General features: G+C 37.9%; 3 protein-coding genes and 1 long non-coding RNA gene across 8 annotated transcripts in view; 3 read left to right on the forward strand and 1 right to left on the reverse strand.

The window, feature by feature from the left end:
* Nucleotides 1-4,586, forward strand: part of LOC137170310 (L-rhamnose-binding lectin ELEL-1-like) — a 5,232-nt gene extending 646 nt beyond the window's left edge. Inside the window, exons 1-6 of the mRNA XM_067573576.1 lie at nucleotides 1-432; nucleotides 1,759-1,794; nucleotides 2,100-2,150; nucleotides 2,433-2,574; nucleotides 2,718-2,869; nucleotides 4,274-4,586. The exon at nucleotides 1-432 is cut by the window's left edge and continues 646 nt beyond it. Coding sequence (XP_067429677.1) covers nucleotides 402-432; nucleotides 1,759-1,794; nucleotides 2,100-2,150; nucleotides 2,433-2,574; nucleotides 2,718-2,869; nucleotides 4,274-4,302 — 441 coding nt within the window. The 5' untranslated portion in view covers nucleotides 1-401 and the 3' untranslated portion in view covers nucleotides 4,303-4,586. The remainder of the gene's footprint in view (nucleotides 433-1,758; nucleotides 1,795-2,099; nucleotides 2,151-2,432; nucleotides 2,575-2,717; nucleotides 2,870-4,273) is intronic.
* A 1,654-nt stretch (nucleotides 4,587-6,240) lies between these two features.
* Nucleotides 6,241-34,541, forward strand: LOC137170292 (protein mono-ADP-ribosyltransferase PARP14-like). 4 transcript variants are annotated; one of them, XM_067573553.1, is made up of 23 exons: nucleotides 6,241-6,514; nucleotides 8,341-8,423; nucleotides 11,909-11,936; nucleotides 12,286-12,360; nucleotides 12,578-12,751; nucleotides 13,229-13,354; nucleotides 14,008-14,109; nucleotides 14,616-16,794; nucleotides 18,036-18,215; nucleotides 18,726-18,801; nucleotides 19,136-19,372; nucleotides 21,815-22,036; nucleotides 23,372-23,486; nucleotides 23,620-23,769; nucleotides 25,922-25,984; nucleotides 26,921-27,106; nucleotides 28,712-28,915; nucleotides 29,747-29,865; nucleotides 30,574-30,809; nucleotides 30,933-31,207; nucleotides 32,314-32,453; nucleotides 33,295-33,469; nucleotides 34,147-34,541. In XM_067573553.1, the coding sequence occupies exons 1-23, from the start codon at nucleotides 6,328-6,330 to the stop codon at nucleotides 34,428-34,430; spliced, it is 5,616 nt and encodes a 1,871-aa protein (XP_067429654.1). In that variant the 5' UTR covers nucleotides 6,241-6,327; the 3' UTR covers nucleotides 34,431-34,541. The 4 variants fall into 4 exon arrangements, with proteins under 4 accessions (XP_067429654.1, XP_067429663.1, XP_067429645.1 ...); XM_067573562.1 differs by having other exon boundaries at nucleotides 6,246-6,514; nucleotides 18,036-18,206; nucleotides 32,311-32,453; XM_067573544.1 differs by having other exon boundaries at nucleotides 6,249-6,514; nucleotides 18,039-18,215; nucleotides 32,311-32,453.
* A 3,361-nt stretch (nucleotides 34,542-37,902) lies between these two features.
* Nucleotides 37,903-57,140, forward strand: LOC137170315 (uncharacterized). The gene is made up of 5 exons (XM_067573588.1): nucleotides 37,903-43,335; nucleotides 44,867-44,981; nucleotides 45,444-45,488; nucleotides 46,606-46,693; nucleotides 48,874-57,140. The coding sequence occupies exons 1-5, from the start codon at nucleotides 43,263-43,265 to the stop codon at nucleotides 55,354-55,356; spliced, it is 6,804 nt and encodes a 2,267-aa protein (XP_067429689.1). The 5' UTR covers nucleotides 37,903-43,262; the 3' UTR covers nucleotides 55,357-57,140.
* A 1,052-nt stretch (nucleotides 57,141-58,192) lies between these two features.
* On the reverse strand, nucleotides 58,193-60,573 carry LOC137170319 (uncharacterized). Of its 2 annotated transcripts, none has more exons than XR_010924599.1 (2): nucleotides 59,188-60,573; nucleotides 58,193-59,016 (listed from the first exon to the last, which is right to left on the reverse strand). It is a non-coding gene; the product is annotated as an uncharacterized lncRNA (long non-coding RNA). The 2 variants fall into 2 exon arrangements; XR_010924600.1 differs by having other exon boundaries at nucleotides 58,193-59,094.
* Nucleotides 60,574-64,868: the final 4,295 nt, after the last annotated feature.

Genomic DNA, 64,868 nt, shown 5'->3' on the forward strand with positions numbered 1-64,868 from the left:
TAGACCAGGTCTGTGTAGTATAGACAGAGCTATAGGGCCTTCAAAACATGCACATTTTGTAAATTTGGGCCTGTTAGCTAACACAGTTTCCACCCTGGTTAACAGATCCAGATGTTTTTTCTTTCAAGCTCTGAGCGTCTTAATGAGAAATATGGAGAGAATGAGGAGCAGCTGGGATGTAAAGTGTTAAAGGTCCTGAAACCTGTGGATTTATAGATCTCTCCTGCTGCTTTTTACATGCTCATCACATCTGGGGCAGGAGGCCCCCGCGTGCCTGCGGCGGCGGCGGGACAGGCGTCTGCATGTCTGCCGTCAGGACGGCCACATAAATACCTGGACGTCCAGATGCTGCTTTCACTGTCAGACTGTCTGCAGGTGGAGACAGAAGAGGAGACACCAACATGGTCCCACTGAGGCTGGTCGCCTTCGGCTGTGAGTATCCTCTCTGCTCTACAGCTTGTTTGTTATTTACTCTTTCTGGTGATATCTGCAACTTGTGTCCCAAATGCATCCAACAGTATGAATTATACTGACTGTTCTTTGAGTTTGTTGTGTATTCATACATGAAATATTACTATTAAATAACTGTATCTGTTATGGAAAGCTTAACTTTGTCTCCAAAAGCACAGTTAAAGATAAATGAATTGACTTGTTGTCTAAATTGACTGCAATGGACCTCTGGGCTCAAGGATTAAACCAACAGATCAGAGCGGAGCATAACAGGGAGGAAAAGAAGATGAAAAAAATACAAGACGAACAAAATGTTAAATATTGAAATGTTAAAGACACCATGTGTGACACTGTAGGACCTGTTTGTGTTGTTGAAATTAGTCTTTAAATAAGTGATCAGATATTTGGAGTGACATTAGTGTGAAGATAACTTGGTCCATGTAGCAGTAAAAGTCCACATACAGAAAACATCATATGCATTTATATATTAATTTGCTTTATTAATCTCGATTTGCAGTTGAGTTCAGCTTTTATATGGTTTGTGTTGATTCTGGGACCTGTTGGTGGTTTATGTTCTTTTTCTTCTATATTGACTACATCCTTGTTCTCAAGAGTTTTTTTAAATTTATATAACATTTTATTCTCATATTTATTACCCTGTTTTCAGGAGTTTTTTTATGTATATAATGTTATAATGTATATAGTTTGCTTCTCTCTGCAGTAGATCCTACTAACTCTCCTCATATATAAATATAAATATAAGCATGCAGATTAAAATCCCTGCAGATCTTCTGATTTTAGTTTTTTTTTTAAACTCAGTGTTTAGTATTTGAATGTTTGTCTCCTCTGGTTCTGAATGTGTTTATAATGCTGTTGACATTCTTACGGAGCTTTATGGTTGAAACTGTGTTTCATCTGCTGATGATAAAGTGTTCATTAGTTCTGCAAAAGTTTAAGGTATCAAAGCTTTATGAAATTTCACAAAAAATTCTCTCTGATTAACAACACAAGATTTTTGTTTTGATACATTAATATTTTCTACAGTATCTAGTTTTCATCTTTTACTATCTGATGTTTTTTGAGTGAAGATATTTAACATCTGTGATGTATTTTCATGCCAGGAGTCAGATTTCATTCACAAATGCGGAAATGTTTGACTGTTTATTACAAACTGGTTATTATTATTATTGGTTACTTTTTATTTGGTTCCTTTCTGGTTTAGTTTAAATATTAGACCAAGTGGATCTTTTTACTGCAGTGTTAAAATGATAAAAGTTGTAACTCAGACGACTTTGTGTTGTGTTTCAGTGCTGGCTGCGGCTTGGTATTTCACTCGCTCTGCAGGTAAGTTTAGCTAAACTTGAAGAAGATCAGCTCATGTCAATAAAAGTCTTTCTTTCTAAAACTGATAAACAAGATACGTTAAATTAAATTATCAGTAAATTCTGATAATCGTAGTGTGGAGGAAACACTGGAGGAGAGTAAACTGGAAGATAGTTAAAACTCATGTTCTAAACTAAAACGTTCATTTAACAATCTCTTTGTTTTAGCCTTCATCGATATGATGATGATGATGATGATGATGATGATGATGATGATGATGATGATGATGTCACTGCTTGCAGTCTGACCTGTGTGTGTTTCAACAGAGGGAGAGGTCATCTACGCCTGTCACAATGACACTGCTGAGATGTCGTGTGGTAAGAAAACACAGAAACACATTTATCTTATTATTATTATTATTATTATTATTATTATTATGAGGTAACTGATAACTGATGTGCATTTTGCTGCCAGTACTAATCTACTTTTATTTAAGTCAGAACTTTGATTCATAATTAATTATTTTTTCATTGTATTGCTGTTTTTACTTAAGTAAAAGTTTTTTTCCACTGCTTGACTTCATTCATTTCTGTTTCCACGTTATTGTTAAAAAAAAGTTGAAGAATGAAAGCTGTGACTCGTCTCGTCTCCTCCTGCAGAGGTCGGCAGTAAGATAAAGCTGGAACACATCCTGTATAAGGTCGGCGTGGGGACGAGGTGCGGGGAGGGAAAAGCCCAACCTGACGACGGACCCGACAACTACTGCTCCTTCCCCTGGGCTGAGATGGTGGTGGAGGATCTGTAAGGAAACCTCCCCGTCATCTTTAAACATGAATATATCAGATAGAAGAAGTCCAGCTGACAGACTCACAGATTATCACTTCATAAAGTAACTGTTGGCAAACTGTTCACACCTCCATCGTGATCTGTGTGTGTGTCTGCAGCTGTGGTAACAGGAGGTCCTGTCTGGTCCCCGTCACTGAGCGGGTGTTTGGTGAATATCCCTGTAAGGAGCAGACCAGATACCTGGAGGTGTCCTACACCTGCGCCAAACCACCTCCCCCACCTCCTCCTCCACCTCCACCCAAACCTGACTGTACGTACACACACACACACACACACACACACACACACACACATACATTAATGTCAGGATTATCATGAGGATTCAGTTAAATGTTCAGTTTTTCTTCTGATCTGTCTTTAAAAGCTTCTTTCAGACCTGCAGCTCTTTACGTTAATCTGATGGTAATTAAACATGTTGATCTCATGTCTGAAGAAGCACGTGAGTCACTTTTTTCTGTAACACTGTGAACTTGTCACAAGTCTGAACAGAAGCAGCACAACTCTGCTTCTTGTTTCACCTTCTAACATCTCTGCAATAACTTTTACATCTCTGTCATCATCACACATGCACAAATTTGGATAAAATGAACTAGGACACTGAAAAAGTCAACTTGAAGGTTTCAAGGAGATCAGTCTCCTCGTATCACATCAGTCCACATGAACTAGTTTTCCCATCGCAGTGTGACTTACAACCACAGCAATAATCAGACCAGCTCTATATTTTCATTTTAAATCAGAACAGAGCGGACTCATCAGGAGGCGGGCCTGTTAGAGACAGAGGCTGAACTGAGGGGCTGCATAAAGGACCAGTATACGATAAATAAGGACATTTTAACTGTAAATCATGCAAAGATATTCCAGTGAAGCCAAAGAATATAAATATAGAGCTGGAAATATGCAGAATATGCGTCCTTTAATGTTTTCTTTCATATTACAGCTGAACAAGATACTGACGCTACAGAAACATTTCACTGAAATACAATCAGATTAAAGTTTATTTAATCAGTTTCCAGCTGAACAGCTTTACTTTCAGAGAACAGAACCTGAATCTGAGGCTCTCTGTGATGGTTTGTTGTCATATTTTATATAGTGTTTTGTAGTATTTAGTATAATATCTGTACAGAGGAGCGTCAGTGTGGATCAGACAGCTTCTCTTCAACTCCAGTAACTAAATACTGAAGTTCAGCTGCAGTTGTTCAACCAGCAGCAGCAACTGAGAGTCTGATTCACCTGCGAAATGTCACTGAAAGAGAAACATCTCAGTCTGGATGACTTGCTGTTATGTTGGGATTATGTCTGTATGGTCTGTTCATGAGACCAGTAGAACTCCTGCTGTTTTTACTGGTAATGAATCCAGTAGAAGAAGCTCCTGCATGTGGAAACCATAAAGCTTTGAGTGAACATGTCAAACCTTCAGTGACGAGCACATCCTGCTCACGACACACATTCAAAAACTCACCCTGGTTACTCTACAAAAGTTTTTATTTTGCTCCATCTAGTGGCGAATATCAGAACTGTCATATTTCCACATCAGATCAAATCATTTCAAAACCTGTTTTTTGGTTTGTATTGTCTTTGTTTTTGTTTTTGTTGTTGTTGTTTATGTTTCTCCTGAAGATGAAGATCCTGACACTCATCTGTTGTTTCTCTGCAGGTGAAGACAAACCAGCTGTTGAAGCCTGATGTTCAACATTCAGCTTTTAAAACTTTATTGTTCATGACTGTTGACAGAACAGCATGAAGACACGTGACCTGCAGCTCTGACGTCACAACGATCAGACGAGTTTGTTTACCGTCTGACAAACCAGAAGGATCTGAAGATACATCAACTTTATAAAAACTCATGTTTGTGTGTTTCAGAAGTGTTTGGATTCATGTAAATGAGTCAAACTGAGAAATATTTGAGATTATTTAGTCAAGAAACTGTCTTGACTGATTTTAAGACAATAAAATAAGATTTACTCCCAGTTGTCTTTGTTTATTTCTCAATATTTTGAAAATGATTGACTGCATCTTGATTGTTTTGTAGGAAGAGAAGCTCAAGACAGAAATGATTTTAATAATGTTTACAAGTGAGTATTGATCAGAAATAAACAGATGTATTGATTTCACAGCAGATTGCAGCTTTAGTAAATTGAATTAAACTATTGGGAAATATAAACATACATCATATGAACATCATTGAAAACAAGATACATTTGTCTTTTTATTTCATCCTTATCAGCATCACCAACACGACAAACATTCAGCTTTTACACAAGAAGTGTGAACAAATCTACAGGACTTGTAATGTATTCACGTTTACTGGCGCTCAGTTGCAGTGTGAAGATAAATCCATCAGAGGGCGCCATGATGTTTCTAACCACACTGAACAGAGCTGGTTCTGACTCTGTGTCCAGTTAGAGATGATAAATGACCAGTGGCTGTATGTCAATCAACATTTAATCAAACTAAAAGTATCAAAGTAAAAGTACATAAGTATTATGAGCTTGATGTAGTTAAAGTATTGCAGTAAAAGTACATAAGTATTATGAGCTTGATGTAGTTAAAGTATTGCAGTAAAAGTACATAAGTATTATGAGCTTGATGTAGTTAAAGTATTGCAGTAAAAGTAGTGGTTTGGTCCCTCTGACTGATATATTATTATATATGACATCATTAGATTATTAATAGTGAAGCATCAGTGTTAGAGCAGTACTTCAAAATTGTACTTAAGTACAGTACTTGAGTAAATGTACTTGTACTACTGGTCAGCGTCAGCTCTGGGCAAATTAATCAATAATGAAAACAATTATTACTTGAATAAAACTATTAATTTTTGCGGTATAAAGATGCAGTTTAATGTTTAATTATTATGTCTGAATATTGAATTGATTCTAATCATATTATTTACTTATTTATTTATAATATTATCAGTGGGTGCTTCCTACAGGCAACACAGGCAAAAGAATTACACATTTTGAAGCTGTATTTGTATTTATGTTGGATATTATTCATGGATCATTTGTGTGTATTTTGTATGTTTCCAAACAATTTCTGTTCTATTTACATTATATTTATACTGTAGTTCTAATATTGTCTATTTATGATTCCTTGGTGTGAGTTTTGCATGTCTTTCTTGTGTTTTTTGTTGATTTTGATTTGACTAAGTATCAATAAAAATCAATGCCAAATACTTCATTACAAATAAATATCCTGCATTTAAAGTCCTACTTAAATAAAAGAAGTACTACCAGCAAAGTTTACTCAAAGTAGTGAAGTAAAAGTACAAATTTTGCTGAAAATCGGGCTGACTGATGCGTTTAGTATCAATAATGTACTTTATTAAATGTATTTAATATATCAGTCACAGCACGATTTTCTGCAAAATTTGTACTTTTACTTTAGTACTTTGCGTAAATTTAGCTGCTAATATTACTTTTACTAAAGTAGGATTAATGCAGGATTTTACCTGTAATTCAGTATTTTTACATTGTAGTACTGATACTTTTACTAAAGGGTCTGAGTACTTCTTCCACCACTGCAGGTCACAGAATCTGAAGGGTCACCAGATGCGGTGTAACACTTGTTGACAGTGAATATTATCATCGTGCTTCAGTTTCCTTGAACTTGTAGTTTCAGGTTTTGGTGAAATGAAAGTGAAAGCGGCCTCCTGCAGTCAGACTCTCCGCTGCTTTCAGACAGTCGGTGTTTGGACCGGACGGCGGAATGATGGAGGAGTATCTGTGTCCTCCGGTGACCGTGGAGGGCGACTGGACTCCGGCTCAGACCAGAACCCTGAAGAACAAACTGCAGCTTTACTTCGGGAGCAAGAAGAAGTCAAACGGAGGAGACTGCCGGGTGGAGCTGGATGACGGAGCTCCGACAGCCGCAGTTTACTTCAGATCAGAGGAGGGTGAGTCTCTGCGGAAACCTGCAGCTTTAGAAGCGGCCAGTTTCTCACTGAAATCTCATTTTAATACTTTATAAAGTCGTAAAGATTCAAATAGTCCAAAATAAAGAGAAAGAAAGAAAGTGACACCGAGTTTAAAGACGTTTCTGCAAGTCATGATGGATGAAGACAGAACAGAAAGTTAAACTGCGACTCGATCTTTTACACAAAGACTCTGTTTAATGTTCGTCAGAGTAGTTTAAAGAAATAATTAATTCACTTCGTTGTTTCGTCTTATTTTGATCTTTAATCTTGGATTTGAACTTTCAATCTCTCTGATGAGCTCAGCTGACACTTTTAAAACATCACAGCTGCGGATCAAACAGCTTTAAAGTGATGAATTATCAGCTGTAAGTTCAATAACATTTTATATTTTCATGTTTGTTTATATTAAAGTCGGTTTGTAAAAACACTGTGAGCGTGTCAGCTGACTTCCCAGCATGCACTGCAGCTCTCCAGCTGCTCCTCCCTGATGAGTCACAGCAGAAAGAAAATATCCGAAGTGGAATTAAAATAATTAAACTAATGAATCATAATGCTGGAAAGTAACGAAATACATTTACTCAAGTACTGTACTGAAGTACAATTTTGAGGTACTTGTACTTTACTTGAGTATTTCCATGTGATGCTACTTTCTACATTTCAGAGGGAAATATTGTACTTTCTACTCCACTACATTTATTTGACAGCTTTAGTTACTTTTCAGATGCAGATTTGACACAATGGATAATATAACAAGCTTTTAAAATACAACACATTGTTAAAGATGAAACCAGTGGTTTCCAACCTTTTTGTCTTTTGACGTATTACAAAAAGCAGTGTGTAGTCGGGGTCACATTTCACATGTCTATGAGTTGTTAACAGCTCCACCAAATAGTGATTTTTCCCTCTAAACTTCTCACATGCTTTCATTTCAATAAATGTTCAAATGATCCAATATTTCAGCAAAAATCAAAGATTAGAGAAAAAGTCCAAAAACTGAAAACAGATTTGTGTATCAGAACTTTGTTTTTTCTTCTTTCCTCTCCCATTAATCATCTCACCACCCCTCAGATTTATCTGCTGACCCTTTGGAGGGGCCCGACCCCTAGGTTGGGAACCACTGGACTAAACTAGCTAACTGTATATAAAGTAGTGTAAACTAGCTCCACCTCCAGCAGCTACAACAGTAACATGCTGCTCTAACACTGATGCTTCACTATTAATAATCTAATGATGTTATATATAATAATATATCAGTCAGAGGGACCAAACCACTACTTTTACTGCAATACTTTAACTACATCAAGCTCATAATACTTATGTACTTTTACTGCAATACTTTAACTACATCAAGCTCATAATACTTATGTACTTTTACTGCAATACTTTAACTACATCAAGCTCATAATACTTATGTACTTTTACTGCAATACTTTAACTACATCAAGCTCATAATACTTATGTACTTTTACTGCAATACTTTAACTACATCAAGCTCATAATACTTATGTACTTTTACTGTGGTCGGATTTTTCATGCAGGACTTTTACTTGTAATGGAGTATTTGTACATTCCTGTATTGGTACTTTTACTGCTTTAAAGTATCTGAATACTTCTTCAACCACTTATGAAAGTGCAACATTCAAACCTTTACTGAACTAAATAAAGTGATTAAGGGTTCAACGGTGTGCTGGATTTGTTGGTTCTTTCACACTCAGTGCTTTAAGACTTTCTGGTGTACAAGAACTTTGTAGGATTATTATCTGTTGGGATATTTGTTCTGACACAACTGTTTAATGTGATTTCAGTGAGACAGCGAGTCCTCGCGAAGGAAAACCATGAAATCATCCTGGAGAATAAAACTATCAAGTTACGGCTGGTTTCTGCATCAGTAAGTAGAGTTTAGATTAACAGGAAGGTTTGAAGAGGATGGGTATCATTTTAACTTTCAACATGTTGGAGTCAGATTAAAGGACACATTAAAACATCAGTCAGGTGTCCATATGAACAGTAAAGAGGTTTTCCTTGCTGTAATCATTCCTCCTGTTCATACTGGATATTAAAAGATCCTTCAAATGTGCTTTTAATGGAAGTGATGGAGGATAAAATCCACAGTGTGTCCACACAGTCATTTAAAAGTCTGTGTGAAGCTTCTATTCAGCTTCATCAGTCTGAGTCATATCAAGTGGATATCTGACACATTTACAGTCTTTTTAGCATCAAATTTCCTCTTTGTGTTTCCTCGGACAGTGTTTCCCTGTTGAGCTGCAGGTGGAAGTATAGTAACAAAAAGAGGAACTTTGGCACTAAAAAGACTGTAACGTTGAAAGATATCTACTTGATTTGACTCATTTAGACGCTGAAGCTTCATATTAGCTTCAGATAAACTTTTAAATACATTTTTTACACAGAAGGAGGACTGTGGATTTTGTCCCCCATCACTTCCATTGTAAGGTCATTATGAAGGGATCTTCTACTGGTCAGTATGAACAGGAGGAATGATTACAGCAAGAAAAACATATTTCAATGTTCATTTGAGCTCCTGACTGTTGGTTTAAGACACACCTGTTAACATGTAGAGACTCTGCCCCTGTCACATGTTATCACCTGGATGTTTTTATGGTCTCATAAATCTCAGAATTAAATATTATCGTCGTCATTAGTTAATCATTAATCTGTGCAGCAGGCTGCTGTGCCAGTCAGTCAGGTTATGACTGTAGCACAGAGGAGCAACACCCTGTCAACTTCCTGCTGCCGTCACAAACAGGAATTTATTACATGTAGCTCGAAGGAGGAGAAACCTGTAAGATTATAAATGAGCAGGTGACTCAGTTTAAACCAGTCATACAGACTGGGACAGTAGGAAAGTTATTCAGGTGGGGAGGAGCATTATTTACCCTCCCCTGAATATCTCACAGTAATATTTCATGACAAACATAACAACATAACAAAATCTAATGTTGAATGAACAGTTTACCTTTTACAGCCACCAAATGAGTGCATGAATGAAAAATGTATAAATCTGGGAGAAAAAGTTGAAACCTGCTCCCCTGCTCTCCCAGTACAGACTATCCTCAAATACACTCTGACCCTCCGTCCCACCCTGATGATAATTATCTCACAGTCGCTTCCTGCAGGATGTTTCCACTGCAGCTGATCTAAACACTGCTCATCTCATCACCAAAGAAGAAGTACTGCAGTCTTAAGATTCCACCGCAGATCAGTTTACAATCAACATACGACTGAAACATTTATTTTAAGACCCGATTATCATGACGATAAACAGCTGAGCCCTTTATCTGAAGCTGATATGAAGCTTCAGCATCCAAATGAGTCACTGTCCGAGGAAACACAAAGAGGGAATTTGATGCTAAAAAGACTGTAAATGTGTCAGATATCCACTTGATATGACTAACTCAGACTGATGAAGCTGAATAGAAGCTTCACAGAGACTTTTAAATGACTGTGTGGACACACTGTGGATTTGAAGGATCTTTTAATATCCAGTATGAACAGGAGGAATGATTACGAGGAAAACCTCTTTCACTGTTACTATGGACACCTGACTGATGTTTATAGACACAACGGAAACATTGTGAACTCTTCCTTTAACTTCTTGATCTCATACGTTTTCCTCCCAAATTTCTCCTGATGTTAAATTAAATGTGGAGTAAAAGTTGAACACTGTCTGATAATGTCACAAATATATCAGCTTGTTTTTTTTATGGCTGCAACATTCAATCAAATGGAAATATTTCAGACACATTTCCCCCAAACTGAGCTTATTTAGCATGTTTGGAAACTAGAAAATGTAAAATAAAGTTTCAGTGTGTAAAAGTGGACCCAATCAGACACAACATGCAGGTTTTTTAATCCTCATTTACTGAGATATTTAACATACAGGGACCAACCAACATAGCAAAATTTATTTCAAAACATAGTTCCTCTCAAAATATGAATCGTTATGTAATAAATGTCATCTGAAAAAAAACATTATTATTATTTTAGTAAAGTTACAGTTAATTTGCATATTATGTAAAATGGTTATTTAGGGTCGTTGACGGAGCACGTGAAGAAATCTGTGTCTGTCTCCTTCAAACTGACCAACAGAGTGTCTCTACCCCCCCGATAGTGTGATACTTTAAATTAGGACCCACAGCAAACATGAACTCAGTAAATAGTTCCATCTGTTAAACTGCAGAGGTGGAATTAGGTGCTTTTACTGGGGTCACCATGGACCCCAATACATTGGTATTTTTAAAACGCACTAACTAAAACAGAAAACAATGATATGAAGTCAGTAGGAACAAGTTGATTGACAAAGTTATAAAAAAATTGAATGATAGAATAAAGCACCGGTGAGATATGACAAAAAGTATAAATGTGCAGGTACAACAGTCGGTAGGTTGAAGTTAAACCAACAGTCAGGAAACAGAATATTCACCACTGAAACTAACTGCAGGAGCCTGAAGTTAAACATTAATGTAGTGAGCAGCAGTAAAGATGTCCTGTGAAGGTTGAGTCTTTATATATCAGATAATTTATGAGTTATCAGATATCAGACACTTAGTTTTTCCTGAACACAGAAACTGTCTGATGTTCCTTTTGTTTCTTTGCACATTTTATTTCATTTTATTTGTACAAAAGTTAATTAATTCTTAAGGGTTTCAAAGTTTTTACCCAACAGCAACACATTTGTCTTTTTGTTTGTCGAATAAATTCAAATGAGTGGATTGAAAAATGTGTAAAATTTAAAGGACCATTCCTGTGTTTTAGCCCATTAAAGATGAAGGGTTGAGGAGTTCTTTATCAGGTTCATCATAAATATTAAAGCTGCGTCGATCACCAGAAAATTAATCTGGGACTGTTTTGATAATCGATTAATCGTCGTGAGGTCATTTTTAAAACAAACATTCCAGAAACTTTCTGGTTCCAGCTTCTCCAATGTGAAGATTTGCTGCTTTTCTTTCTTTTACATCATTGTAAACTGAATATTTTTGGGTTTTCATGACATTTTGTGGACGAAACGATACCCATCCATGTGTGAAGACACCATTTAATGATGAGATATTGTTGTATATGTATTCTTTAACTTTTTAAAATGTTTTTATTTCATCTTCTTCTTTATAATGTGTTGTATGCTGACTGTAAAATTACTTCTCTGACACTTTTCTCTTCTTCATGTCTGTAAGTACTGAAGGTGAAACTGTGGCAGAAGTTGCTGCTTTGTTTGAATTCACACTGAGACATCCGAGCTAAACTCTTTACATCTTGAATAGTTTACAGTCTGCATGTAAAATAGATTTTTAGACTTTTTTTCTCTGCCATCGTTTCATTCTGTGCGATTAAAACTTTGTTTTTGTTTTTCCTCCTCAGAGTCCGAAGAACAGTGACGACGTCTCAGGTAAAACTCTGCTGCTTTGGTTTTTATGGTCACAGTTTCCTTTTTTAATGTCATATTGATTTACTCTCATCAAATATTGATATGTGTAATCCTGCTTTCACTGAATGTGGTTGACAAGCTCTTTGAAAGGGATTAAAAGGAGAAACTTAACATTTTTCCCATAATACAGCAGAAAAAATAGGTTTTAAACAATGAAATAAAGTGTTTTCTATTGACTTTGGTTTGAAATGAGATATTTTATAAGCACGTTGATGTTTTATTTCTGCTGTGGACGTTCTTGTGTTTCATCATGTTCATGTGTTCAGATAAACAATGAAAACTGGACAAACCTGATTCTCTCGACTCTTAGATTCATCGACAGATTCAAAGACTCAGAAGTCAGAAGTTGAACCTGGAAATGGAGCTTCTGCCGAGAACAAAGAGGGTAAAAACAGACTGTGTGTTTATATAAAATCCATATATCAAATTATATGGATTATATTCTTTCCAGGAAATTATTTGGAAATCGTCTGAAATATATTGTTACCCAATTTTCCTTCTAATTTTTGCATTGACTTTTTTGTCAAATGCAGATGAATTCCTTTAATGAAAATAACGTTAGAGAAGGCAGATGATGCAGGTTTTTATTTTTCTCCTCTCAGGTTCAGAGTCCGTTCAGAGCGTTGCGGTGGTGTTGGACAACGTCTCAGACAAAATGTCCAGAGATCTGCTGTCGATGCTGGTGGAGAACATCTCAGGGTTGGACGAGAGCAGCTACGGTCTGGAGATCATCTGGGAGACCAACCAAGCCGTGGTCACCTTCAGCAGCCCTGCAGGTAGGAAACAGTCACCAAGACCAGGTTTTCATCAGGTTTCTTCAGTCTTTAACACCCTCTCCTGTAGATTTGAAATGTGGTTGTAAAATCTTTATAGTTTTGTCCTTTATTGTCAACAACTCTCCAAACTTCGAAACATAATGAACTTTATTTACAAAGTGATTTTTGGGACAATTTTGGGGTTGAAATGGCACTAAATTTTACTGCTGTGTTTGAAAAGTTTTGTATTTTTGGATGGCAATATCGATCTGAATGAAGCACTTTGAGAATCAAGAAAAAAATCCACAAAGAAGCTGTTAGATTGTCTTAAATGAGGTGGTGATATGTGACTTACCAAGCTGTAACACAGTCATTTTTTATATGTAGGCATCACTTATTCTTAACATGTCTATCTGTAATTTTGCAGTAAAACTCTTTTAACCTTTCACCCGTTGAGCCTGTTCCAATCTTAAATGAGTAATCTGGAGTTTTTTGCAGATGTGGAGAAGTTCTTCACTGTGAGTCAGAACAGCCAGAAGCTGGAGAAACACGAACTGACCGCTCGGCCGCTGGAGGCAGCAAAGAGTGTCCGGGTGGAGAGTCTTCCTCCGACTGTGGTTAAAGGTACACAAACTGTTAAAATCAGTGTTTCACCAAAAACTAGTCTTGGGTGTGGAAGAGAAATAGTGGCCACTGCACCAAATCTGGCCCTCCGGAAAATATATTTGGCCCCCTGATGAAAGCTTAAGTTTTCACTTTAATAATTTGCATCAAAACTTTTACATTTATTTTTACAAATCTCCTGTAGGTAACAAAATAAACACAAGGCTCATGTAAATCCCAATCAATATGTTACTTCTATACTGTCCCCACAGCAGGGTTAGTAAAGTACATCTAATAAACCTACCAGGAGTAAAATTCCCATACTGTTTTAATTCCACAACTTTAACCTATTCAACCATAACAGATTTATATTTCACACAAACAAACAGATGGCAGTTGACCAGAAATGGGGTATTCATGCCAATTTTTTCTAAGGCAACAAAAACAATAAAATACAATACAGAACATATATTTGTGTATGAGAACATCATGGAGTGACCAGGTACCTGATAAGATGATCAATCACATTGTGTTGCTTCATAAATTTATCACATTATTCCCTCAGTGCAGCCTTTGGTTTCAGTAATCCAGGTTTTGGAAAGAGTTACAAGTTTTCTACTTGCAGCATTTTTGCTATTGTGGTTAAAAATTATGTATTTCTAATTCCTTTCCAGACATGTTGGAGCTATATTTTGAGAAGAATTGGAGATTGCCGGATCACATCATCATGATCCCGGATGAACAGGCTGCCATTGTCACGTTCAATGATCCTAAAGGTTTTATATTTAACTTTACTACTGATATACTGATGACTCACTGTTATTTGTTAAAGTGTATTCTAACTTATAAATGTTTAGAAGTAAAAAGTCTAATGAAACTGGACTTATTTGGACGTGAAGTTCTTCCACACCAAACTGGGAAAAGCAGTTCTTTATGGAGCTGGCTTTGTGTACGGGGACATTGTGTTTATTTCTTTTTCCTGTTTCAACATGACAAACTGTTGACACAAAGTTGGAAGAACACTTTTGTCTGAAATGTCAGATATTTTAGAATTAAGATTTTCTTTCATTTGAACCAAATCAGGAAAAAATCCCCTGATATTAAGTTCAAAAACGTTAGGGCAAGAATGTCCACATAGTTTTGGTCTTATAGCATATCTTATGACCTGGATGACTGAGAATCTTAAACTTAGAACAAAATCAATATTATTTAAATGCATTGTAGCAACAAATAGAGCAATCACTTACCTGAGTTTCTTTCTCTATTCCCTGTATTGCTGCAGTTGTTGAAAGCATTTGCATAAAAGAAGACTATGTGATGCGATCCATCCCTGTGAAGGTGTATCCTTACTATGAGTCCCTGGGCACCGCCTTGTACGGCAAAGAACGACCAACATGGAAAATGCCCGAGCCCTTCACAGAGTGTGTTCACCACGCTGTCTGGAAATTCCTCCTAATGAAGAAACAATTAAAAAGCATCAATGAACAGATGCGTCCGTACTTCTGCAGTGTGGACTTGGATAACCCTGAGGTGAAACTCAGCCCTCTCCCAAGCTTTTTGAGGCAGAAAGATCTGACTGCCAAACTAGTGGATAACTGGATGAGTACTGCCCAAAAAGCCTTCCGTCAGCAAATGGCTCACTACACAGCCTTTGAATGTCCAGCGAACGCACCTGCATGGAAAGCTGTGGAGAAAGAAGTACGCTCAGTTGTCAGGGAAGATGCTGTCTTGGTGCTGGATACATCCAGGGGGACTTTGACTGTGGCTGGCCAGGCTGACAATATAAAACAAATCAGGGCTCCTGTGGAGAGCATCGTTCTCAAAGCGATGAGTCAGATTGAACGTCACACAAATGGTGTTTCTGAGGTAATGAATTTGTCCCCTGCAATGTTCTACATCCTGAAGCAGGACGGGTTGCAGAAAGCAGCACTGGACATTTCCCCTGAGATGAGCCTCTCTTACACTGATGACACCCACAAGTTAACCATTTCAGGACTCCCTGCAGAAGTTTTCAAGACAAAATCATGGATCTTAGAGAGGAATATGCGTATGAGTAAAAAGCAGCTGGATATCCCCCCACGTCTTCTAGACTTTCTCAGGACAGTTGATCCCATGGACATGTCCCAGGATATGTTCACATCCCAAGGCATCAGTGCCATCTACAGCGTCGAGAGCAAAGGGGTTTTCCTGTTGGGGAGTTCTGACCGTGCCCTTGATGACGCAGAGAGTAAGATAAAGATGGCTTTGTCTTTTGACACTCTAGATGTGGAAGACCACGGAGTTCTGAAACTTCACAACTGGGTGGACCTGAACCAAAAGTTGTTAGACACCTACAACTCCTCAAAGAAAAGAACAGTGGACATTCAGTTCCACCCAGAGAGAAGAGATAAAGTAACGGTGGCAGGCTTCCGGAATCCAGTGAAAGAAGTCAGCCGCAGTCTGAAGGAATTCATCGTGAACTACTCACAAGTTCAAGAAACCATTCGTGTCGAGTCCTTTGCTGTTGTTCTGTTCATGGAAAAGAAAAAATCACAAGATTGCTCCAATATTGCCAAAGATAATGATGTAACATTCCATTATGATTCAGAGAGGCCACGAATTATCATTGCTGGGGCTCGTCTTCACGTCCAGAAGGCCAAATCCTGCTTTAAGGAACTGACCAGTGCTCTCTTCACTGACAACTTCATCGTGGACAAGCCTGGAGCTAAGAAATATTTCCAGTCTCAAGGAAGCCTGTTCCTGTCTACATTAATGACGGAGTTCAGCTGTATGGTGGTGCTGCGTTCAGAGAATCAAGAGGAAGAGGAGGAAGAGAACTATGAAGAAGATTGCCTTTGTTATTGCAAAGTGAAGACTACCAGTGGAGTTCTAGTTTCGGTCAGCAAGGCAGACATCTGTAACTTTGGCGTTGACGCGGTGGTCAACGCAGCTAATGAAGAATTACAGCACATTGGCGGCCTGGCGTTGGCGCTACTCAAGGCTGCAGGACCACAGCTGCAGAAAATCAGCAATGATTACACTGCCAGATATGGAAAACTACGCCCAGGTGACGCCATCGTAACAGATGCATGTAACCTGCCCTGCAAACACGTCGTACATGCAGTCGGTCCAAGGTTCTCTGACTCTGACAAAAACACATCAGTGTCACGTCTAAAGCTTGCTGTCAAACACAGTCTGCAGGAAGCAGAGAAGGTCAACGCCTCCACCATTGCTTTGCCAGCGATCAGCTCCGGTGTGTTTGGTTTTCCTGTTGAGCTCTGTGCTGAGACCATAGCTGAGGCGGTACGGGAGTACTGCGACCGTCCAGGAAGTCCAGAATCTCTGACTGAGATTCACCTGGTGGACAACAATGATAACACTGTGAGAGTCCTGGCCACAGCTGTGAACAAAGAGTTCATTGACCTTGAACCTACAATGACAATACCACAGCAGGCAGGCAGAAGAGGCCGCGGGGGTTCAAGGTAAATTAAAGAAACATTTCTTATTAAAATGAACTTTTACTTTTGATTAAAATTTACTACAAGGATTCAGAGATGGGTGAATAGTTAGTTGTTGTCGCAGATGAAAAGGTGGATATCAGATTCATGTCTGTGCATCCAGTTCAGACATAAGTCCAGGACATGTTTGCCTAACTTAGCGCAAAGACGACTGACAGCAGGAGGAAACTGCTAGCCCAACACATTCAAAACAGACCAAATACACCTTCCAACAAAGGATGTAGCGGCATTTTCATACCACAATTATTTTAGGTAGAAATATCATTATGTATTATCATGATAATCATTTGAGTTTTTTAAAATCCTACAAATCATATAATTAAATTACACCATGACTACCTTGGATTTTATTCTCTTAATTATTCTATATACTGCAGCTTTGTTAGACTCATAAGAAATAACATCAATAAAAAACAGATTAAACCGTGTCTCTCATATGCACCCATTCATATTTTGAAAATTTGTGATTTTTTTTCTTGATGAAGGTCCAGTAAAATGCATCTCTCTCTCTCACTGAACATCCAGCTAAACACCTGAAAGCTAGCTGGGCCTCAGTGGGTCGACACTAATGTTAATATAAATTCCTGGCCAGAGAAGCTAGAGTTTGACAGACAGGAGCCCGGTTCTCTGCTGTGGTTATTCTGTCTATTTTTGATCAGTAGAAAGCTGCTTCTTTTTGGGTAAACAAAATAAAACTGCTGATAAAGGCAGGAGAGCTGCTCTGTCCTCTGAAAACAACAATAATCACAGTAATGACAGTAATGGAAATGTTTGGCGGTATTGATACTGTCTGTTTTACTGCTGTATATCACAAAAAGGTATACTGGCACATCTCTACTTTCAACAAGTCCATCACTGTATGATTTACATGTTGTATCTTGTTAGCTAACAAGCCTTTTAGGTAGCCACCAATCCATCCAATAGGAATAATTTACTCTGGACCAAGGTGTTGGACCAACAGAAAAAACAACTAACATACCTTCCCTAGTTCCACACTAGCTAATAAGATAGTCACCCATGATGCTGGCTGGGTTTAGATGACAGAAGAGCTCAAACCTACTGTAGCAACCCACTATTTTAGTCAACAAATAACACCAATGCTAACTACTGCTAAAACCTAAATATCTCTTTTTTTACACTTTTATACGTGTTCACAACATGGAAATCAGACAGACTTGTAGTTTACTGTATTGTTCACTTCCCAGCAGGGGTCATCAGCGGGGTCGAGGTCGAGGTGGACATCAGACCCAGTCGCCCAGGGGCCGTCGATTTGGTGAGAGAGGAGGAGGAGGAGGACGAGGAGGAGCTGGCTACCGGGGAGGTCCACAGGGTAACAGGGGAGGTCAGAGCCCCAGGGGACACGCTAAGCCTGAAGGGTATGGAGGGTAAGACTCTTCCTTATCCCCGTTCTCCTTTTTCCTCTGTTTCTCCTTGGATATTTTTCTGTCTTCAGGAAGGTATTCAAGACCAGCTCCGACTTAAATCCCAGTTACAGAGTCGTCTACTAATAGATCATATTTTGTTACAGAATACATGACTTTATGATCATTAAGGAGGTTTTTCAGTTTTTCACTGTGTATGCTGTATTTAGTCAATCAACTACCATTTTTAAGCTGTTTTGCATTATGATGTATGATGTATGATGTGTTTACCTGTGTGGATCCCAGGAAGAGTAGTTGCTACCTTGGTAGTAGCTAAAGGGGATCCAAATAAATATGTAAAATAATGCAAAAGCATTATAAAAATCCTATTGTTTCCTGGGGAGTCTATACTAGATGCTAACCTTTTCTGAGATTTTTATCTTTTTGAGTAGCATTCAAAAAGAAACTTTTCATGCATTAACGGTGATAATGTTCGCTATGGTGACATCAGTCCTGTTCTTTGATTGGCTGTAGGCCGGGGAGGATTGAGCAGACTACAGCTGAGGGTCTGAAGATTGTTCTCTGGAAAGGAAACATTCAGGACCAGACCGTAAGTACTGACTGACCCTGCGCTGCCTGTGCTATGTACATACATACATATATATAGATATTTTAGCCAGTCCAACTACGCAGCAGTCTGTCATATTACACACAATCAGTAAACATCATGACATTCTTTTGCGATATAGTTTGTTTTTTCCTGCACAACAACAAAATAAACTCTTCTGATCATTTTTTAATCTGTAATCCTCAGATATATTTTTTGGTCGTTTTCCTTGAGACTATTTAGTTGACTAAATAATCTTTCTGTTGATCAGTTCATTAACTGGTGGTCTCAGTTGTCGTCCTAAACTTCTGTGCGACTCCGTGATTTTGGTCCACAGACTGACGTCGTAGTCAACACCATCTCAGAGACCATGAACCTGAGCCAGGGAGCAGTGTCTAAAGCGATCCTGCAGGCGGCCGGGCCCAGCCTGCAGTCAGCTGTTCGGACTGAAGCCAGAGTGGCCACGCTGCAGTACGGCGACGTCGTCGTCACTGACGGCTTTAACCTCATGTGCAGGAAGGTCTTTCATACTGTTTGCCCTGTTTGGGACAACGGAGCAGGCCAGGCAGAGGAGGTAAGTGGCTTTAATTAATGAGATTATATTTTGGGCTAATGTGTAACACTTACAGTAGCGGTCAGCAGTTAGGTTCAGTAGAAATGTCTGTATGGTTTGTTTTTTGTTTTTTTTAATCAATTTCACAATGTAATTGATTGATAACAGATGTCATTTTTCAGATGTCAGGTTTAACAGGGTTACAGCTTATTTTAACACTAATTCGGCTAAAAATGGCTCATACATAAATATGCGTTCTGTACACTTTGAGACCAGAGACGTACTTTATTGGTTATCCATTGATATATTCTGCTCCTGCTTCATGTATGTTCAAATGAATGTCTGTTAGACCGCCACCTATATGTGTTTGTGAAGAACACGTCTGTTATGCTTGAATTGGCCGAAGTTGTGGAATTAAAACACTGTTGGAATTCACACATAAAAATTCAATTTCTGGAAGGTTAATTAGACGTAATTTTTTTATTCATCTAGATTTTTATGAGCCATTTTTAAATCTAAAACAGATTTGGAAAAAATATGTAAATGTTTTTATGTAAACTATGAAAGTCAAAATTTCATCAAGGGGCCAAATGCTTTTGCAGAATTTGTCCCACTGGCCACTATTTGCCCACCACTGACTTACATTAGATACATAACAGAGTAACTTAGTAGGTGGATAAACTTAAAATCTGAGTTTTGAGCATTACATACTCATCACCAGTAGGTCTGAAAGGTTTGTATCTTCCTCCTTCGTGGAGGATTCACAACACTTTCAAAGGTTTCTAATGCAGACACAGAGTCACAGTGAAAAATATAATAAAACACCATAGAAACTCCTCAAATATGTGTTCAGTATATTCCAAACACTCAGTTTCTTCACTACTGACCTACATGTACAACTTCCATATTGTACTGTTGAGGCACTGGTTCCAGTTTATTTCTTCTAGCTGTAATTCCCAGTTCAAAGTTTTATTTTAATGATGTTCTCTATCATAGAAACACAGGAGTCTGCTGGATACTCTAACTATACTAAAGGTTTATGTACTGACCTTCAGTTTGTATTTTTTCAACTTCGTTACTGTTCTGGTAACAAATCCTACAGAATTTGAAGTTCTTTAGTTGGATGTTTGTTACTGAAATGCACCTTGGGAGTCATAGTTTGACTTCTCTGCTTCAGTTTTTATGTCCACAGGCTTTAACCTTTGACTTTTTATCAAAGAAGATATTTTTTGGTTGTTCGTCTTTTGTACTGATGATTCAACCAGAAGAGTTTAATGTTCATCAGAGACTCCAACTGTCAGTCACTACAACATTGTCTGTGGGGAAAAATGAATGTGACTTTTACTGCAGGAGGCTGAGATAACAGCTCCTTTTCCCCACTCTGTTGGTGGCAAATAGCTCTTGAGTGACATCTAGTGGCGGCCTTAGTAACTAGCGTTACATTGAGAGATTTAACGACAAGCAATACTTTGAAGGACGGGTTCATCTCTACTTGATTTGACTCATATAGACGCTGAAGCTTCATAGCTTCAGATAAATTTTTAAATACATTTTTGCACAGAAGGAGGACTGTGGATTTTGTCCTCCATCACTTCCATTGTAAGGTCATTATGAAGGGATCTTCTAATGGTCAGTATGAACAGGAGGAATGATTACAGCAAGAAAAACATGTTTCAATGTTCATTTAGGCTCCTGACTGTTGGTTTAAGACACACTTGAAAAATTGTTAGCCCAGCATCCTTAAAAGCATTGTTGGAGGACGTATTCCGATCCTTGAATTAAGTAAAAGTATCAATGCTGCAATTTAAAAATACTCCATTAGAAGTAAAGTCCTGCATTGAAACTGTCACTAAGGTAAAAAAATTATTATTATTAGAAAGATGAACTGATAATTCAGAAAAACAGCTCCAGCAATTGTTATACTATTGTATTATTATTACTGATGCATTAAAGTGTATGTAGCATTTTACTGTTGTACTGTGGCTGGTCAAAATGGAGCTTATATACTGTTGTATATCATATACTGTTGGGTAGTTTATTCTAGAAGACTGCATCATATTTTATAAACCCATTCGATTTTCGATATGTACAATATTAATTTGTAAAAAAAAACAAATAACTACAGTTAAGAAATACTGTAAATGTGGAGTAAAAAGAATATTTCCCTCTGAATTGTAGTTGAATAGAAGTATCAAGTAGCATAAAATGGAAATACCAGAGTATAATAGGACTACCTCAAGTGTGTACTTATAGTACAGTACTTCAATAAATGAACTGTGACAGGTAGGAATTTTAACCAACAACCTTCCAGTTAAAGATCTATTTATTGAACCTTATAGGCTCCTGCCATCTCCACATATGAGGTTATACCACTTACTGAAAATATTGCCATCTTTCCACCACTGACAGCAGCTTATTCACGTCAGTCTTACTTGTTCTCTCTGTGTCTTCTTCATGTCTCAGGAGTTAATGTCCATCATCAGATATTGTCTGGAGGAGGCTGAGAAGCATCACATGGGGTCACTCTCCTTCCCCGCGATCGGAACGGGCAACCTGAGCTTCCCCAGAGACCTGGTGTCCAGAGTCCTGCTGAAGGAGATCCACAGCTACAGCCGCAGAAGAACTCCTCGCCACCTGAGAGAGGTGGCCATCGTCGTCCATCCCAGCGACAACCACACTGTGGATGTGAGTCTCTGGTTTGTTGAAGATAACGAGATAAACATAGATGAAGTATTACTCATCCAGCAAGAGAATCAAAGCACAGTTTGTCTTGTACTGAAATTTTAAAATAACACACATACAGTACATACTGTGCATACAAAATCACAGTCGTCTTTAGTGCAAAATAGTGTTACTTTTCCTCCAATGCAGCTAAACAAGGAAACACAGAGGTAGTTTTGTACTAAAAAGACTGTAACACTTGATTTAACTATCACAGACTGCTGAAGCCTTACATTAACTGCATTTCTACAAAGATTGAGGACTGTGGATTTTGTCTCTCATTACTTACATGGGAAGCGCATTAGGAAGAGATGTTGACCAGTATAAACCAGTGAAATAATTGCAAAAAATGTAAACTTATCCTTTGAAGGGACAGTTTGACATTTTTGATTTGATTTGGAAGGTCTCTAAAAAAAATTGCAGGTCAAATCTGACTTTTTGCTCCACTGATGTTTGATATTAATTTATTAATTACTTAATTAATTAATCTTAAAAAAATAAATTGGCATGCACACTGCGTATGTACATCTCATATATACTTTGGAGCTGCGCTCTGGATGTTTGAAATGTCTAGAGACAGCCCTGGTGCGTGCTGTGTGCCCTTTATTCATTTTTTTGCCCCTTCCCCGATAAAAGTCTCTGCATGCCACTTTTCTAGTGTAACATTATCACTGCATAGGCATTTGGACATTTCAGCTATGAGATTTCAGTCACAGCTTAAATGCAGAAAAAAACTTGAAGGCACAAACAAACTGGATTAAATGAGATACTTAATACATGATGTAATTTTTTTGTATCAAATAGAAGACGTGAAGTGTGAGAGTTAGATCCAAACATATGTATACTAGACTAGTTTTCACCTAACGAAGCATTAAGCTACAACCTTTGGTAATTACATGACTCCAACCATTTGATAAGTGAAGGCCTTTTATATTGAGAGCCATACAGAAGTGCTGAGGAACAGAAAAGCCCTTTGACGAGTTCCCACGGTAGCCCATGTCATAAGTGAATACAGAGCTGGGCAACATGTTTTTCAGGTTCCAATTATGTGCTATATAGAGCTGTGGAAGTGATGTCTCCTGAGTCAGCATCAGTTGGGTTAGAGTTAGAAAGCAGTGAGGTTACCAGACCTCTGTAGCTCCTCATCTCAGGCTACATGAGCTGCTACTAGCACAACACACATCTTCAACCAAAGTTTTCTAAGTTTTGAACAGGAAAAGGGTTTTTTTTGCACACATCATCTGTGTTGATGGAAAAATCAACTGTATTAACATATTTTGGCAATATATTGTTTGTCAGTGTTTCACCAGAGAGTTCAGAGGTGAGACTGGTTCGAGGAACTTCCAACATGAAGCACAGGATTTTAACGAGTCACCAGTTCAGCAAGCACAGAGCCAATCACAACAGTCCTCAGGTAAAAAGGCTCCAACACCGTTATTTAAACCTTTATCTTTATGTGGAATTATATGAACAAAACAACTGAAATAACACATAAGTTCAGTTTTGGTTAGTTTTGAACATTAACATGAGCTGTGTGTGTGTGTCAGCATCCTTCGGTCAGGTATCATCACCCTCCCTCGGTGTGTACCGGATGCAGATGGGTCAGCTCACTCTCGAGGTTTCGTCCGGAGACATCACCAAGGAGGCCAGTGATGTCATCATCAACTCCTCCAATAAGGACTTTACTCTCAAATCAGGTGACTGTTCCTCCTGGCAGCACTGCAGCGCAGGGTTTCCCCGTCATCTCCTTCCTGTGTTTGTCTCAGAGTGAATAGAGCCAAAGTCATGACATCACTTCCTGTCAAGCCTCCGTTCCACCAGCTTCTGTAACTCAACACAATCTGTCGTTCTGTCATCTGTCTTTATGAAAGAATAAAGCGTGTTTACTTTTCATATTCTAAGACAAACTAGCGCCACTACAGCAGCTGCTTTTAGAAGTTGACAGTGCTGGAAAGTTACTAAATACATTTACGCAAGTACTTGTGATGCTACTTTCTACATTTCAGAGGGAAATATTGTACTTTCTACTCCACTACATTTATTTGACAGCTTTAGTTACTTTTCAGATGAAGATTTGACACAATGGATAATATAACAAGCTTTTAAAATACAACACATTGTTAAAGATGAAACCAGTGGTTTCCAACCTTTTTGGCTTTTGACGTCTTACAAAAAGCAGTGTGTAGTCGGGGTCACATTTCACATGTCTATGAGTTGTTAACAGCTCCACCAAATAGTGATTTTTCCCTCTAAACTTCTCACATGCTTTCATTTCAATAAATGTTCAAATGATCCAATATTTCAGCAAAAATCAAAGATTAGAGAAAAAGTCCAAAAACTGAACTTTGTTTTTTCTTCTTTCCTCTCCCATTAATCATCTCACCACCCCTCAGATTTATCTGCTGACCCTTTGGAGGGGCCCGACCCCTAGGTTGGGAACCACTGGACTAAACTAGCTAACTGTATATAAAGTAGTGTAAACTAGCTCCACCTCCAGCAGCTACAACAGTAACATGCTGCTCTAACACTGATGCTTCACTATTAATAATATAATGATGTCATATATAATAATATATCAGTCAGAGGGACCAAACCACTACTTTTACTGCAATACTTTAACTACATCAAGCTCATAATACTTATGTACTTTTACTGCAATACTTTAACTACATCAAGCTCATAATACTTATGTACTTTTACTGCAATACTTTAACTACATCAAGCTCATAATACTTATGTACTTTTACTGCAATACTTTAACTACATCAAGCTCATAATACTTATGTACTTTTACTGCAATACTTTAACTACATCAAGCTCATAATACTTATGTACTTCTACTCTAGTAGGATTTTTCATGCAGGACTTTTACTTGTAATGGAGTATTTTCACATTGCTGTATTGTTACTTTTACTTAAAGGATCTGAATACTTCTTCCACCACTGGGAGTTGTCAACTTCGTCATCTGACCAGAGTTAAACGAGTAGTTTGTGAGCACAGAAACAACTACAGCTCCTGTGAAAATTTACCAGCTCATCAGTTTAGGTACTTGCGTCATCGTAACTCGGCGTCATCCATATCAGTAAAACTCACCAAATTCAATTTTTTAAACTTTTCGGTTGTAATTTCTGCTGTCTAAAATCATCTGCTGCGTTCAGTCCTCTCCATCTCACTGTTATTACTGACATGTGAACCAACCACAGACACTCGACTCACCAATAGCCTCGTTTACCCCATGATGGTCTAGGAAGTTCCTTTAATTTCATTCCAATCACTGTCGCCAGAATTAGCAGGAACAAGGGGCCATTGCCATGTATCCGGGATATTGCAGAAACATTGGTACTGATGTTCTGTTTGGTGTCCACAGCTGCTGTGTGTCAGATTCTTTCATTTGACTTTACCTGCAGCATCACACAGCAGCTGAAACGATAAGTGTCTTAGAGAGGATGCATGCAGCACAGCAGCGGTAACTTTATTAACATCAGATCAGTCGGGATCTGACGGTAATTAATGTTCTGTGTTCTGCTACACATCTACACCATTGACTGTGAAAACGTACTGTACAGTAGAGATCCATCAAACTCCACATCATGTCCACATTCACGCTACCTTGAGCTTTTCACATTCACCTGTCCTGAGAACTACCTTACATTTCAGTGTCAATAAAACTCAACAGCATCTTTCATTAGTATTTCAATAATGATAATAATAATACAATAATAACTTTGTGTGTCTTTATTCTTTTCTTCATATTTAACTCAGTGACGAGTAATTTTCATTTGAAATTTCCCTCCTGACTTACAGCAGCATCATTTCATGAATCTGTTTCTCTCTTTTTATTTTGTTTAGGAGTGTCCAAGGCGATCTTAGACAGCGCTGGATTACAAGTTGAGCTGGAGTGCTCACAGATTGGTACGTACCTGGAAGTTTATCTGTTTATTCACACACTGTTTGCTAGTTTTTCAGCTTCACTCTGTTTCGCATTCACACAATTCAGCCCAGTCTAAACTGGGAGTGTCCCAGTTACTGCAGCATATTGCTGCCACCATTACAGTTAATATTTTTTTGCTCAGTTTCTCGTTATATCAATAACTTTAACGATATTTTCCATTTTATTATAACATATTTTCTCATTATAACCACATTTGAAATTATTCTGTTTTTACAAGAAACTTTCCTAGAACTTTTTGATGTAGTTTGCAGGAATTTAACAGTTAATTTCTGGGACGTTTACAGAAAGGGTGGTGCAATTTGGTACAAATGATTAGAAAGATTAGAAAGAAGTAAGTTGGTTTAGCTGGCCACTCATTTTATTTGGGTTCCTCGTTGTTAATTTGCAAAAATTCTTAATAAAATAAGACTCTTAACAATTCTTTAACTCACAGAACATACTAAGTTTGTGTTAGTGTTGGCATATTAGATTCTTTCTTAAAAACTCTCCCATATGCTACAAGATTACATAACCCTTTCAAAGAAATGACCAGTTACACAACAGCTACTTTTAGGAAAATGTTACAAAAATATAGAAAAAACTACATATGAAACTACAACTTAACTTTTCCTCCCATTTTGCTTATAATTTGTACCAAATTGCACAACCTTTTCTGTAAAATGTCCTAAAAATGATCCGTTACACATAAAATAAAGTGTTAGTATAATGTCTTGTAGCACAAGAAAGTTTTGTGACATAAGATAAAGTCACATGTTGGTATAAGAAAAGTTTCTTACAAGGTTCTTTAAGAACTTTAAGGAGAAGGCAAGGCTCTATGGTTCTATAAAAACTAGAACATTGAATTTAAGAGAGTCTTACCTAGACTAGACCTTCGACTGTTTGTTTCCTCTCTGTAGTGAATTCTCCGGGTTATCAGCCTCGTCCGATGATTGTGACGTCAGCCGGGTTGTTGCCCAGCAAAAACATCATTCACATCGTCGGCCAGAAGGATCCTGCAAACATCAAGGAAGTGGTTTACTCAGTGCTGAAGGTCTGCGAGGACAACAAGTTCAGCTCCGTCTCCTTTCCTGCTCTGGGAACAGGTCTGTTCAAACACATTCTACAAATACATGACTTATTATTTGAATCTGACATTGAAGCTTTGTTTCACTTTTACTGTGTGTTTTTAAAGAAAACTCTTCTCTGAAGAGGCTGAGACCTATTTATTTTATCCTTTCTATCATTTCACTGGTTCCCTACACAGCCATGTTGTTTGAAATTATTGGAGTCTCACTCAGATTTCTTGAGTGTTATTCACAAATTTCTCTGTATTAGAATAGACAGAAGACAAATATGATCTGATGTGCAGGTACAGTAGATTGTGAAGTAGATTCTGTCAGAAAAATCTGAAAAACTCTGAGAAACCTGCACAAAGTTTGTGTCACAACCACCAACCATTAAAATTCATCAGCCATTAACACTAGCTTCAAAAGACAGAAGTGGAACACATTAGCTAAATGTGACCTTTTCAGATATGTATTAATATTTGTATTAATTGAACTACAAAGTAAATTATCATAATGCTTTATGAATAAGCCTTCATATCTGTACATATATTTTCTCTGAAAAAGTCTACTGGACAAGTTTTACTGTGGATATTCATGATCCCCAGAGGATTCTTAATGATTTGGTAATTTTGTTGACCCAAAAACTGGACATAATTTCCACTTATATAGATTTCCCTTTAAAGTTTCTGAGCACATTAATCAAATAAATATTGACAACAATATTTTTACGAAATATTTATTCCAGAAAATGTTTGGAAATTTTTTTTTAAAATATCTGTTACGATCTCAAATGTCTTGTTTTCCGACTAAGTGCACAAAACCCAAAGATATTCAGTTTACAATGATATAAAAGAGAAAAGAAGCAAATACTTTTGTGACACATTTCAGAGGCTTCAACCAGCAAATGTTTGCCACAAGAGCTGCAAGGATTAGTTGATTAATCGATTAGTCAATTGACGGAAAATTGATCATTTTGAGCCATTATTTGGAAAAAAAGAAAAAAAAGAAAAAATGCTAAATTCTCATGGTTTCAGCTTCTTAAATGTGAATATTTTCTGGTTTCTTCAGTCCTCTATGACTGTAAACTTTGGTTTGTGGACTGTTGGTTGGGATGAAACAATTTTCAGGTTTTAGGTTGCATCCTGAGCTTTGGGTAACAGTGATGGACATTTTTCACAGTTTTCTGACATTTTACAGACCAAAGAACTAATCAGTTAATAAAGTAAATAAATGACAGATCAATTAGTAATTCAAAAAAACCATTGGTTGCAGCCCTGAACTTTTGTTTAATAAATGACTATTGAAAACAAAACAATTAGTTTTGTATTGATTGATTATTTGACTAATAGTTTTTAGCACTAGTTTAGCTCTAGCACCACCCTTCCTAGCTCCACTGTTAGTAGAAGAAGAATTAAATCATCAGGATGTTGTCAGTTCATATTGTAGTTATAGTTTATATAATGTACATGTAGGTATATAATGGGCACGACACCCTGTAGAGGACACCAACAGAACTTTAGAGACACCACCACCTATACTATACTCTATACTATATACTCTTCATACCAATCTCCTTGTCCAACCCCACATCTTCAACTTCATCAATATCTTCATCATTTCTGGTCCTTGTCTATTTGTTAGGTCAGGGAGGGGCCAACCCGTCGGCAGTGGCAGACGCCATGGTTGGCGCAGTGGTGGAGTTTGTGAGGAAGAAGCATGCAAAGTTTGTTCAGAGCGTGAAGATCTTGATCTTCCAGACGGCCATGGTGATGGAGTTCCACAAGAGCATGAAGAAGAGACAGGGAGAGGATGTGGAGGAGAAGAGTGTCTTGACCAAGATTAAAGGTATTTAAATGTTTTTTTTAATAATGCATCATGCACAGATACAGGTTCTCACTCACTATATGTCTGCACTTCTTTCCTTTTTACCTGTTCCTTTTGATCAAGATTAATAAAATGTTTTGAAGAATTATTTTGTGATTTCTTAGACATTCAAGGACATTGTGGGGTTTCTTTCTCTCATGTGAAAACCCAAACCAACAATGTGTTAGTTTGTCTCTCACTACTTTCCTCCTTCCTCACTCTGTCTGTGGCTCTCAGCCACAAAGCCCATTTGTTCCTACTGAACACGTAAATCTTTAAAAATGGCCCACAAAAATACATATAATTTCATTTTATGTTTTTTAATTTCTAAAAAAATGCTCAATAATTCAGCTGGCGACTGTAGTTTTCAGTTAACAAACAGGAGGAAATGGTGTGATGTTGATCAGGTGATTTGTTGGGGAATGTACTATCTTGTTCATCTGTGGCTCATTAATGTATTTTTAATAGTTTTTTGGACACAGTGGAGATGTACGGCACCAAGGAATAAGATATAACAGGCTTTGATCCTACAAGCAAATATTGTCCATGTATCTAATTAATTGTTGGTGTTTGTCTTTTCATTGGATTTGTTGATTAAAAGAACAAAACAGAATATAACCAGACCTATCCTTTAAATGTCTTGATAAAGCAGAAACACTCTTTGAGAGATTGTATCTTACAAACATTTGCTGGTGAATCTGTTATTGTTGGCCCTTTATAATATCATTAATTCATTCAGTTTCATCATTTTTCCAATGCTGAGGTATGAGGTAAATGTAAGACAACAAACTACATTGTTTTATGTTGTTTCAGAAACTGTCACTGCGTTTTTTACGGGATCTTCGGAGGAACGACTCGGCACTGATCGCTTGGTTCTGGAGAAGGAGGAGTTTGAGCCCACAGTGTTTCAGCTGTGTGCTGATAACGCCAAGGTTAACATACATTTATTCAATTTATTTCTTAGCTCTTTGCTTTGAAAGGACTAAAGCTCAGCAATTAACACCTTGTTTAATCTAAGTTCAAACAGAAATGTAAAAACTAGTTATGTGCTTGAACTATTTCTTGTTTGAACATTTGGTGCAGCAAGTCTTGTTGTCACAGTAAGGTTGTCAGGCTTGGTATCATCTTACTGGTGCAAAGATCAAAACCAACCCTGTCTTCACTGACTATACCTGACAAGCAGATGCTGCAGAGAAGTACTGGGCGGATGGATACACTGTTGTTTGTAAAGAAATAGTTTCAGCAACTGTCTATAAAACCACAAATAATACTTTTTACATTTCTGTTTCTGTATGGATTAAACAAAGGAGACCATACATTGCATTCACCAATGAGAAAAAAAATCAGAGGCCTTATCTCATAATTATGACTTCTGTATCTCATAATTATGACTTCTGTATCTCATAATTATGACTTACTATCTCATAATTACGAGAAAAGATCTTAAAATTATGAGATAAAACTGCATAATTATGACCTTTTATCTGAAAATTACATTGACATTTTTGTCATTGGTGAATGCAATGCACTTCCATATAGTACATCTGTTGTGCTTTCATTGTACTGCCTTCATTGAGATTATCAGGATGTATTGATGACTGTTTGAATCGGACACTTCAACCATTTCCCCAACACTGCAGGCTGTGAGTCAGGTTAAGAAAAGAATTGAGGAGCTGATTTTGGCCGAGCAGGCGAAGCGAACCATCATCGACCCGTACATCAGTCAGCTGTCGCAGGCTGACATGGAGGAGCTGAAGGCCCTACAGAGGAATCTGACAGTCAGCATCCGACTGGACAGGAGCCTGGAGGACCAGGAGCCCACCATCCACCTGGAGGGCCTGACCAGGGACGTCATGATCGCTGAGTCTTCAGTGAGGTCAGTCACCAACCAAATGAATTAATGACACACAAAGGACCAAAAACATAAAGTAAAGCTTCAATCCAGAGCACCAAATGCTAGTATTTGTTTAAATGTTGTTGTTTTTTTGCTGAACATCAGAGACATCATCCGGAAGGTGGAGAGGACGGAGAACGAGAGACACAAGGCCTTGCTAGTGAGTGGACTGGTAGAATGGCAGTTTCAGCATCGCAATGGGAAGATGGTGCCATTCGACATTTACACCAACCTCAACCTCGAGAAGGCTCTGGAGAAAAAACAAAAAAATGTTAAAATCAAGATTAACAACCAAATTTACACAGCTGATATAATGTTTAAAAGAGCTGTTTCAACGAATGGACGTGAACAGTTGGAGCTACTTAGAAAAGACCTGAAAGGTGAGTCTTTACATAGTCCTTATTTAACCTGTTTAAACACAAACATGTTCTCATGCACAGAGGTTCATTTTGTAGAAAAAAACAAAAGTTATCACAAGTTAGAAGAAGAGTTTAATGAATCTTGAAGAAGTGAAATGAAACACCAAAGTATGGTTTACATTTTCTGTTACCCTGTCATTTGCAAGTGCCTTCATCATTTCAAGTGTTAAATGTAAAAAAAAAAATATATTCTCTAGTTTTAGAGATTTGGTCCATTTCATGGGCCATATTGTCAGGGATTATTATTGGTAGCAGATCTTCTATGGAGGTACATACGATACCGGTCAAAGTTTGGACACACTTTCTCATTCAAGTGAATGGGAAGGTGTGTCCACACTTTTGACTGGTACAGAATATTTAGACCGCGGGCCTTTGAGGAACTAGGAACTAAATTTAGTTACTGTAGGATGGTTCCTGGTGCTAAAAAAGTTCCTGCTCTGAGGGGAGGTTTTTATTCTCCATTCATAAAACCATGAAGTATTATGGTACTGATATTAGGACAAGGGGAGGAAATTTCGTTTTGTTTTTGTTAACATTAAAAGTAAAGTTAGGCTTTGCTGTTGACTTCCTGACTCGTTCTGAAAAAGGGTGAGAGAAAACATCAGTCAGTAAATACAAAGAACAACAGACTCTGTGTTGTTACGTCATGTGTTCATATTATGTTTCAAATGCAGCCGTTTTTTAATCACCATGGGTCTAATTTGCCTAATCTACATGGTTCTTCAGATGTGGTGGAAACACAAACAGGATTGTACAACAGAGACTTTTAGTTCCAAATTTCCTGGAACTTTTTGGTCAAAGAGGAGCTTTAGAGAGTCTTTGCTTTTTATGAAGGCTCCCTGCAGGAGTATAAGGCACAGCCTGTTACACTTGTACACTGGGAATTTATCATTTGGCCAGTTCATTACAGATTGAATATTTGATTTTTTATTTGAACAACAGTTAAAGTAAAAAGTGACCCTAGTCTAAAAACAGTTTTGAATGATGCCCAAAACTATGAAAATAATATCCAGCTTACACAAAACTAATTTACCTTTAAACAAACACTCTTATTGTTATTTTAGCAGATGATGCTGCTCTGCCTTCACATTGGGACGACATGAAAGGCGACCTCATGAAGCTGTTTCCTCTGACTGTGGGATCTAAAGAATATGGCGATGTGGAGAAGGAATTTCAAAAGACCGGCCTTTCTGCAAACATCATCAGCGTATGTTCACTCTCCAATAATCTTAACTATGTATTGATAACTGATAATTATGGTATCTGTACTCCCTCAGCATCATTAGGTGATCATTAGGAGGCAATCAAAATGTATAGATTCTCTTAAAAGATCAAATCATTAGTGTTAATATATAACTCAGAATCACTGGTATAACTCAGTGACCTCAAAATCATGAATATACAGTATTTACATTTTGTTCAGTATAGATTTTGAATAATAACAGGAGAGATTAGGCCTGGGCAGTAAAACAATAGCGATATGCACTTGCAATCGACATTTCATCAATAGCAATACGAAAATTGTTTGATAGAATGTTCGATAGTTTAACTTAAATGTATTAAATGCAAACCGCCATTAAAGCACATAATGAATATGCAGAGTTCCGTTGCATGAACACACCCCAAGAGTACTCCCTCCCTGGCTCATAAACAGCCCATTATATCCATTGATAATGGAGCATGCTACAAGTGACATGCAAAGAGCCAATCAATAAGGTTAAGAGTTCTTTTTATTTTAGTAAGTTTTGAGCCCTGATATCTCAAATGATAGGGCTAACAATATGTTAGATATACTGCAAAAAAATAAAACACATTCATGCCACTGCAGTGGTAAGAATGATGTCGTTGTGCCTTGAAAATGATTTACGTGGAGTATTCTGGTAGCTGAATGGTTACTGTGCATGCCATATAACTGCAACTTCCAGCCAGTGACCATACATGCATGTATGTACATGCATGTTGCATAGCCATCTCTTTCCCCTCACTATCCAATAAAGGCAAAAATGCCAGAAATTGAATTTCCTGTCATGTCTTCATTGTGTTGGCAGATTGAACGGGTACAAAACGAGACACTGTGGCAGAGCTACCAGCTGAAGAAGAAACAACTGGAGGCGAAGAACAAACACAAAAACAACGAGAAGATGCTTTTCCACGGCACCGGCTCCGACTCCATCGATCTCATCAACAAACAAGGCTTCAACCGCAGTTACGCAGGAGCACATGGTAACTAAAGCTGCACACACTCATAAAACAGTGGAATATTTACATCGAACAGTTTGAGATGAAATACTGCATGGTAACAAAATCACACTTACTATACTGTTTCACAAAATTCAAAGTCTACTGAAGTGAAGCATTAAAAAAAATCTAATATTGAGTTTGACTTGAAGCTTAAACACACACTTGGTATACTGTATGTCAAATGTATGTTTAAAAATGTCCATCATATAAAACTACACTAAACTTTGTCAGCTACTTGTTTTGTTTGGATGTTAGTTGACAAAAACTTTGTTTACCATAGAACAGTATTTTACATTTCCAAATCACTTCTTTAGAGCAGTGGTTCCCAAAGCTGAAACCAGAGAATGTTTGGCTTTTTGAATTGATTGATCGACTAATTATTGCAGCTCTACTTTCATGTCCTCCTAAAATTAACCTTAGTTTTCTGTTTTGTTTTGTTTGTTGTTCTGATTTTATTTGCTGTCTGGAGCTGTCACTGAACTTCTGGCCAATAGAAGAACAGAGTTAATATCTACAAAAGTATTTTTTAAACAGTGTATTCAAGTCTCATAGTGGACAGAAACATGGTGCAGCAGTGGCAGTCTTCTTACTGAACTTCTTTGACTGGGAATCATTCATGTATGTATTTAGTTAATGATGGAGCCTATTTTGTTCTGTAGGAGCGATGTATGGCAATGGCTCATACTTTGCGGTGGACCCTGCCTACTCAGCACGGGGTTACGCCAAGCCTGATGCCAGGGGGCAGAAGCGCATGTATCTGGCCAGGGCTCTGGTTGGAGACTTTGTCCAGGGTAGATCTGGAATGATCACCCCACCCTCCAGAGGTTCTGGAAATGCTTCAGACCTGTATGACAGCGTCACCGATAACCCTGCTACGCCAAGCATGTTCGTCATCTTCAATGACATTCAGGCATACCCAGAGTACCTGATCACATTTACATAAACTACCATGATCCCACTCTGCAACAGTTCTGATTACTGCCATCACATATTTTCTAGTTTAAATTCACAGTCTATAAAAACAATTTCTAATAAAATCAAGCAGCAGTTGCCATTTTCTTGATTTGGTTTCTAAACACTCACACATAAATGTAGAAGAAACCATCACACTATATCTGAGTTTAAGGTTAAAGTTAACTGGAGAATGTTTTAATGACAAAAAACAAAGCATGAAAACCTTGAATATAAATATTTTAACACACTGTCATTATTTTCCTTCATCTGGAATCTGTCACTTTCTTTTTGTTTTGGCTGTAGAGAGTTATGGAGCTGTGTCAGACTGTTAGACTCCATCCAAACCTCCCTTGTCCTCATTGTTAGATTTCTTTGGAAATATACAAAACCTTTCACCCAACTGAGATCACGTTTGGTTTTATGATAGGCATGGTTAGCTAGTCACATCAAATCACATTAGATTTGATGTAATTATGTAATACTGACCTTAAGTGCCTCTTGCGGGACTTTGTAGCAGCCATGTTGCTGCCTACATCTGGTAAATGATGTTTCATATCTACAACATCTTATCTGGGCAGTTTCGCTGCAGCACTGTAGCTTTCTGGTATTATCAGCCATGCTAGTGTCATGGCTCTATGGATGGAAATGTTCTGTTGCCCTTCAACTTTGGTCCAAACAGCTCAACAACTATTGGCTCGATTACAGTGAAATTTTTATGTTCCTCAGAGGATGAATCCCTGACCCAGCGACATCATGATGTATAGAATGGATTGGCATCAAATGTGAGTCATGTCCCTGTCAATCATCTGTCTGATGATCCTTTAATTCTCTATTGAAAACAGAAAACACACAACCACAGACATCTGAAAACACCAGAACCAATTCAAGGAAAGTTGACTATGTGTGTTTAAGGGAATAAGTGGAGATGTTTCATTGCTTGTAAGACCTTGCTGTGACTCTGGACCTGTAAAGTTACTTAAAGGGTGTCTTCACTAAAGTTTCAAATCCAAATTCTGCCTCATGTGTTTGTACTGACACACCAGTATGTGCGAATCCACTGTGCGAATCATGTTTTGCCTTAACCTCAGGATGTCAGACTGAGTAGTAAATTTTATGACATTATTTTTGGCTGGACCGCAACAGCAGGGCCAGCCCTATAACTGTGATTGTCCGTGAGTGCCTGAGTGATGAAGTTACACCATTGGTCCTGTTGGAGTTTCCTCATTGGCCGTTACTCTTTCAAAATGAATCAGCGCAAGATGATGGAAGTGGAGGACAGTAGTGATGCAGAGTGACTGTGTTTCTGCTCTGAGCTCTGACGCTTTCAGCTTTGGTGTTAAATGTAGTGAAGTCAGTTAAACTCCCCTTTAAACAGACATGTAGCAGCATCTCTGCGTCTCCTCCTCTAATGTGATCGACTCTCCGGCTGACAGCGCTGTCAGCAGCCAGCAGGAGAGACGCTCTGCAGTGTGTTTGTATTTTATAACTGAACTAATACCAGGACACAAACATTTTATTTCTCTGATGTTTTCACATCACAAACAAAGAACAACTGCATTAAAATATGATTCTTGCAACTAAAACATGAGACTCATGTAGCTGTTATATCAGTTTAGTGTGGGGTGGCTGCTCTGCAGGTTTGACAGTAACTGCAGTAACTGGGCGGAGATAAACCTCCTTAAATGCTGTCAAAACTTTCTCACTGCAGTCTCCTTAACTGGGAAAGAGACAGAAAAAAGGCACATAGAGGCAGGAGGGAGTTAAAGCACAGTTAAAGCACCCAAATAATCACTCAACACAGAGTGAAAAACAAGAGACATCTGCAGAGTGAAACAGATGAAAGAGCAGGGGGAGTTAATAATTAGAATAGTTGTAATTAAATAAAATCAGTTCTCTTTCAAATCAAACATCCCAAGATATGAGTGGAAAGTTTTGTCCTTGCAAATGTATTTATAACCTTTTTTTTACTCAAACATAGCTTAACCATGTCACGTGATGCTACTTCAGCAAATGTTACTGGGACAACTACAGAAAATTACAGATGTACATCTAATATCCAGGAATTCACATTATAGACACTAACACTGACTATTCCTGTAACACACTGGCCATAATTTCACACATTGACCATACATGACCAGACATATTCTAGGTTTTGACCAAGTCTTGTTTTACAAACAGCATCAAAAGGAACAGTTTTATTACTATTATTATTCACCCAATGCAATACACTGAAAATGCATAGCTATGCTCTCCCTGAAATACAAGATTCTAGATTAATATCTTCACTTTTTTTGTCAAAGATATTTAAAGTTCAGATACATCCAGATCCAATTTTAATCATTCTTGAGATATCTAAAGATGTAAGGAAACTAAAACTGGCACAACAAAGCTACCTGGCTCACAGAACTAATTGACACACTTCATCTCGAGAGAATACGATTAATCATTAAACATAAGATAAAAGATCATGAGGAAATTTGGCAACCTTTAGTCTCTCATCTTGCAGAAGGATGTGAATCTTAACTGCAGTCTGGGGCGGGGGTGGGGAGGAGGCAGATAAGGGGAGAGTGTGAGGCTGGTTATGGATTAGAGATCTTTGTTTTTCTTTGATATGTATATAATATGTATGATTAGGTTTTTTTTCTGTCCTTTGACATTGTTTGCTTATATGAAAAGAAGGATGGCAATACTATGTGTGTTTATCTTTGAAAATTATGCTTCACAATAAAATCATTTGAAACAACAATACATTGAAAATAAATATACTGAGTGAATTACATTTAAGGGACTGATTTAGTTCTCGTAACACCTCCAGGGTTTTGTAGATTTGGTTTATTGCAAAATGTCAGACAATCCCAAGCTCTATACCACCCACATCAGAGACTGAATATTTCTGAAGATTGTGTGTGGAATTATTTGTTGGGTTGCATATATTAGGGCTAAAGCAGGATTTTGACTGTTATTATTTGTGTTATATCAATTATTAACTGGTGTGTTAGGTCTCAAGCTTTATCACAGTTTGAACAGCCATTAATCATGTTAAAAATGTATTTCATAATTATGTCATTTCACAACTGACCTTTAGTACCAAAGGGAGTGGAGACAAAAACACAAAGGCTGGTGTTCCTCAAAGTTTTTCTCAGAAGTTTCAACCAAAGTGTCCGTTTTTAGCTTCAGGATTACAGTCCTAGCTGGAAAGCTCATGAAGTGGATGAAGAAAAAGGAAGAAGCCAAAAACGAAAGAGGATGAGGAACCACAAAAGAGTCGATTACAGTTACGGCTTTCTTAATAATTGGCACTGATTCCTACACACACATCACATATCAAATGACAAAAAGTTATCAACAGGTATAACAGAAAATCATTTTTTACAGGAAACAACTCAGACTGCTGTTACTAAAGAGAGAAAGTCTCCCCTTTTTCAGAATATACTTATACTTTTTAAATGTGTCACAAACTGGCTCAGAGTCAGACACAAAAAAGTGAATCGCATTAATTTAGTTTCTTTAATTGACATTTATTGTCAACGTATGATAAAATAATATAATAATAATGTTCGTCAGGTAGGTCAGTAATGAATGCAGTGTGTGATGTGTGCAAACAAAACACAAAACCCTGACCAAGAAGGTGGAGAGGGAGGGACATCACAGATATATAAACTGGACTGTCCTCTCATTTTCTAAATGTCGTCCAAGCTGCACAGGACCTGGATTATATTTGTGTCAAATAAGAACCAGTAAACTGAAAAACTTTAGAGTGTGTATATGTGTTATTGGAACTGTATTCCATCGAGGAAAAAGCAGTTAAATAATAGTAAATTTTATGACATTATTTTTGGCTGGACTGCAACAGCGGGGCCAGCCCTATAACCGTGGTTGAGTGTCTGAGTGATGAAGTTACACCATTGGTTAGCCGGCTGTGTTGGAGTTTCCTCATTGGCCGTTACTCTTTCAAAATGAATCAGCGCAAACTGATGGAAGTGGAGGACAGCAGTGATGCAGAGTAACTGTGTTTCTGCTTTCAGCTCTGGTGTTAAATGCAGTGAAGTTGGTTAAACTGCTGTTTTATCAGACATGTAGCAGCATCTCTGCGTCTCCTCCTCTAGTGTGATCGACTCTCCGACTGACAGCGCTGTCAGCAGCCAGCAGGAGAGACGCTCTGCAGTGTGTTTGTATTTTATTACTGCACTAATACCAGGACACAAACATTTTATTTCTCTGATGTTTTCACATCACAAACAAAGAACAACTGCATTAAAATATGATTCTTGCAACTAAAACATGAGACTCATGTAGCTGTTATATCAGTTTAGTGTGGGGCGGCTGCTCTGCAGGTTTGACAGTAACTGCAGTAACTGGGCGGAGATAAACCTCCTGAATTTGCACTTAAAAGGCTGTGAAAACTTTCTCACTGCAGCCTCCTTAACTGGGAAAGAGACAGAAAAAAGGCACATAGAGGGAGGAGGGAGTTAAAGCACCCAAATAATCACTCAACACAGAGTGAAAAACAAAGAGACATCTGCAGAGTGAAACAGATGAAAGAGCAGGGGGAGTTAATAATAATTAGAATAGTTCTAACTTATATCTTTAAACACAAGTTGAAAGATCATGAGGAAATTTGGCAACCTTTAGTCTCTCATTTTGCAGAAGGAAGTGAATCTTAACTGCAGTCTGGGGCGGGGGTGGGGAGGAGGCAGATAAGGGGAGAGTGTGAGGCTGGTTATGGATTAGAGGTCTTTGTTTTTCTTTGATATGTATATAATATGTATGATTTGATTTTTTTTTTCTGTCCTTTGACATTGTTTGCTTATATGAAAAGAAGGATGGCAATACTATGTGTGTTTATCTTTGAAAATTATGCTTCACAATAAAATCATTTGAAACAACAATACGTTGAAAATAAATATACTGAGTGAATTACATTTAAGGGACTGATTTAGTTCTCGTAACACCTGCAGGGTTTTGTAGATTTGGTTTATTGCAAAATGTCAGACAATCCCAAGCTCTATACCACCCACATCAGAGACTGAATATTTCTGAAGATTGTGTGGGGAATTATTTGTTGGGTTGCATATATTAGGGCTAAAGCAGGATTTTGACTGTTATTATTTGTGTTATATTAATTATTAACTGGTGTTTTAGGTCTCAAGCTTTATCACAGTTTGAACAGCCATTAATCATATTAAAAATGTATTTCATAATTATGTCATTTCACAACTGACCTTTAGTACCAAAGGGAGTGGAGACAAAAACACAAAGGCTGGTGTTCCTCAAAGTTTTTCTCAGAAGTTTCAACCAAAGTGTCCGTTTTTAGCTTCAGGATTACAGTCCTAGCTGGAAAGCTCATGAAGTGGATGAAGAAAAAGGAAGAAGCCAAAAACGAAAGAGGATGAGGAACCACAAAAGAGTCGATTAGAGTTACGGCTTTCTTAATAATTGGCACTGATTCCTACACACACATCACATATCAAATGACAAAAAGTTATCAACAGGTATAACAGAAAATCATTTTTTACAGGAAACAACTCAGACTGCTGTTACTAAAGAGAGAAAGTCTCCCCTTTTTCAGAATATACTTATACTTTTTAAATGTGTCACAAACTGGCTCAGAGTCAGACACAAAAAAGTGAACCGCATTAATTTAGTTTCTTTAATTGACATTTATTGTCAACGTATGATAAAATAATATAATAATAATGTTCGTCAGGTAGGTCAGTAAGGAATGCAGTGTGTGATGTGTGCAAACAAAACACAAAACCCTGACCAAGAAGGTGGAGAGGGAGGGACATCACAGATATTATATAAACTGGACTGTCCTCTCATTTTCTAAATGTCATCCAAGCTTCACAGGACCTGGATTATATTTGGGTAAGTCAAATAAGAACCAGTAAACTGAAATACTTTAGTGTGTGTATGTTTTATTGGAACTGTAACATATTCCATCGTGGAAAAAGCAGTTAAACCCTGATCTCCACATTGTTCTATCATCATGTTAGATCTTATTTAAATATGTTTGATGCCTGAATTTCATTGCATACCTATACCTTGATATATAAAGCTAACTTACTGCTTTAAATGTGACATATGAACAAATAAATAATTCACTCAATTACTGCTTTTATTTTTTCCTTTAAAAATGTAAATGCAGGACTTTAACCAGACATGGGATATTTTTACATTTTGTTTTGCCAACTTTTACACAATCTGAGTTTTGTGTCATTTCAAGCAGAACTCTGAAGTTATGCGTACATAAATTAATTACCCATCAGCTGTTTTGATCATTAACACATCAACTTCAAAGCCAAAGTTTGTATTAATTTTTTATGTTAAGTAACTTTGCACTATGTTGAGAAAAAAAAAATTGTCACGCCCCTTACCTGGATATGTAGTATCTAAGTACTCTACCTTTCAAAATAATACAGAAAGTATCACAAAAATCAGAGAGTTCTGAAGACGCCTCAGAGATTTACAAAGCTTTCTCTACAGGCTGTGCAATAACAGATCTCCACTTCCACGGGTAGAAATATCTGGGAGCACCTGCCCCAGATTTTGAGTTTGGAGGGTCTTGAAAAACTGATAAATAACCGTTAACATTTTGCTGTAAGTAATTATATTAGAAACACATAAAATCAATGTTAAAAACTGTCATCTGTCATTTCAAATGTGTGTTTGTAACTCTGACCTGCATGGCCCAGGTATCATCAGATAATTCGTAATTCATTTGTAATTCAAAAACCAAAAAATGCTGAATCTGTTATTTGTTTCAAAACAAAAAACAAAAAAACGTTTTTGGTGTCAGAATCAAATAACGAAAAACCAATCAAGCCCGGCCTGTTTTTGGTTTTTGCCGATTCGTTTTATCGTTATTCCTTTTTGGATTGAATATCCAGCAGGTCTGCGGACATTCAGCCAATTAATTTTTTTGCGTTTGAAACCAAAAACGGAAGTCACATGGTTTTTCCTTTTTTCATTTTAAACCAAAAACAAAAAACGGAATCACGTGATCTATTTTTTTTTTTGTTTCCCAACGAAAATCCAGAAAATCAAATTCAAAAGACCGTTCAATTTTGGTTTAGAAGTATTTTTGTCAGTTTTGTACGATAGGGGAAGCAACTACATTAGCCTACCCATGATCCTCAGCGACCGTTGCTATGGTGAAGACGCCAGCGACAGTCTTAACATATAGTCAGTATAACATTATGTAGTACTGCAGATTATTGGTTACAATCGGGATCAACGTACTTTACTGTACATTGAACTGTAAAGAAAATAATGTGTGCTATGGACAAAGAATCGAAGTGTATGAAATATATGATGGTGACAAGAATAAATTAAACATAAATAATTAATAAATTATTACATTATGTAACAGTGGAGCTTGAATAAAATGCACATTTATTTATTTATTTTTCACGTATTACGGCTCATTTGCTGCTTTCACCATGTCTAGTTTTGTGCGCCTTTGTTTAGGCTAAATATTGTGTGTGGATCAGATAAGCTATTCTCTGTTGCTACTGAAGCTCATTCAGTTCAGCAGCACCTAACATAATTTCTGCTGTGCATTAAAATGGAGTAATCAGCCTTTGTCTATCAGCATGCAGTAAAAACTTAACTGCCATTCCTGATCACACACCTTTGTGAAGTACGATTCTCTTTTATGTCAGAAACACAAATAATATTTCAGAGTAGAAAGGATGTAGAAAACACATTCCCAGTTAGTTATATAGAAACAGGCCAAACTTTTTAACGAAGTGGTGAGTTTATTTTTTTATTTTTCTTTGTAATATTTGGTATTAGAGGTGGTACTTCATGGCTCGCTTTATGGCTAACACTACAGTTAAGCCAGTTTCAGCTCCCAGGTCAGAAAATGTCCTGATAGGGCTTTAGGGCGCTGATATTAGTCTTCATGCAATGAGTGGAGGTTGTTGTCAATAAAACAACCAACTTCCCAGAGGGAAGTGATTCTGGTCAGGTACAGTTTTTCCTCAGTTGTTACATTAGGGAATGATAATGTCATCTAGGCAGAAGGTAATGTCATTAGAACCTGATGCTCACGGTTCAAAGATCACAGTGTTGGGCTTAGAACCATACAGAGAAGTCCTTGAAGAAAACCTGCTTAAAGAGTAACTACACCCAAATTCTGCTAGCCCCCTCCAGCATATTTAAAACATGCTGACATGCAGACACAGTTGCTGAGTCTGTTTATTATAAGCGACTGTGAGCTTGTTTTTCTGTTAATTTATTTACAAATATTAGTTGTTATGGTGGTGTTTTTTTGGGTTTGATTCTAAAGCGTAGTTGCTTATTTGGACTTGCTCCCTATATATTTAACGTTAAATAAAGTTTGACTGAGTTCCATTTAAGTTGTCAAATATCGCTGCCTGCTGTCAGAGCCACACGTGTTCTAGCTGACATTAAAGTCCCAGACACACTGGATCCATTGACAGATGTCAAGTCGATGCATCTTGTTCATTTTCTATGAGTAGTAGGAGATCCGGCCGTGCAGTGCATGATGTATACGGCACAGTGAGTTGACTACAGGACCTAATTTGTAAGTTGCTTTAGACAAAAGTGTCTGACAAATGAATAAATGTAAATGTATAATTACTTTTCAACTCACCACTGTGGCGTACAGCATCTCCTCCACTCCCTTATTCATCACTCGCAATCACTGGACAATTTTAATTTTCTTTAGACATGCTGTTAACAGGCAAGACCAAAACCAATTTTTGCAGAGTTGAAGTAATATTTAGACAGACTCAAAGCATTAGTACTTCTATGATCAGTCACATTTCTGTTTTTAATATTTTGCAGCGTGATGGCGGGTCGGATGGAGATCTGGAGGACACTTCTGATCCTCTTCAGCCTCCTCAGCCTCACTCAACAGTTTGGTAAGAAATATTTAATATTTTAACAACCTCAAGTTCTCTTTTATGTCTTTACAATCCTTAAGATTTCAGTCCTGGTTGATGAGGCGACACACTTGGTTACAGTGGTAACAGAAGGTGTGATTTAATACTACAGCAAAGACTTGTTGAGCAGCTGCTTTATCAGAAATCCAACAGAAGAGGAGCTGGTGTTTCTGTTTTAATAAAGACGTCAGTCAGTAATAATCACGACCTCCATCTGATTTCATGCTGCACACGGAGCAAGTAGTGAAATATTTCAAACTCATCCTCTGACAAAAAATGACCAAAATGACCTTTGTCTTGTTTTGTAGACGCATTTTGTTGATCAGGCAGCGCTAACCTCTGTGACAGTTACTCTGTTTCCTGTGGCTGTTTCAGAATAAAAGTCACTGTGTTTGGCCAGTTGAAGTCTTTTAATGTGAAGCAGCAGTAGGACATGTTGTGTTAACACTAGCAATAACTTAATACAGCTCTCATAGTGTAAAGAGAGTGAACAGTAAACAGCAAGGCTGATATCAATGTGATACACTTGCTTTGATTACATGCTGCATCGTCTTCCTGAACAACGGACTCCTATACAACCAATAAAAACTACTATACAGAGAGATAATTACTGAATATTAATCACTCCCTCCAGGATTTCACAGTTATTTTGTGATTATGGCGGCCATTTTGCAGCGGCTTATCTCAAACATTGCGGAACAATTTGTGTTGTTTTATGTGCTCTTTTAGTGGTAAATTTCAGGAAAAATCAGAAAACATGTCTCTAAAACGAATGGACACATCTCCATCTGGCTCCATTGTACTTTCAGTATATTGTATAACATGCTAACTGTAAGCATTTTTAGCATTAAGGCCTAAAATACAGCTCAGAATAAATACAACTTCATATGACAAATTATAGCTTAGTTTGATGAAACTGAGCCGAGTCTGATAATAACCCTATTTCGACCAAAAGTTCCAGAGGAACTAATTTCAGAAACTAAACTTGGAGCTAAAAGTCCCAGTTGTTCTTCCTGTTTGCGTTTCCATTAAAATTAAGAGCATTTGTCTCCACAAATCATCTGCTGAGTGTTTGTTGGTTATTTATTTTTGCTTTAGAACAGAATGACACAAAACAATCAGAAAATACTGTTTTATTTCTCGCATTCACCAGCTTTGTTCTTGCTAACACTGCTCCCAAACAAAACAATACCTAATTTTATTTTTAACGTTAACAAACACCTTTCAAAACAAAAACCAACAAAAACCTTTCAGCTACTGTAAAATCCTGGTGTAATGTACAGTACCAGTCAAAAGTTTGGACACACTTTCTTATTCAAGTGAATGGGAAAGTGTATCCATCCAGAGGTGCTGATCTCTCTCTGAGAAATTCAACTAAACCTCAGTCTGCCAATGACATATCTGCTCTCATCTCCCTTTCCTCTAACATTCACTATGAACTCAAAGCATGAACATAAGGAACACCTACAATTGATCCTCATTTAATGTAAAATTTGTCTTAACTTTGCAGAGGTGAGAGAGGATGAATGGGAGGAGCTCAGCCCTGATATCGCTGCACTGCATCGCCTCAGAGGACTGCCTGAACACATGTTTCATGAAAGGCTCAAGAACCCTTCGAACCCAAAGTAAAGTTATATGTCTCCTTTCCAACTGTAAAGGCCTTGGCACAACTACAATGCATATATTTTAGAACATATGATACATATTAGTATTCAGGCACTGCTGTGATAAATGTGACAATAGTCCATATAGTTTTCTGTTGGATGGGACTATTTATCCATATCCTTTTACCTCAAGGGAAATACACAAATTCCCACTTGAAGGATGGGTTCACAATTTTTCAAGTCTGCCCAAATGAACAGTGAAACCTGTTTTTCTTGCTGTAATAATTCCTCCTGTTCATACTGACCATTAGAAGACCCCTTCATAATGCACTTACAATGTAAGAGATGCAGGACAAAATCTACCGCCCTCGTTTAGGCAAAATTGTAATTAAAAGTTTATCTGAAGCTAATATGAGGCTTCAGCAATGTGATTTAATCAAATCAAGTGGATAAAAATGTAATAAGGAATATATTTCATCTTAGGGCCACGTCCATGCTTGGGGCCAGAGTTGAGAGATCCACTAGCAGGTAAGGAGCCATGGTCACAGCTAAGGTTTGTGATGCAGCTGTGGTGAGAAAGCTTTCATTCACCACCACCTGAAAATATGGGCCCTGCAGTACACACTTGTTGAGATTATTGTAACTTTTTCTCACTGTAAAAATCTGTTAAACTCAGGGTAGTTCTTCTTAAAAACTGTGATGTATGTGATGTTAATTTGTTTGATCAGATAGTATCAAGTTTTCTTCTCAGAATGTGACAACTATGACTATATATTTTAAATGAAGCTACCCATTATTTTAGGTATAAAATAATGGGTATTGTGTTGACATCAATATTCTTTTGCTTAAATAATGCATTGTTGGCTTATCAGCGTACTTCTCAATATGATTTTGAAGTAAAACTTTACAGTGTCAAGGCTGGACAAAGGAGGGGAGACCACACATGAGTTATAACTAAAAATAAATTTATAGTACATAACTTAAAGATAAATGAAACTAAACACAACCAAAATCAACATAGTGGAAGCCAGAGGGGAGAAGCAAATGACTGACTGCCTCCAGCTTATATGGAAGCTGGGCAGTCCAGGTGAGCTGAATCCTCCTGACGACCCAACTCCACCAACCAGACTCCTGCAGGTAGAGAACTCAGAGTCTGTTCAGAGAGGGTCGTCACAACAGATATCCTTCATTCTTTGATATGACTAAAGTTACAGGATGCAGAGTTGTTATTAGGTTTAAACAGTATAACTGGTAATAATGAAACACTTGTAGAGGTATCCACCATGGTATGGATTTCACTAGTTTGGCCATTTGTTGCAATGTTGACATGATCATGAAACATGTCTGAGAGACTTTCCCTCATGATCATACGGTATAGTGTCCCTCAGACTGAATGTAGATTGACTCATTTGTACAAATAGAAGCAAAATCTGATTCTGTGAGAGAAATGCTGCTGTACAGAAAAATATTTTACATTCTCTTGGCCTCATTGTGCACCTACACAATGAGGCATCCCAACTTGTTCAGCTGTTTTTTTTAGGGAAGGTCCTCGTGAACTTTTCATGTGGTCTTTATCAGGCTTTATTGACTTTGTGTAATTACTGTGTTTCCCTCTGTGATATAAACATCATTTATCTTCTTTTAGGATGAAAACTGACCAAAACCTGATGAGTCTGCTGAATGATTTTCAGGAGTGTGAGAATTTCACAGCTTGTGTCATTCAGATGGAACAGGTTAGTGGGTTTTAAAAGAAAGTTGAAGCACAGCAGTTTAGAAAACTGAACTTAATCATACTGGAACCATAAGCAGTCAGTATAGATGTCCTGATCAAGTTTTTCTGGCCGTGATCCTGATCTGACTCCTTTAATATTGAGTATCTGCAGATAATGAGTCCCATCTGATACTTCTATTTACATAGCAGCAGAAGATGTTATTTTTTTATTTAGTCCTTATCTAGTAAGGCAGTCTCATTGAGATTAAGATCTCTTTTCCAAGAGAGATCTGAGAACAAAAAACATTCATAAGACAAGAACACAATCAGCGGACAGAAACTACACAATAAACAAGAAATCAATAAAAACAGTTACAAGAATCATAAAAAACATGATAATAACACTTCAAAATCTCCAAGAGGCATGTAAGACTCAAGTTTCAGTCAGTTTACAGTTCAAAAGGTGTGTAGCACCTGAAACCAGTTCTACCAACATTAGTGCAAACATGAGGTCTATCTGATGTGAAGTAGTTACTAGATCATGTGCTGTAGTTACTAGATGTTGATGAGAGAAGAGATGTGAGGTAATTTGGAAGCTTCAACAGTCAAGCTTTGCAGATGAATAACATGAGATGGTATTTTCTTCTTGTCTGTAAGGAAGTCCAACCAACCTTGTGATACAGAGAACTATAATTAATATAGATCTGGCACAGTGAAATAGCAGATGAAGCCTTCTGACTTTGGCAGACATTTTTCCTAAGCTACTTAATCCAAATACTGAAGGTCCTAGTTCAAAAATTATTGATCTAATATGAATAAAAGGTTTCATTGAGAGAATGTGACTCCTGATGCGACGCGATCAGCTTGAGTTGGAACTACAGAAACATGCTGATTGTACAGTGATGTCACAGAGTTGAGGCTCTTCTCCCACAAATTATCTTTGGTCGAGTACAGACACACAAACAAGAGAAAAGTGTCATTTTGTCATCATGTTACTCACAGAATTAACGTTCATTAGCTACAGCTGATATGAACTGCTGCCGTTGAGGTTTGTCATTTTAACCAGCAGAGGCGACAGTCGGCGTCAGCTACAAATGAGAAGCTGCAAACTGAATATTTTGTGTACTGCCACTCTTTACCAATGAGAAAGCGATAGTTATGGTCAGAATTTAGCGAGTCTGTTTATCTTGCAAACCAGAACGTCAGAAAACAGAGTCACTCACTCCGGTGGGCGGAAATAAATTTTCACACACAAATTTTCACTCTTTAACACATATATGAGTGAAATGCTCACACTATAAGCTGTTGTAAAGGAAAGCAGTGCCGATCATTTAAGATCTGCCCGGATTGGCCCAGACACCAATTTCAATTCAATTCCATTCAATTCAATTTTATTTATATAGCGCTAAATCATAACAAGTTATATCAGGGAACTTTTCACATAGAGCACTCTTTAATTTACAGAGACCCAATATTCCCCCATGAGCAGCACTTAGCGACAACGGCAAGGAAAAACTCCCCTTTAACGGGAAGAAACCTCAAGCAGAACTGGACTCTAGGTAGGCAGCCATCTGCCTTAACTGGTTGGGTTGAGAGAGAAAGGAGGAGGGAGGGAGGAGAGATACAGAGAAGCATGATAACAACAATAATAACAATAACAACCATAGTAATAACAGAGATACGACTAGTAATAATAATAGCAATAATAGCAACAGAAGGTGTGGAGGCAGGACATCCATGGACCACGCCACCATCCCTGCACCAATCTGTAGGATCACTTTGGGACATCTCTATTAGTGTTTAATTAATCAAACTAGTTATCAAAAGAGTTGATACATCAAAATAACTGTATGGAATGATTAACTACCTTGTAAAAATTCACAAACATGCACGCGCACACACACACACACACACACACACACACACACACACCAAAAATGTAAGTAATATTTTTCTCACAAATTTTGGGATGTGAGGAAGAGTTCAAGACAACAATGTGAGATTGTCATGACATCAACAGTCTAATATTGTATTTGAGACGTTCTGCATTGCATGTCTCAATTCTACAAAGAAAACTACGATGTTTGAGTTAAGCAGAATTAATGCCCTCTTCATTTATTTAATCAATCTATGTTAAAACCTGTGATTTTATCTTAAGATAACTTGATGATCTGCTTATTTTTATTCTCAATTATTTTCCAGGATTTTGACGCCTTCTTGGCAGATATTGATGAACAAAAGATACAAGATCGGCTGCTAAGTGCTTCAGAGATCTCACACAGTTACAGCCAAAAAATTCTCCTTATGACTGACAAAGAAAAGTTGACGAATGACAGAGTCCAACAGGAATACAACATGGATCCTCATTACTCAGTAATAGTCAGTAAAGAATGCCTGTACAATGTCTCATGTGTACCGGAGACAGACAGCTACACTGTAGTGAAAATATTTGGAAGTGTTTCAGAAGATGGACAAACTGTGTCTGGCCTCTCTGGCTCATCACTTGCAGAACTGATGCTGAAGTCATCACTGGAAGCAGCACCAGTTTTCTCCCTTGATGGAAACACAACCACAGACTTCCAACATAACTTCATTCGGGTGTTTATGGGCCGTGGAATCAAAGCAGTCTTAGAAACAAACCAGGAGAGTCACCAGATTTACCAGGTCATGAATCAACCTGACTCAGTTTCCAGCTACCGAATACCACAAAGACCAGTTGATCATACCACACAGTATGACCATCAGCAGATCCTCATTATGGAAGATGATCCTGTGGTCAGAAAAGCTGCCACTTATCTTTATGAGAAGCACCCATCAGTTAGTTCTGTCTATGTTCTTGATGAAAACAAGAGACCAAAACTGATTCACGGAGCCTCTGTGCCTCTGTCAGAGGACAGCAGACTGGTGCTGGTAGGTCATGGTGGGAGAGACAACTCAGGAGAGACAAGAATGGCAGGATACACAGCCCAAGATATGACTAAAATCATTCAACAAACCTTCAGGATCAACAATAAAATCAAAACAATAAGTGTGGTGGCCTGTGATGTTGGAGCAAATAAAGCTTTTGTTGAAACCCTGATGAAGGAGCTCCATGACACCGCCCACATCGAGACAGAACTGCACGTGAGAGATAGTGAGCTCCAGGTCGGACACACTGGAGAGAAAATCACCCAAGAAATCACTCGAGACGGGCTGCAGTGGAGGCATAAAGATGATAGTAAGAAAGTCGTGGCAACTCTCGACAGAAACGGAGATGTAATTATTAGAAATGAGCCTGGCAGTAGAGGAAAAGAAGTTTTTACCAATGAAAGGAACTCTCTAGTTGGAGAAACTCCAAGTGAACATTTGATGATTAACATTGACAGCTGGCACAATCATCCAAGGAGATTCATTGACCAGAGTGTTTTTCAATTGTTTGAGAAAAAAAATGTTAAAAAAATTAAAAATGCCTGTGATGAACTTGAAGCTCTGTCCTGGGGGCTGTTTAATTCAGACCTACCCTTTCCCAAGAAATTCGTCCTCAACAACCTGAATCAAGAAAAGGACCGATATATAATGGTAGACAAAAGCCAGAGTGATACATTAATGAATCATGAGCAGAAAAAAGCAGCTCTTTCTGACTGTTATGAGATAATGTCAGGCAAAGATGTTTTGAAAATTATCCGTCACTATGCAAAGACTGCAGAGAATAAGGCCATATATCTGATGGTTAATGACTGGATATATCAAGTTGAGCCTAAAAATCTGTACGTATATCTAGTAGGAAAAAAGCTTGACAGCAATCAAAGGGGAAATGAGAATGAAATAACTGCGGTTAAGAACTGTATTTTTGAACAATTTGGGAAAGAAAGATACCCAGACATGAGAGAACACATTGCACCTGAGCACTTAGATGAGAATAAAAAGAGGATTGAAAAAAAGAGATATGTTAAATTTGTGGAAGAAACTTTTCGTGGAGAGCACACAACTAGCCTACCGCTTTCCACTGAGGCCTGGTACACCACATATTTCACTGCATCAGTTATATCTGAATCTACAAGAAATTTCCGGACATTCCCTCTGATTCTTATGGCCCTGGACATGTTCCAAAACAAAGACAACAATATACAAGATGAAGGACTGAAATTTTTTTTTGAAGACCATCCAATGGCAAGAGGACTAAGTTGGATTGATCCAAGCAGGCGTGGATTTAGTGGCTCAGCAACACCTGAAGATTCTAGCAAATTACATAATAAATACAAACGTAAGAAGGAAAAATTAATGGGTGACCTTAAAAACCTTATAAATCTCGAAACCAAAATGTTCACAGAATGGGAGAAATCTATTGGTAAAAGTGTAGTGTCACAGATGTTTGAAATGTCAGTAAAAGTGAAAATATTTGAAAAAAAATCAAAACAAGGAGAAGCTTTTAAAATCGATCACACTAATTTCAAAGATAAAATAAAACAGTTGACATTATCTAGAGATGGTGAGGTCCCTTCAGTATCAGGCAAATTAGGAGGCTATGATGACGGCCACGTAACATTGCAAGACTTGAATTCAGCCTCAGAGTTGGAGAATTCTTTCAAACTACAATCCTATTTCTCCAGGGTATCTGCATCGTTTGCTGAACAAATCCACAGCCAACTGAAGGCAAAATATGGTGAAAGTCTGGCAGGACTGCAGATCCAGAAGGGCAGTGCCAGAATGGAGGACGGACAGTTTATATGTCAGCTTGTGTCCGAGGGTGCTGATTCTAAACCTGTTGAGTTCAGGGTTGAATTATCTCCAGAGAGTCAACATTACAATGAAAAAATGCTGAAGAACATTGACACAGCAGTTAATGACTTGGAGATGCACAGTTCAGTGCCCTCCCATCACGTCAACAAGTATGTAGAACGCACAGGGACTGCTGTTGGGATGCTGGGCTTAGTGCTGGGGATGAAAGGAGTTGATCGTGCTTTTGAACAGGGAGACATTAAAGATGGTGTGATGGGGTCTCTGCAAACAGCTCATGGAGTGGCAGCTATGACAACTTCTGTTGTTGCAAGACAAGCTCTGTCCTCAGAGACCAGAATTGCCAAAGCTGCAGCAGCAGTGATGAAAAGCCCTGCAATGAAGGGAACTATGCAAGTTATACCAGCTGTGGGAATTGGATTTGGGATATACAATTTTGCAGAAGATTTAAAAAGAGGTGATGCACTGGGATACATTGATGCTGCCTTAGATGTTGGTATGATTGCTTTAGATATTGTTGAAATTGCTCAGCCTGAACTGACACCATTTATTGCACCTATAAATCTGGCTCTAGCAGTAGTCCGGATGGTCATTGATGATGTTTACATGGGTATCCAGAATGAACTAAACAGCCTCCCAAAGGATGCTGGAGTTCTTGAAAAACTGCGGGCTGTCTTTGTTGGCTTTAGGAAGGGAGTTCAACATTTTGCAATTCATGTGGCAAGTATATTTTACGATTGGCGTTATGATGAAATTGAGGAGGGACACAGACTTGTTGACCAGATATCAGACTATCACAGATATTACAGAGTTATTAAGGAACAGGATGGAACAACTGCCATTGATTTTAGTGGTGGTGACTCTTCTTGGAATGGAGGCGGCATTTACTTCTGCCTCGCTGATCAAGGTCAGTCTGAGTTCTGCATGGATTATTTTGTATCTAGTGATGAGAGTTTTGGGATGAGATGTTGGAACATTGATACACAAGGAAGCAAAGATATAATTCTTGGCCTGGGAGAGTCACATAGATTACAGTATAAGACTCTACAGAAAAAAGTACTCATGTTCATACCAGCTGGCTCTGTGGATGTGGTTTCAGGTTATAAGGCTCTATCCTATTCGAGATATGGGACATACAAAGGGAACAGAGATTCTAATCGTTTTTTTGCAGTACAGAAAGCACAGGACCAACATATGATTAAAGTCATGTTAAGTTACTATTACCAGCTTTATGGTGAACCAGGTGATGACATATTTTTCCTCGGTCCACAGAGAAGTTATGTTGAAGGCTCTGGTGGAAAAGACACATTTATTATTCCTGAAAACGGAGGGAAAACCATAATTAACAACTATGATCCTTCCAAAGCACTTGACACTCTTCATTTCAGTGTTGATTACAGTCACATTTCTGTGTCTAAATCTGGGAATGATGTTGTGTTAATGTATGAGGGCAGCCATACTGTGACCATAAAAGAATGGTTTTTAGGGGAAACGTATCGTCATATGAACATGATGTCAGGAGACGGAGTCTTGTTTGAGATTTCCCCTACTGTGATTTCTTCTGTTCAGCTGGTGGCCAGAGGAATTAACAAGATGTTTAAGACACATGGTGAAACAGTGAACACATCACAGCCGCTTTTACGTACAGTTACAAACATTTTAGGGTCTCGATATGATGACGTGCTGATTGGAAATGGAGAGAAGAATCTGATAGATGGAGGAGGAGGTCAAGATTGTTTGATTGGTGGTGAAGGAGAGGACATATATATGGTAAAATCCTTAAAACAATCTTCAGTATTGATTGAAAATTACTCCAGAGACAATACAACAGATCTGGCTATAATAGAAGCAAATCTTGACACGTTTAAAGTCAGGGTGGAAGGTAACAATATTGTTCTGAATGCTCTCCATGATGATACAGCCATCCATGTGACTTTAGTGAACTGGTTCAGATCACCAGCAGACAGACACTTGTTTGTCATCACAAAAGATCTGGTCACTTTCACAATCTCAGATAACAAGGCTGACTGCCTGCAGAATGATCCTTTCACCAAGTGCATAAGAAGTCACAGCATTGACTACAGCAACTCCCCATCTGCTCTGGTGATGGACCTTCAGGAGGACGAGGCTCTCCACAGTGTGACGGAGGTCCGCGGGTCAGAGTTTAATGATGTCATCAGAGGGAACAAAGAACGCAATATATTCACTCCAGGAAGAGGAAATGATTTCATTCAGGGTAGAGAAGGAGAGGACTGGTATGTCATCACACCAGGCCAAGGAGTGAAAACCATCAACAATCAATCGCCAGATCAAGCTATGGATGTCCTCTTCCTGAAAGCACAATATCAGCACATAGCATGTACTTGTGAAGGACAGAATATCAACATTTTGGTGTATGGAAGAAAAGATGTTATTTTACAGAACTGGTTTGAGTCAAAGAGTTATCAGCACCTGCAGATCAGAACCAGTGATGGAATAACAGCTGGACTGATGTCCAACCTCAGCAGCTGCAGCGAGTCTTTGATGTTTCCCTTAACTGTTGATTACAGAAACCAGAATCCTGAACTACTTAAGTGTTACAGATATTCATCAGTAAAAGTCTTCTGCAACTTCCAAGGCAAAGTGATGATGATGAATCATTTCGATTCAGTGAAAGAAATGTACGGCTCCTCAGGTTTCGACATCATGGTTGGGAACAGCAAAGGAAATGTGCTTGATTCTTATACTGGGGGTGCGCTGATGTTTGGAGGTGAAGGAAAAGACACTTACATCATCAAACGTGGATATGGAAACAACATAATGATTGATAACTTTGCAGAAGATCAGTACATCGATACTGTGTTAGTTGATATAGATTTCCTCGATGGCAGCCAAGTTGCACTCGACTCATCAACAGATGATCTGAGCATGACAATAACAACAATGGGGGAACAATTAACATTCAGTCTGCTAAACTACAATAATGGCTACCAACATCAGCACATAGACTTTCAGAGTTCTGACGGAGTGCATTTTAAATTGAAATCACTAAACTCAACTGGAGATGTCCCCCTCTTTAAGATTGAAGCTTTCAAAGTGACTCTGAAACAATCACAGATTGACTGTCGTTTGGATCTCAGTTCACAGAGAAATTTGTCAAAGGTCCATACAGTGCAAGGCTGTCTGTCCCAGTCCAATGACATACTAGGTAATGATCAGAACAATGCTCTGACTGGTGGCTGGAAGGATGACACCTTGGATGGAGGTGAAGGAGATGACACACTGATTGGAGGGAATGGAGCTGACATCCTGATTGGTGGCTTGGGAGACGACACTCTTTATGGCGAGGATGGAAATGACACTATGATGGGAAACTCTGGCTGGGACAACTTCATTCCTGGACCAGGGGCGGATCTAGTGGATGGAGGTCCTGGCAGAGACACCGTTCTGTACCGGGGTGATCATGAGAAGGGTGAAGGGGTTTATGTTAACCTGTTGACTGGACAGGGCCGCTATGCTGATGCTGAGGGGGACGTGTTGAAGGACGTAGAGACTGTGATCGGCACCATCTACTCTGATATCTTGGTGTCTGGTTATGAAAGTTCCCTTCTCAAAGGTTCGGACGGCAACGATATCTTGGTGTCGACTGGTGGAGATTACCTGGTCGGGGGTGATGGAAGTGACATTTATATGTTGGCTTTCCACCAGGACACAGTCACCATTGACAACTGTGCTAAGGACAATGCCACAGATGTCTTGTATTTAAACTCAAAGTCAACATCAGTATTTGACTGCCAACATTTATCCGGCAGAGTTCTCCTTACTTTCTTTGGACTAAACCAAACTACTGTAAAGATTGCACTGCAAGGCTGGATCAGTGATGAAACTGAATGTGGCCATTTGATGGTGGTTTTCAGAGAGGTGGAGGTGTCAGTGGACCGGCTGCTACAAGAGTGTCAGTTAAGAGAGAAGGAACGGTTTGGTCATTAGTCATACGTTGGGTTATCTGCATCAGTCTTGCCCTCTTCCTCTGCGTTTTCATTATACAAATGTTTAGAAAATCAACTAAAGGGGCACGACAACAAAAAACAGAACAAAAAACAGAAACAAATGCTGATGCCACATCAGTTTCCATGAGGGCTGAAGTAAATTAGATTTCTGTAGATGAAATTTGTTTTTGAATCTCTGAAATTTCATTCCTGGTTATTTCATTTTCATTCCCTAATCATTTGCAGTTTTTAATCATTTATTGTTTATGTTACTTTGATCATATGCTAACATAGTATGGAGGAATGGTGAAAGCTCATGGCAGATCAAAACATTTGAATAATCGAATGGACAAACCTTGTTTTCTAGTTACGGGCATGGTGTCTAAATTGGATAACAGAAAATAATAAATCAATTGGATGGTGAAGAACATTTTCTTCATTTGTCATAGTTTGGACACAAAGATCAGCATAACATTGGACTCATCACTGTCATTGTAGAGATAAAAGACACAGTCTCTCTCTCTGAGACAGCTTTAAAGTGAAGTCTGATAAGGCCAAAGAAATACTGACACCATCAAATGTACTTTCTACTGACTCTTAACACTTTTCTTATTGAAAACTATTGTCAGTGAGTACTGTGGGTTATCCTCAAGAACTGGAACACATTTTGGATGCTTTAAGTATCACAAATGAATTTCATTCACTTCCATTGTATTGTGGTAGTGGCAAAATTCAGTGACAATTTTGTGATTGGGAAAATTTGTATTTGACATTTAGTTAAATTTCACCATTACACCAACTATCAAAAAAGTTATTTGTAGGTCTAAGAAAAGGTAAACATTATAACATTACCCCAATTATCCATTATTGCTGTTGTTTGAGTGGCATACCATCTAGGCTCAACCTGCAGGTTGAACATGATATGGGTTGCTGTTTTATTTATAGAGTGATGTGTTGTGGCAAGAACAACTAAGTAGATTTAAGTACAGGAAGTTTTGTGTTTTATTGCACTCATGTCCATTCTCTAAAAAGACAGCAGCGAGAACAACTTTAAATTTTCCTGTGAGAAAGTAGACATCACTAAAACATTTATTTGGCTCCAAAATCCTGTTCCACTTTAACAGCAGAGTTTTGAGCTGGAATATTTTATAAAGTGTATTATTACAGCTGGGCAGGAGAGATTTTTACGTGTTTTTATAAAGAGCTAATCTTGGTAGCTACTCATAGTATGCTGATGCCAACCCTGCATTTGAATATTAGACAGGATTTGCCTTGAGGCTGGATACTTTTTCTTAAACCCTGTTTTATAACATGAATAAACAGATTGTCTACTCAGTCAACAGTAAACACAACTGACACAAGACTGTACGATCTTGAATTGTTCAGATTTATTGGGCTCATAAGCAGCCAAATACTTAACTGCCAACATCCATGTTTTTCCATCTTGGTATCTAACACACACAGAGGCTGGGAATGACACATGTCCCACCCCACTGCCAAATTCAATTCATATAACTAACTGAGCTTGACTGTCATCTATTATGTAAACACAAATCCTGTTATATTTTCACTCACAGAAACCTTCTGTTAGTCAATATTACTAAAACAAACAGAGGTGCAGCTATGCAGCAGCCGCAGCTTTAAAGTGTGATCCAGTCCCAGTATCTATACCTCCAGAACTTCTTAAAAAACAAAGGAAACTGTGTATTTAATGAAAACAAAAGAAATGTATACTTTATCAATTAATTCATTTCAGCTTTATTGGAATCTTATAATACCCACATATTGTGTTTTGATTTAAATATCATATTTCAAATGTAGCCAAATTCATTTAACTGTTACTGTATTCAAATGTTTCATCATATCAAACTAAAAGTGTGACATTCATCTTAAGAATCCTTTATGATTTATTATATATTATATTCTTGCAAATAAATTTCATATTATTTGTGTGTAAAGATTTATTTTAAAGAAGAATTGCTTTACCTCACTAACTCTTGATAGTTATGTAAAATAAAAGTTCACTTGCAGGAAGACAAAAACTACACGGGTCTCACAAAATTTTGCAAAAGCTCTGTAAATTTTCCACAGAAAAGGCCGGGTGGCTGCAGTAAATGTTGTGGTGACATTCATGGCTGTGATGTGATTAATGAGACCGACCTCAGACCTGACGACATGGGTTCAACCAGAGACACCGAGACAGAGCAAGATGTGTCAGCTCAGATTCAAACTTCTAATGGGTCATATCTAAGCAAGTTATTTAGATCCATCTTTCTCATAAGCAACAGCAGGACTTAGAAACAAACAGCGACTTATGTGTAAGAGAAATTAAAACTGATTTGTGGTAGTCCAAATCCTATACAAAGAGCTAACATGAATACTGTACAGTGAGTAATTGATGGATGTGGTTGTAATGACATCTGTGAGAGACCATGACATCAATATTACAGTAGAGAGTCTCTACGGGCTAGGTTATGCCGGAACAAAAAATGTTTGAATGAACTGCTGTCCGAACATTTAACTGTACTGAGCTATGTAGTACAAAAAGTTCAAACTTTGCTTTCTCACCTTCTCACAGTTGACCAATCACAGGGTCAAGTAGGCATGAATGTTCAGATTGTCCTTTTCAGAAAAGTTACAGGAATGATCTGACACAGCACCTCCAAGTCTGATGTTGGAAAGGTGTGGGAGGGCAGGAGGTTTCAGAAGCTTTTCAATGATCCAACAAGCAGTTCTGTTCTGTGGCTTAATAAGAATGCCCCGCTTCTCTCTCTCAAAGTGGTTAAACTTGCTGTCCCACTGCAAGGTGTCCGATCAGAAACACAGGCGGATGCCACTGAAGTTCAGAACGTTTATTTGGCTTTGCCACCATCAGCACATATCTCTGGTTGAAGTTTACATGTGATTCTGAAAAGGGATAAATAAGAATAATCATCTCCCTTAGTACCATGATGTACATATAGCAACAAATACAAATGATCAAATACAAATAAATATAATAAATCCACCTCCACACTGTATTAGAGCATGGACACTTAACATTTCAGAGTCAACAGGGCCCTCTGCTGGACTTAAATAGCGACGTTTGCATTGTGTACAATTATGTTCCTTCACCATCCTAGGGCTAGGCATCACCTATAAGCTACACCTCAGCTGAATGAATTACACCTTCACCTGTCCGCTATGTAACTTGGATAATAAACATAATAGTAATAATAAGAACAATAACTGAATATGGCGACAGTATCACACGAATGATTACAGTCACAGTAGTCTGTAGTCTGAACAATATATCTGCGCTTGGTAACAAACAACACAGCAACAATGTAGCAAACAGTGACGTTATGCTAATCGCTACGGAGTTAACTTTGTCAAGTCACCTTATGCAAAATTACCCATTACCAACATAGTGACTGTCACACAACACCACTCATTAACAAACCAGTGTGGCCTAATTACTGCGTATATGAACACACGCGACTTCAAAGAGTCCAACAAGGGATGTTTTTGGCTCTGTGATCTTCTCTGGTACACTAATACTTCCTGTCGGTGTGCAGTAGCTACTGTGCGGCGTACAGTAGCAGCAGCTGTGTAATCCCATTGGCTGCCGGCAGATGTGGAGAGGTAGACAGCGCGGTGAGAGGGGGAGAGAGCGCCCTACCTGGGCAGTAGGACAGCAGAGGTGACAACCCTTTTAACAAGTTCCGATTAAGCATACTGGCATCTGTTTGGCATCCAACTTTGAAAAACCACAACTCATTGAATGATCAACAGATAAGGCAACAAATTAATTTGTCTGGCAACAAATATTCCAAAATCACGGTTCACTTACTAGCTTTTTCCGGAGCTTTTGTCCTTCTGTTCAGCCTTTTCAATTCCACCATATTTGCATGTGCTTCAGGGAGATGGATCAACACTGACAAAACAGCCTGAATGTTTCGGTTCCCCTACTGAATGTGAAAGCAAAAACAATTGAATCTTACATCACAAAAGACTGCTACGTTTATAGAGTTGGTTCACACAAATCACAAAATGATAATTTTATTATTTACCAATGTGCAGATATACTAGCTTTGGTTTTATTTGTCCAGGTTTTTAGACATGTGTCTCAGATTCCTGCCTCTTCTGTTTGGTTGACTCTAAGGGCCTGGATGTTGTTTTTTCTTTATTAGAGTACCTTATTCCAATTAAATAAAAAATATATACTCTATGTCACATTACTCCCAACACTAACAAGAATTATGGCCAGCCACAGGTGAAATCCCATACATTGGGTACCTTTGACACCTGCACAAAGAAAAGATTTAACTGTACTTTTTAAGTTAACATTATGTTGGTCTCTACTTGATATCTGGAAATGTGCATGTTCACCTGAAATACGTGCTACCAACACAAACATGTATGCCACAGTTCCCCAGAGGTGGTCACTAATCATAAATCAACATCAGCTAATAATATTTAAAATGTGCAATATCGCAAGAAAACTGGAAAGTGAGGTGCACTGTTACTGTTAGTATGAGCTGCTGTTTACTAGTTTTAAATAATCAGAGCTATTTGTGTTAAAGTTTAACATACTTACCTTATACAGTATAGTTCCATGTAGGAAAACAGTCTTGTAATTATCTCTGTGATGTCCATATGGTAGAAAAAACGTAAATGGAACATAACCGTGGCTGGTTTCGGTAGACGTCTGCTATGAAAATATCACCACAAAGTAGAGTACATCAACGTGCCTTTTCAATCCTACCTTTTCATCTGAAGTCCATCCATTTTTATCTTTGGGCTGGCAGTGGCCAGGGACACTGATGGCCTAATGAATTCTTTAATTTCATCTGCAAAACTTTGAGGTGTACACATGACCACCAATAATAACATTTCAAAAGTTATTTAATAACTCATTTTGTACAGCCAAAAATGTTAAATTACAGACACAAACAAGTACTATCAAAAACAGGGAGAACATTTTTAAAAATAAAATTTAGACCTAGGCTATAAAATCTCTTACTCAAGGAAGAGCTCATATTTATCAAAATAAACTCCATTTTAACCATATTCATAACTGCAGTTTAGTTAAGAAAGCTAGTTAGGTTAGTTGTAGCTTCTACCTAGCTAGATGTTAGCTGACTAGCAAGCTAGCTAACTACCTAGCTAGGCACAATTAGCAAAAAACTAGCTTTTCTGCATATGCTGCTGATACCAATTGCTAAAACATTGTGATACACATTTTATATTTATATTTTCTGGTTTTAGTCCTCTATGACAGTAAACTGAATATCTTTGGGTTGTGGACAAAACAAGATACTTGACATTTGGGGAACAATGATTGACATTTTCCACAATTTTCTGACATTTAACAACTAATTGATTAATCGAGTAGGCTAAATAATAGACAGCAATAATGAAAATAGTCATTAGTTGCAGCCCTAGCTGTTGAGTAACTAGCTAACTGTCTGCTAGCTAACTGTCTGCTACCTAATCACGTTAACTTCAAGAATAACATTACTAGAGCCAAACTAACTCTCTTATTAACCAATTAGCTGATCAACACAAAATGAATTGTCAATTATTTGATAGTCAATAACTGTTTCAGTTTCAAGCAAAAATGCCAAACATTCTTTGATTTCAGCGTTTTTCTTTGTGTAACAATATTTTATGCCTTTAAATCAAAAATGGTGAATGAAAAAAGGCTGAAAAACGTTTCATTTTACCAAATATATTGAATAATGAATAATGAGAATATACTGTTGTTTAAAGTAAAGACTACAGAGGTTTAAAGGTCAGTCTCTGTTGAATTCCAAGCAAATAAATGACACATAACAAAACATTGACAGTTTCAAGATCCTGGTGCTTTATTGTCCTCGATTCTGACATGAACAGCATGAGTGAGAAGCAAATAGAGAAGGAAAGAAAAACAAAAAAAAACTATTTCTGATACAGAAAATACAGTGTTGATGGAATAAAGATGGATTTCCAATTAAACTGAGAAAAAGCACAAAACCTCCAACATATTTCATCACCAGGTTGTAGAGGAACAGGTTATAGGTTATGAGTGCTCAGACTTACAGTAAGGTTATGAAAATATAATGAGCTCAGTGTTGACATTTGGAAACTAACAGATCACCAAAAGAAGACTTGAGTTCTCCAGGACGAGGATTTGGTGGTTAAGTCTGAAGATATTTTTAAAGGTTTTGGTTGAGACTCTCATCTTTTAAAAACAGGATGTCTGGCCCAAAACTGAAACTAATGATGCTAAGAATAAAATGTATTATTACATCTTATAAAAAGCTTTTCCTTTTAGGTGAAAACAACCAAAATAATAACGAGTTTCTCATGTGCCTTCAAATATGGAGAAACTTTAAAGAACTTTAATTTTCAACCCAAAATGGACAAATAATGTCTGGAAATGGAATTTATTTGGGCATAATGTAAATATTTTTGGGCCAACAATTTTGCATCATTAAACCAAAAAAAAGTGTGAAATTTTGTCCATTGAAAAAACAAAATAGTGCCTGAAATTATTCCACAACTTCAGGAATAATCAGATATCAGTATCAAAAAAAACCACAAACTGTCACAGGGAATACTGTAGCTTGGGATGACATGTCTTTACTCGTAATGTGCTTTTAGGCCAGAAAAGAAATCTGTCAGAAAATAAATAAAAGGAAAACTCTTCAGACACAATGAGCCTGAAGGTTTTTTTTTTCTATAAACCAAAAAATGATTTTAAAACTGGAATGACAGAGCCCCAGTTTGTTTTTCTCACGCAAATCATCTATTTTTGAGACTTCTGTACTGATTATCTTTCGAGTCAGAGAATTATCAAACTGGAGTAAAACATAAAACCACAAAGTAGGTGTTTAAACCTACTTGTGGTGTTCCTCAGGGCTCAGCGTTAGGCCCATTATAGTTCATTTCATCAGCGTTTTAAAGAATTTATTGGCTTCAACAAAGTATCAATGAATTTAGTTAATTATTTGGTAATCGTAAAGCAAACTTAACCTAGTGTTAGTGTTGTGTTCATGTACTGTATTGTTACTCTATGGAACTATTTTTTGGGGGGAGTTGGATGCTTTTGTGTTGTTTTGTACAAACAAATTTCACTTTAAACTTAGAAGACGCGTTTAATATGGTCCGTCAACGAAACATATAGAGCTACAGCTAAGCTCCAATCAGAGAATTTGGACATTTTTTTCTTACAAAAAAAGTTGATCATCAAAATAGTTGGCGATTAATGTAATAGTTGGAAACTAATCAATTAATCGTTGCAGCTCTACAAACATTTCTTCAGCTGTTGACTTTGGACACAGTTTCACAAATTGTATCTCGATTTCAGCATTTTCTTTTTGATCCAAAACTGGGACACGGCTCACAAAAAAAGGATCTAAACTGTTAAATGCAGAGCTGAGAAAGTCGATGGGACAACTGCTCAGTTGAGAGAAAGTGTATTTATCTGCAACATTAATTGTTAAAGTCAAATGTCAAGAAGAAACTCCTTTGACTTTGTGTTTTGGGTTGTTGGTTGAACAAAACAACATTTGAAGAAGTGACTTTGGCCTCTGGGAAACTGATGAGCATTTTTCACCATTTACTGTCATTTTATAGATTCAGCAAATAGTGAAAAAAAAAAACAACTTGAAAATAATTGTTGGCTGCAGCCATTGTGGAACGAGCTGCAGGGAGTCTGTTTCATTTCAACTAAAGATGTTGAACTCATTTATTCCTCTTAAATGTGATCGTCAGTGCAGAAATCTCAAATATAAAAATGTCTACATGACACAAACTGAAGCTAGGAATGAATGACTGACACACACACACACACACGCACACACACACAGATTATAACCATTAATAAAAGTACAATGTCTGTAGAAAAGGAAATGTCTGTGGATAAATAATTTGTCTTTTCATCTTCAGATTATTTGGATAATTTGAACTAAATAGAGACCATTGTCTCGCAGTATAAAAGGCTGTTAGATAATAAAACCAGATGTTTAATTAAATCAGAATTGATAATTAACAGTGAATGACCTTTTCATGACGACTTATTGTCTTACAATTACAGATTTGGTTCTAATGTGTTCACTAGTTAGGATGAAGAAAACAGGGCTTTTGTGGAATAACCTAAATGTATTAATTTATTCCTCCACCAGCAGAAAAGTTTGGTGTTTCAGACAATATTTGGAAAAAAAATAATAAAAGCTTCAAAAAATTTAAGGACATTTCCAAACATTTTTGCGATACGTGTCGATTTTCAAACCGAACTAAGAGGGAAAATACTTGGTTGCAAAATTGAGGAAGTTCCCAGACGGATGTAACAGTCGGGACTCCCTCAAACCCTTCGCAGAGTTTCATGTCCTGTACCTGGCTTCTCTTCAAAGAAGTGTCTCAATGCACAAAAAGGAAAAAAATAAAGAAAAAAAAAATCTATAAAGACAAAAATTGTGATTCAGGTTTTTATCGTTTTACACCAGTTGAGTGTCTTCACGGATGTTTACAGGCTTTGCCCACAAAAGTTCATGTAGCTCTTGAAAATCCTTTCAGAATAAATCCAGAAATGTTCGGATTCCAAAGTCAGACTGAGATCCAGTTCTCGTCTTTCCAAGAAGAAAGACTCACAGTTTTGATTCAGCACCAGTAAACCTTTGAGTATCCTGGACTTGTGCTGACGAGACGTTTATTGAAATGAAAGAAGTGAAGAATCGTCCTCTGCAAAAATTAAACGACACTCTCCCAGAAGTCCAAAACAAAAAACAGCCAACCTGAAGAAATAAGAACTCAGAAAACACTGCTGACGGGGGGGGGGGGTGGGGGTCGGGGTCGGGGTCGGGGTCGGGGTTGGGGTCGGGTGGGGTGGGGATCGGGGGGTCTTTGGATGAGGTCGGGATGCAGGTTTCTGCTTTTTTTCCTCTCCTGATATGAAATGCGGGTCAGTCGATTGGCCCTCATTTTAAACCTCATTCGGAGTCACTCACAGTGTTAGCAAGAAAAGTCTCTCTCTCTCTGGATTGTCCGCCATTCGACATCATCATCATCGTCATCATCATCATCAGTCTACAGTCTTTAGTTTCTGTTCTGTTGAAGCGTACTGGATCAGTTCAGTGTCACGGTTAAAAGAGGAGTCCGCTCTTTTTTTTTTTCTTTTTTTTTCCTTATTAAACCAGACGAGCTCAGTTCAGTTCAGCTCTCCCCGCTGAACTTCAGTCCAGACCAGCTCTGACCTCTGACCTCTGACCTCCCTGTCGTCACACAGCGAGGGAGTTTACGGAAAGGTTCGACAGTTCAGTACCTCGTTCCTCCACAGACGGACATGATCGGGTGTAACGGTACGTGTATTCGTCCTGAACCGTTCAGTACAGGATGTTGGGTTCTGTCCTCGGTTCAGTTCGCTCTGTGACCCAAACAGTTACTGTCAAAATAACTTTATAATCCACTTACTGCGACGAGCAGCAGCTCTGATCGACCAGTAATCAGCATAGAACAGCTGTCAGCAGGTGTTCTGACTGCCTGAAACAG

The sequence above is a fragment of the Thunnus thynnus genome, chromosome 2, assembly GCF_963924715.1.
Source record: "Thunnus thynnus chromosome 2, fThuThy2.1, whole genome shotgun sequence".
In the NCBI taxonomy this organism is placed as follows: Eukaryota; Metazoa; Chordata; class Actinopteri; order Scombriformes; family Scombridae; genus Thunnus; species Thunnus thynnus.

Bases quoted from the DNA above. Each gene is read 5' to 3' on its own strand.
- LOC137170292 (XM_067573539.1), top strand. From the start codon at position 6,328: ATGATGGAGGAGTATCTGTGTCCTCCGGTGACCGTGGAGGGCGACTGG. The intron at 12,752-13,228 runs GTAGGAAACAGT...AGTTTTTTGCAG, and splicing joins CACCTTCAGCAGCCCTGCAG to ATGTGGAGAAGTTCTTCACT. The intron at 31,208-32,310 runs GTGAGTCTTTAC...TTGTTATTTTAG, and splicing joins ACTTAGAAAAGACCTGAAAG to CAGATGATGCTGCTCTGCCT.
- LOC137170315 (XM_067573588.1), top strand. From the start codon at position 43,263: ATGGCGGGTCGGATGGAGATCTGGAGGACACTTCTGATCCTCTTCAGC. The intron at 45,489-46,605 runs GTAAGGAGCCAT...ATCTTCTTTTAG, and splicing joins GTTGAGAGATCCACTAGCAG to GATGAAAACTGACCAAAACC. The intron at 46,694-48,873 runs GTTAGTGGGTTT...ATTATTTTCCAG, and splicing joins GTGTCATTCAGATGGAACAG to GATTTTGACGCCTTCTTGGC.